Below are 56,508 nucleotides of genomic sequence, written 5' to 3'. Positions count from 1 at the left end.
ACTTTTATACAACCTAACTGAATAAAACTATTAATTTCTTTCAAAGAGATCTTACTGATCTCAAACTTTTGAACAGTATTGTAAAACAAATTACATATATTATTTTTTTCCATAAAAAACACTAAATTTCCTTCAGAACAGAAAAAAAAATTGAGTATTTAAATCCTAAGTATGTTGAATCGTAGATTTTTATTTTTATTTTTTTATTTTTTTAACAGGAAAACAAGACAAAAACAGAGTTTAAAAAGTGTTTTTACTGCATAAATGAAAGACTTGTGATGACAAATAAAACAAATGAATAAATAAGAACAATGAAACCAAAAAGCATCAAATGGGAAGTGTATCCATAGATGACAGAACCGAGTTGGCAGTTCTGTCTGATCTGCTGCCATCTTGAATCGTGTATCAGTAACAAACAACAATCCTGAGAATGCTTAGCTTTCCCGAACACCTTAAAGCTAAATTATCCATTACATTCTACAGCCTCACAATCCTCGTCTGTCCAAAGCTAGAGTTGAAGGTTAAAATAAGAGTCACCACCTTGCCTTAATTTACAACTGACAAAAACCTTCATAACACTAAGTCATTACTGTACAAATACAATAACCAACACTGTACAATGTCTTGAGTTCTACTGCAATACAATCGTTTGTTCTTCAATCACACATTTCCAAGCGCAGAACGAAGCACTGCTGAGAAACATGGGGCGAGAAACCAGAAATTGTAGGATGAAGCTATTTTTAAAGCACCAGCATCTGTTGCGGACACCTTTTTTATACACAGGATTGTGAACATGGTGCATGAAATGACATGGAAATTGTATGCTAAAATGTTTAAGCTCCTCCATTTTGTTATCATATGGAAATGCAATCTGAAGGTACCAAGCACTCTGTAACCATCTACGCTAAACGGGGTCCAACACAAACACAGGTTCAACAGTCCACCGAGTGCAGCTCCATCAACACCAGGATGATTTAGGAATAAAGTCTCCATCATAAAATGCTCAACACATATCCTTCCTCCTTCCAAAAAAGATGCTCACGTTTGTGATGAAACGCACGTAATGAGGCGAAATACTTTAAATACGCAAAGAAAAGCCACATCACATGAAGCAGCTCCACATCAATGTGTTGAAAAAAGACGACCGAAAGTTGCTGCCAGTGTGAAGGAAGGACGACATCTGCCCTCTCCGTGACATCGTCACGCTGTCCAGTCTCTGTTTGTGAAGAAACAATTACTTTTCATTCTCTAAACGTCTCTCGTTTTTCTCTGTTGCTGCACATCGGATGTCAGAACTTGTCAAAAGTGACAAGCGTGGGCTCTCTGAACTCCAGCGGGCTCCGCGGTGGAATTGACATATTCCGGAGACGCTGCCGAGGGCTTGACGGGAGCAGTCCGGAGTGGCAACTGGGGTCAAGCAGCGGCCCTTCTGCGTAGCGTTTAAATGTGTGCGTATGTGCGAAAGAGAGATCAGTGCTTCATTGCTTTCTAAAGACGAGTCTGAAGGTTTCTAAACTATTTCCACATACACAAGTTTGCAAGGTCATCTCTCGCTGAAGGTTTCCTCACCCTCGCAGTCTTATTGAAGAAAATCATACTAGTATCGCTCGCAAAACAGTTAAAAGATTCACAAGACACAATTGGTGTTTCTTCTCAAGGTCTTTCTTCTGTACAACGAGGAGTGAAGCGTGATGTTCACAGTGCTGTGATGTCACATGGTGTTTATTCTTGTCCTTACTTCACTTGGATGGATAGATATCCAAGTTCATAATCTCGGACATCCGCAGCGATCTACTGCCTTTCTGGATGCTGATCACAAAGGGGAAGGTACCGGCCCGTTCTCCCGTAGGGCTGATGAACTTCAGTGCTGGTAGAGAGATAAAACACAGTCATTTTGCAGCAAGACGCTTCCATGTGTCAAGAACGCTCCCAATCTCCTCGGCAGGGGAAGCGGAACAGGTTTGAGGGCGTTGAGGTGAGGCGCTATACCTGAACCTGAGTCCCATGGTGTGCCTGAAGACACTGGATACTAGACAAGATCTTTTTCTGATGGCCTGCAAGTGCTACTCCCATCTTATCCAGTTCACTGTGAGAGAAGCGAAAGAGATGGAAGAAAATGCTTTAGGAAAGTGTTATGTTCACACTTATTTGCAGTTAGCAGTATTCAGTGTGTTAACTATTACGCTTTTATACACATATGGTATCAAACAATACAGTGTATTGCATTTTTTTAAAAGTACTTTTTTAGAAAATAATGTTCAGAATGCAATTCTACTTTTTGCAGCTTTATACGATGTAGTTTGTAAATTCTCAAATTGATTCTTAGTATGCGGTAAGATAATATACCATTGAAATCACTGTCTAGTGTTTCTTGAAATGCAACCAAACATTTTTTACCTGGCGCTGACATACAGAACTGAGTCCAGGGTGACATAGCCGGCGCTGGAGAAGTGTTCCTTGTACTGGCCCATTTTTATCAAGTCCAGCCAGTCTTCTACCGTGCTGACCCCTGCCTCAGGAGTTACTGGATCCTCCCTGTGGTTGGAGGAGGAAGTGGAGTCAAAATTATAGTCTTATATTATCATACAAGTCATTTCAGAATTGCCACGAAGAAAGCAATTGGCATTGGTCCGTTTTTGATCATATTCTATTTAGATCTTTCTCAGCTTAGATTTTCAATGTGAGCATTTACAAGCAGTTCAGTAAGGGTAAGAAACTAGCTTTTTTCATCTATTTGAGTGTGTTTTTGTGTCAGCTTATCAAAAGCTTATCATGTCCTGGACTTGTTAGGCTTTCCAGATCCAGAAGGGAGGCAGATTGCACCAAATCATGTCTCTGTCACTCTCTCCTTCTCTGTGGCATAGCCTCTATTATAACACACAATTGTGAAGAATTTAGATTTAAACCTATTTTATTTAACAGCAAGGTCACAGGCAGATTTTTCCCAGTGGTTTTTGGGAAAATTCAGTTTGCACATTCTGCTTTAATTGTGGCAAAAACAGTCCAGCGCCCATCTGCCTTCTATTTGGCAACCCTCAAAATGCAGCAGAGGGATAGACAGGCAATCAGATATCAGCCAAGACCACCACAAAACCCCCCTCCTGCTCAAGAGAAGCATGCACTGGAAGTAAGGAGTTCGTACTGGCGTACATCTGTCTTCAATCTAGATTAGTCGGATATCTGTTTCATTTATTTTGAACTTATTGGATTACTGCAAAAAACACCTCAGATTTTATCACACACCTGAGAAACATCATAACGCTCTTCATGAGCAATATATTGCAAAGCGCCACACACATCCCAGCGGAGCACCTCTATTGAGTTCCGATCTAATCCGCGGAAGGCATTTGGCTCACCAGACTGCAGTGTTGGCCAGCTGCTTCAGGCTGCTTGGGTTCCGGATCAGTCTGTCCAGAGTGTTGACAATCTGCCCAAATTTCGGCCGATCGCTGCGGTTCTTTTCCCAGCAGTCTAACATGAGCTGGTGAAACACCACCGGACAGTCCATTGGAGCCGGTAGCCTGTAGCCTTCATCTATAGCTTTTATAACCTGGAGGGATGAAGATTCCATATTAAAGATCATACATATACAAGCATATACGCTTCATGAATACTCAACAGATTTATGCATTTAGCTTTTATTTGGCGGTAGATTAATTCTTCTTTTCTCCATCTGTGACTGAAGTGAGAATGAGATTTTGGATGAGACTGTCTTTGTTAGCGCAAGAGGAGAGCGGTTTAATTTAGTCCCTTTTATGAAAAGATACCGCCGTAAGGGAAAGAATAAACTAGCTTGATGCAAACATTCGTATGATCTAAACTCTTGCCTGGAAGAGCGTAACCATTGAAACGCTCCATTGCTTGTTACCATGGCAAAGAAATGAAGACAGATGGATTTCGTGGTTTACGCCTTGAATGGAAGTTTCGAATTCTGCTCCCCTGACACAATAAAAGTGCATCCGCTAACAAGCATGCAAACGCTTTTTGTGCTCCATTTTAACATGTCGATTATACAGGCTCGAATCATTCCCAAATGTCTCAATCTTTTTCCCGAGCAGCCTCTTTCCAAATCCCGTGCAAAGATCTCTTCCCAAGGTGAAAATAAATAAATGAAAATGGTTTCTGGTGTGGAAAATCTGCCAAGAACCCACTGACACGGATTCAAATTCCCTCTTTTAAAGCGGTCCGTGAATTGAAATCTGGAAATGTTCAGCCTCCAGATGCATTTAATCTTTTTACCTTTTGTAAGCCTGGGAGTTTTTTTTTTTTTAAATTCCAGTCCCACTGAAGTTTTCTGGCAGAGGGCTTTTATTACAAATCGATAGGGATTCTCAAGTTTAAACATTTAAGTGGCTCAAAGGTTAACAGTTGTTAAAGTAAACTAAATCCAAAAAATATTAATTGAAAATAAAGTCTAAATAAAAATAAATGAATAAAACTGTAGCTTCAATAAAATAAAAGATACAAAAAAATTATAACTCACAAAATTAAGTTTTAAAACTCCCAGATGTTTCTATTTACTGTGAGATATTTGTGAAGTGTAACTATGGTATCATTTGATTTCACAATTTACTCACATCCTGATTGGACATTTCCCAGTATGGCCGTTCCCCGTAAGATATCACCTCCCACATGACAATGCCATAACTCCACACATCACTGGCTGATGTGAACTTCCTGTAGGTGATGGCCTCAGGGGCTGTCCATCGAATGGGAATCTTACCCCCCTAAAAACAACACAAAATCAGTGGTTAGCGATGTTGTGAAACAGCCTCACTACAAACAGCAAAACTATGGTGATCACTAGCAAAATGCTAGTACTGCTATACAGCTTTACAATATGAAGCTATTTTATTATCACAAGGTGTGGAATAGCCTAATAGTAAGCTATTGTTGAAATGTAGCTATTTTTGCTAAAAGGGAGCTTTTAGCTTAGCTTAGCTAACTGGGAGCTTAGCTAGCTACATTTTTTGAGTACCCAGCCCAAAAGTGGTGATTAGCGGTAAGCACGTTTTTATCAAAATATGTCACACAAGAAGACACATATGGAACACGAATGTTTGGACAGCTAAGGAGGAGACAAGCCACTTGTTGAAACATAACTGGGCATAATTGCACCACTCAACATAGTGGATAAGGTAAAAGAAGTCCTTCCTTTCAATTAAAAAAGCCGTTGCCTGGTATTTTTGCTCTAAAATGGCGGTCCAACGTTTATTTTCCATTTTTAATGCTTATCGTCCAGCAAACCCATGTACGAATGCATTCACAAGCAGGGAAAGGCACACACTCTCAATGAGTAGATGTTTAGCCATCCATCAGTCTGGATAGCTGTTATGACAGTCCTGCATGACCTCATTTCCAGACTACAGGTCAGCAAGAATATATCTCGCTGCGTTTGAGGTTTTCTTTCTTCGCAATCTAATCATATTTCTTTTAAACCAAGAGTCGAATCAGTGTAACATATCACAACAAAACTCTTGCATAGCGAATCTAGTTAAAATGAGACTCGAGAGCAGAAGCGTGATCTCTCACCCGTGTAGTGTACGCCGCCTCGGGATCGTCCTCTAACACGCGCGACAGCCCGAAGTCAGACACTTTACACACCAGGTTTCCGTTCACCAGAATGTTCCGTGCCGCCAAATCCCGGTGCACGTAGTTCATCTCTGAGAGGTACTGCATCCCCGCAGCTATCCCACGCATCATTCCCACCAGCTGGATCACTGTGAACTGCCCGTCGTGTTTCTGCACAAAATGAAGAGTTCTCATGTCAAATTCTCATCCCTGTGGCCTCATTTCCTGCCTTGTTCAATCTCTTTGGATTCTGGCACAGTCGGTCATGTTTGAATGTGTCTCATGAGTAATTCATAATTCATTGGCCCCCTAATTAATAGTGTTGCTCACATGTTACAGGGCACGAGCTATTAACTGCAATCACTGTATAATCATTCAGGCTTTTATGCAAGCCATGGCAAGTAAGTAACCAGCTAACTAAATTATGATGTTTCATTATACCCTCTGGCAAGAAAACATAAATGTTTTGATTGTTAACTATGGTTTCATGGTAATATTGGAGTAATAATGGGATGGTGGTTTGTTAGAGCAGGGGTTATACACACACACACACACACACACACACACACACACACACACATATATATATTATAGTCCTGTCAGATCGATTAATCACTATTAATTGCATCCAAAACAAAAGTTTATGTTGCAAAATATGTTTGTACTGTGTATATAAATAAAATTAAGAAATATTTACATGTACATATTTTCATTAGTGCATATTTTCGATTAATTGTGATTATTCGCATCCTAAATAGGTTTTTGTACACATAATATATGTGTATATTAATTATGTATACATTTATTATTCATAATACATTTCTTATGTAAACACTTGCATATATATTTAGGAAAAAAAGTATGTTTGTACATTAAATATATTTATATAAGAATATAAATATATAAATGTGTATACATGTAAATATTTTCAATATGTACTGTATGTGTGTATGTGTTATTTATATATATATAACAAACTGTACTTTTGATTTGAAAGTTATGAAAGTTTGACAGCACAAACTTTCATATTTGTATATTATTTATATTTTACATAAATATATAATAGATAATGTAATAAATTAATATAATAGTATATAATTCAATAATCTCCTTTGATTGAAGTATAGGGATTATGCAAACAGTTATATAAAAAATATTGTCGTTATAATGCATTTACATTTACATTTACATTTAGTCATTTTGCAGACGCTTTTATCCAAAGCGACTTACAATTGAGAGTACAGTAATGCAAATCTTAATATTTTTCTTTTCGTTTTGCAAGAATCTCCATAAGGCGTCTAACCTAGATTGGCAATGCTGGTTGACTATCTCAACTGATAAGATTTGCTTGAGTACATAATGATCGAAACCATGGTGGTCTAAACCGGGAAACAAAACAAACGCTGAGAGACACATAGAAAAACCAGACATACAGAAGTGTGAACACGCGAGTCGTCTAACCCAATCTGGAAGAGCCGGACGACTGCTTTGTGTTCCTGTGATATTTCACAGCATTTCCTTTGGTGCAAATTGGCCTCCATCATTCGCAGCAAAATAGAGCAAGCTCACCTTCAAAAAAGTGTCCAGAGATCCATTTTCCATGTACTCTGTCACTATCATCACAGGCTTACCTAAGGGATGGAGAAAGAGGAGACAAAACGGGAAGTGTGAAACACTGAGAAAAATAGAGAGAGAGAGAGAGAGAGCAGAAGCGAGAGAAAGACGTTTCATTTTTTTCAGAGGCGAATAAGAAAAGACACAGTGGAGAGGCAGGAAGAGGCTGGCGCTTTTGTGTCCTATATTTAATTCATTTCCAAGTTGACAGAGAAAAACATGCAGATAAAGAGAGCGGACACCTCCCCCACTCCCTGAGACTTCACAGCCCCTCGTTCCTGCTTTGGTTCGCCTCTACCTGCTGCCTGTTACTCATACTGACAGCCCCTAATCAAAGCTCTCAATAACAGTCAGGCAGATAATTAGAGCGAGCTGTCCACTGAGAATATCTTTGTCCAGAAATACCTAAAATGGTAATGAGTTCCTTTAGGAGGGAGGATGATGAAGGGGGGAGACAAGTGAGGGGGGAGGTTTTTAGGGGGTGTGGTGATTAATTGCCCTGGGGGTGGTGGTGGTGGGGGGTTGAAGATGAAGGGGTGTAAAGATCTGCTAATGGCAGAAGTGTTCACCTCTTTGCTATGTTGCAGACACAGCTGTGAGAGGCTCATATGGGAAGCGCACCTGCGTTGCTGAAAGTGATTAAAAATTCTCCTTTGATTCCACCCAAATAACACGCTGTCAGTCAGAGAGACCCCCTTCTCACCTCGCATGTGACAGGGAAGACTACATGCTAATCCATCTTGATTATCAGAGATGCTTGACGGATGTAACGTACGGCGTAAACCTTCACCTCAGGGCAACAAACGTACGTGAGCATGAGATGCTGTTTAGCCCCAGAGACGCTCTCCGTTTCTGTGAGCTGCCCTTTATGTTGTGCCTAGCCTTACAGGTTATGGGTCTGAAAGCTGAGAGGTGATCACCATTGTGCAGTTGAGGAAACAATTGAATCGCAGTTTGCTCCATGGGGACTGTTAATTATTCATTTTAATTATGTTTATGGATTTTTTTTTTTCATTTTTCAAATTAAATTAAATTAGGCAGGATTTTTACATTTAAAATTTAATATTTTGCTTAAAATAATTGAATTCAATTTAATTCAACGGAATGAAAAATATATTAAATTTAATTAAAATACATTTAGGGCGGTCCAGTTAATATGCTTGCATTTTACAGAAATGCAGAAAAGCCATGAACAATGTTTTGGACTGATTGATTAGTAAGATCAATGACTAATGACCTTTTGATACTTTTTGAAACTGCTAAACAGTTTGTAAAACCTTGAAAACGTTGCATCAGTAAAGCATCACCTCTATAAACGCAGGCGGACATCACTAGCCTCCGTGTGACTTTTGCACACCTCTCGCTGCAATGCAAGAAGCAAACGAAAATGTGAGCAGAAGACCTCGAGGACAAAGATAACAAGACATCTGCCCTGTCACTTTCAAAGCACAATTTAAACCTGCAGACTGGAGATTTGCGAGTGAGGCTACAAGCGAAGAGCCAATGGTTTCATTATGGTTTTGTAATCTCTACTTCAGCAAAGCACAAAGTAATAGAAACCCAATTGAATCCAATAAAACCCCATTCAGCCCTAACAAGCTATTTATAGCACCAGGCCCTAAGACGTTGCCAGTTGTGGTTTCGGATGAATGGGGGTTGCACTGTATGTCCTAGCTGTCACTGTAAGTAAATCACACATGTATCAGTCACACCCTTTAGAATTGAAGCCACACGACAAGCGTGGCGAAGGATATCCGAAAGAATCGCGTTTTAGCTTATCAACGTGGGGCAAATTATTTTGACACTGAGCTAGCTGGATAACCTGGCATCCTTGCCTCGATCTACAAACCTGTAGTAACGGAAACTGAAATATACAGCGCATTCAAACATAAAGAGCGACATTTTCGTAACACTGCCGTTGTCTGCATTATCAGATCAAACCAATGCATTTCCGCATTCTATGGGTGATGGTTCGTTAATTAAATTATCTAGATACTTATCCATGTATGCACATTCAAGGGTGATTGATGCTGCAGCAGTTTTAGAAGTGCTTCAATTAGACAGTATTCACACACACACGCACGCACACACACTGAAACACACACTGTGTTCTGTAGTGAGCCAATCTACTCTAAATGTCTCACCACTGTGGAAAAGCCACAATTATGGTTATTATCACAGGAGCAAGGAATTCGTACATGTATTTACGAGAACCTGAAAAGGTGATGCATATTAAAGGACCAGCAAAATCAGTTTGTAGTCTGTAAATCATCTGCAACTACATGCTTAGGATGCATTTGATAAGAGGATATAAAATAAAACCAAAATAAAATGTATTTTAATTTAATATACATGCTTCTTTTTTTTAGATTTATGTATTTATTTTTTTTAGAGAAAACCATTAAGGATTAAACAAATAATAAGTTACAAGATGCATTCAGTTAATATGCAAGCATTTTCTAGACAAAAACAATTCTGAAAAAGTTTGGAGTATATGCTTTGGAGGAATTTGATGAAATGGCAGTAAATCCACATGCAAGTAAAAAAATTAACTAAATACATTTTTTATAAAACAAAATAAAAAGTGTAATACATATGTTTGCACGTTAGGGCTGTCATGCTGACTAATTAATCACAACTTAAATTTGGCTGTGAAAATACCTAAAAAATAAAAAGTCTGGTCTAGTTAATACACATGCATTTGTTTTTTTTTTTTTTTTACAAAAAGTATTCAGAAAAAGGTCATTTGCCATTTAAAGACCAGCAACTCCAGTATGTACTCTGCACATCATCTGTAATCACATGCTTTAAAGGCATTTGATGAAATGACAGCAATTTATCATGAAATATCAGAGGACAAAGAGATTTTTAGGGCTCAAAACAAGTTAAGCTCTAGCTTTAAAGCACACATTACTCTGAACAAAGCAATACTTTCAATGATTTACAAATGGCATTCTCTTATCTATTGTTCCTGCTTTTTATGGCACAAAGAAAAACTTTTCTTGAGGACTCAGCTGGAATGAACCTGAAAATACAGCCACGGATGGCAAAAGTTATCAGATAGCAGACTGGAGTCCGCTAATCTGATGGTTAGATGCACAATGGGTTTATAATAGAGACGATGACAGCTCTGTGTTTTTGCAAAGATGGGGGATAAAGAACTGAATGGGGCATTAAGGTCTATTCTGATTCCATTCTCTGAGCTCCTGACACATTTGCATTACAAAAAGCTCAATCACGGTCTAATTTTTTCCGTCTGAGGTGGTAATGATAGAGCGCCTCTCCGAAAGCTCTGTTACGTGACAGATGCTTTTCATATTACAGCGAAAAACTCTTTGTCTTTCTCGCCGGCGCTCCATCAGGCAGCATAAACACTCTTCAGCCTCTTTAATGCATCTCCGCTCGGCTCCATCAGTGCTGTGATTAGTCTGTGCGTACGAGGAGGGGGCTGGATTGACAGCTGCTTCTGTAATGCAGTGCGAGGAGGTCACTGACCTCTCCTATCCCCATCCCCTACACCATCAGGCTGATCCGTGACCTGTGAAATTACTCCGGCTATCATATCTCACCCAATCAGTGGAGGATCAGGACTCGTTTGCAAACCGACGCACGCACACATGTGTGTTATATTACTTGCCAGAAAGAGCAATATGGAAGATACGTAATATGATATTTTCACTGAGTTTTATTCGCAAATAATCACGTACAGTTGTGTTTGCATGCTGTACGTGCGCAGGAAAAAGGTTCCTGTCCAACTGTACATTTGTGCATAATTTATTCTTATTCAATTGTTTATTAATCAGGAATGTTCTCAAGAAGAGCGTGTGTACTATAGTTATTAATCCGTGTATAAATTTGCATACCTGCATACCTTGCATAACCTGTTATTATGTTGTAACAGCACAGAATAAAAAAAGGGAAAATGACTATTCTTTTATTTAATAAGAGAGGAAAAGCTGTACAGCCAACATTTAATAATACCTATTTGAACTGAATCAAACTAAAGGCCACCATTAGCATTTTGCACGAGTAAGGGGAACTGGGAGGAAATCTCGAGAGGATTAATGTTAATAACTCTGATGCTGAATATTCATGATCCCTCCCAAAACTCACATCCAATTATATGTTTGTATTATCGATATTCATGCAGCTGGCATGAATATGGACGGTCCTTTTGTTATAGAGCTTGTCAGTCTAATCCACAGAGATTTTAAGGAGGAAAAAATCCTAAAGAGAGATCGGTAGAGGAAATTATCGCTCAATAGTGACCAAAACACCTGTTGTAAGATACTGCTTTTTTAAAATGCAGACAATAGAAACTGAAACGCACAATAGTTGGCAAATTCAGGTTCAGAAGCATTATTCTAATCACAGCCAATATTAGCATCCTCGTTATCAGCGTGCAGGCAGTAAACACTCAGAGTAGCAATACAAGCAATCAGAGGTAATATAGACCTAATATGCGTTTATATAATGAAAGTGGTTTCTTCTATTTATTTTTTCTGCAAACAATTTAAGTCAACTTTCACCTTGATGATGTATTATCTCCGACCTTTCTAAAGACATTATCTTACCAGCTAGATTGATAATTCAAAGCTATAAAAGCAAATTCAAAGGCATACTGTCATAGCACATTTGTATTCTAAAGTAGAAGTAGGGCAGAAAATCACTGATATAAATATTGTCATACATATTTATTCGAATGAATATTCATGAACCGCGCTATTTGGTTTTTGTTGAAGATTGTAGGGTCAATTATCTATGTGTGGAAAACACAAGGGGTACAAACTATTTCCAGCAAAAGACGTTATGTGCAAATGTGTTTCGGATATAAATGCTTACATCTGGTAACGACTCCCTCCAGTCGAATGATGTTGGGATGGTCGAACTGGCCCATAATGCTGGCCTCACTCAGAAAGTCACGTCTCTGCTGCTCCGAATATCCGGCTTTCAGACTCTTTATGGCCACCTGGATCTCCCTCTTACTGGGCAGCCTCAGACGGCCACTGCAAACCTCTCCAAACTCACCTGAGAGTCAAACAAGAGCCTGTCAGTTAATTGAATTTGCCCTCAATCCCTTACTTCATTGCATTATAATCCCTTGGAGAGTTTTCAAGTGGTTTACACAAGTAGGGCATGTTTCTGAGGCAATTTGTTTTTGACTTACCGGCCCCAATAACTCTCTCGATCCGTATGTTGGAAACTTCGATCTCTTTGGCGAAGTCTCGCACCGCCTGGTTGGGGTCCTCATAAGTGTGTGGGTGAATGTACATGCGTGTTTCTGGAAGTTTGACTGCAATGCAAGAAGACAGTAGGAGTGAAGATAACATTAGGGTTACTTTACAGTCACTTTAGTTACCTAGACTGATCCATCCATTTTCCTAAAAGAAGGGGAGTGCTGCATTTTCAACCTCATTAAACATTGTCTTTGGCAGGCAGGAAAAGTGTCATTAGAGAAAACACACATTAGGCAACTAGAGCGATCAGAGACATCATTTATCAGCAGATGCATCAGAGGCTCTCTTCACTAACCGACAATTTGCTGGAAAAAACATGCGTTTTCTTTATTCATCCATCCAGCCAGACTGAATTATATTCACAGTTTGACTGGCCAGAAAAAATACAATCCTGATTTGATGACATCTCAAACTATGCACTATATTAGACATCTCAAAAAGTTTTGCCCAATATTTTGCTGATTACTCTTAAAAGATATGAGTTATTTTCCAAGACCAAAAAACCTGTGTGCATTACCTCGTCCATGCTGAAACTGCATTTTCTCTTCCTCTGGGTCTTGCTTTGCTTTAATATATCCACAGCGCCTGAAACAATAGAATAAGCACAATTAAAACAGACCGACACAATGAAATACATGCTTTCTCTCTCACTAAATCAACCAAGCAATCTCCAAAGACTAAGAAAATGTTGATGACCATAGAATCAAATCTACAGCGGTCTGGTCTGGTCACATATATCATCTTTTTACAGTGTAGTTTAACCATAATGTGTCTTTAGAGTCCGGTTTTCCCACCTAGTAAAGGATTTCACTGCTATAATCCGCTCTTTAGCACCGGGAAAATTCAATCCTGTCACCTCTGACTTTATCATTAACTACATCATTCCTCTCACAGTGGGATCATGAATAAGGAAATGCCCCAGATAATGAATATTCCAATACACTGGGGAGGAAAGGTGGCCAACGTAGAACTGATAATTATGTTCATTATTCATTTAATCCTCTTAGTGACACACGCTCACACATTCCCTTTTCCTGTCATGTCTTTAACAAGAACGAATTGCCAAAAATGTAATGTCCCAGGCTGAGTAGCCATAGTAATTATAAAGCATGTTGAAATGTGGAGAATGGCTGCAGAATGTCTACAGATGTTCACGTGGCACGTTGGATGGGGACCAGGTGGAAAAAGCCATCCTATATGGGTTTCTAAAGGACATTGGCTCAGTAGTATGGGTGAAAATCCACTTATGAATAGAAAAGTAGACTGGAGTCTCTATTGTGCTACTGCAGATGACAAAATGCAAGGCATTTCCTCTAACTGCAGGTAAAGAAAGCTAAGAGGTCCACAGTAGAGAGAGTGTTATGAGTCAAACACCTTTGGGGAAATTCACACTGGACTCGCTGCATCCAAAACCAGCTAGAGTGCTGGGAAACAGGGCAGATTGCAGCATTTTTTTTCTGTTTTTAAACTAACTGCTTTTTTTTTTTATGTAGATAGCAGATAGATAAAAAAACAGCAAAAAAAGATCTATTGGATGAATGTGTACACAGGTGAGCAAAACAAAAATACACCTTTAGAAAACCTATAATACATGTAAAAGTGCCATTCAGAACTGAAATGACTTGATTCCAGTTCAAATACTTGAAACAAGGAATGCAGATGCAAATTTCGGTTTTATAAAATGATAGAGAGAATTGCTATTTAATTTGGATTTAAAAAAAGCAGATATCTAGAATGATAGAACAATAGTACAAGTCAAAATAATGATAGAATGACAGAGAGACAGAACAACAGAATGATAGAATGACAGATTAAATGGTTAAATAGCAGGTAAAACAACAGCAACAGATAAAAAGACAAAGTGACAAAAGAATCAAGCAACAGATTTGATAGAACAATATATTTAGGACAGAACTATAGATATATTGAAGGATAGAACAATAGATTGAAGGACAGAATTATAGAACGCCAGAATGTTAAAACAACAAAAGGTCTGAACAACAGTTAGAAGGATAGAGTGACAGACAGAACAATAGAATGATACCTAGATTGACAACAATGACTGATTTAACTATATTTATATTGATAGATGTATCAAGTGATAGAATGAGAGATAGAATGACAGAATGACAGAAGGTAAGCATGACAGACAGAATGATATCTAAACTAACAGAAAGATATAACTATATCTAGATTGATAGATGTATCAAGTGATAGAACGAGAGATAGAATGACAGAATGACAGATAGAAGGTAAGAATGACAGACAGAATCATATCTAAACTAACAGAATGATAGAACTATATCTAGAAGAATAGATATATCTACCGACAGAATGATAGATAGAATGATTGAGCGACTCCTGGAATGACAAATGGATAGATGGACAGATTCGATTCAAAATAACACTCAAGGACTCTAAATACAGCACTGCAATCAGTCCATAATGACAGTAAGAAATCACTAAACGTGCACCAATCTGCAATCAAACCGCTAAGCTAGTAATACTCCTGCAGCAGCTGTGAAAACTATCATGCTTCAGGGTTACCAGTATTTTGATTCTGGTATTGATTTTATACACAGTTAACAATGCTAATCAATACAGGATACACAGTCCCCTTCATTCAAGAGCTAGAGCATGCTCAGCTGCTCCAGAGCAGTCAAAGCATCGGGGCCCGAGGCCGGGGTTGGGGCGGGAGCAGACCTAGGGGTCTATTACATAATGGGAAGACTGCTGGGTTCATTCATACCCCCTCTAATCCGGTCTGTTGCATCTCCCTACGGAGCAGCGGGGGGTAAATCTTTCCCTTTCAGCTGTTGTACAGCCCCGTCTGGTGGGGGGTTCAGAGGTACATGTGTGTCGTTTCCTTTCTGCTGCTTTTAATGAGACTGGGGGTCTCAAGAGAGACCCCACCTGTTCATCAGCCACACATACACACGTACCCCCCTGAATAAATGCTCGGGGCCTAGTGTGCATCTGTGTGCAGGTACAACCCCCCAACCCCTACGATCTTTAACCGTCCCATGTGCGAAACACAGTCTATTAAGTGGAACATGCTTGCACGGGGGGCACAGGGCTGGAGGGGTTCGCCTGACTGAAGCATGTGGTAATCAGGGAGAGTAAATCGTCTCCGAAACCGACCCTGCTTGCTCTCTAACCTGCCCCGTCGTCCCTCGAGGTCCCGCAGACGGATCCCTCCCCCTTGCACCTGCCGCAGCGCTGATGAAACACTTCCCATGCCGCAGCGGGAGATCCGGGAGCTTCTAAAGTGAAGCGTGATCCCACCCTTCAACCTTCCTGTCACTCATTTGAATGCAATATGCACACTGCGGGGCTATTTGCATATTCTGTTATAACGGCGGATAAAAAAAAAAAACCTGACAGACTAGCGTCTAGGACTCTGCAATTAACACATTTTTCAACTCCGAAGCATTCCTCAAATCCCTTTTGTGCGGTGATAAAGACGTTTCGCAGCCCTACACCGCTGGAAGCCCTTTTGTCTATGACCCAGTTTCTTTTGCCTTTCTTCTTCCTCTCTTTTGTCTTTCTCTCGCTCTCACAGTGCAGAGCTTGTATCTGCAGGTGACAGTGGTGCAGCTTTGTATCTGCTGACATGGCTCATATCTTTCTCTGTGTCTTTGAGAAAGGGACGTCGAGTGTCATGGTGCTAAAGCAGAGAGACTGTTAAACTGTCTGGCCGGCTTGAGGGAACGATGAGTGAGAGCTGAGAAAGAGTTCGCCATAAGCATTTGGAAAAGGATGTAATGGAGATGTTGAGAAAATAGAAATTAAGTGCTTGTCAAGACAGTATTTTTGATCATACATACTTTAAAGGGTTACTCCTCCCCAAAATACAAATTGTATCACTAATCACATACCCCCATGTTGTTCCAAACCCATAATAGCTTTGTACATCTTCTGAACAAAGTTTAAGATATTTTTGATAAAATCCAGGATGCTTGTGACTGTCCCATTGACTGCCAAATGAGTCAAGGTGCAGAAAATATGAAAGACATCGTTTGAAAGCCATCAGCTGCCATCAGTGGTACAAATATAGTTCTGTGTTAGACTAAATCAAAAGATATGTCTTCTACATGCAATGACTTGGGGTTTAGAGATTAATGACAAAGTTTTTATTTTGGAGTTGTGTAACCCTTTAAGTATTAAATGCTTCTTTGGTTGGCCATAATTGGTTTTTGAGCCTATATGCACATAAATAATGTGGCTATATAAACTAGATCCCATCTGACAAAGAACCAAGTGGTTTGCTCGAACAGTCTCAGCATGAGATGATGTGCTACGAGCATAAAACACTGTCATTTTAATGTGGTAACTCTGTCCTCTGACCCTCAAACTAGTTCATTACATAATGATATTCCAGCTCATTGAGCTAATGAGGTAAAGCAGCTTCCAGCTGGGTCTTGAGATCTGTTCAGCATGTAGCGGACGGCAGGCCAGCTCAGGCTTTCACCTGCTACAAGGACATGCCAAGCCATTGGCATGGTCAATGCATCCCAGTAGGGTGGCATGAACAACAGAACAAAATTCAACTGATGTCCTTTTATGTTGCCACATGCCTGTTCTCCTAAAGGACAGTGTTAATTTGGAACGGTTCACTGAAGCATGTATTTTATCTGAAAAAATCTGTAAAGAGTCAACACACCTTTGAGCAGTAACTTTTGCTGGTCAATATCATGGATTATAAATGATTTCTCTCCAGACGTTTGCAATTTTGCTAACTTTTTCAGAGGTGCACAAGGACATATTGACACATCTGATGAAGACAAACTGAACAGACTCAAATGAACCGGAGTGATAACAGTAAATCAGATTTTTTTTTTCAACTAAAAATTGACAATGTGGTCCCCAGAGACATCTCTGTAAACCTTTCCTTCTACCTTAGTATAAAAAAATAGATTTACAATCAGGTTAATTACAAAAAGAGGAAATTATCGTGTGTTTGGAGGAAATGGACACTCATAAATTCTAAGCTCCTCTGACGGGTGTTTTAAAAACACTGACTCTATCAGTTTAAAGTGGTTCATTACGCTAATTGAAATCCAGAAGAAAATCGAGCTGATTGATGGCCCATCCTTGTCTCATCTCCAATCATTGCACATGCATCCAACACATCATCCACTTGCATATTCTGGAATGTTCTGCTGACGCGTCCAGACACATCTACAGCTGGCCTGCCATCAAACGCATGGAAATGAAATTGGAAGTGAAGCTGCGTGCCTAGAGTGAGCGAGTCATGATGTGCTCAGGGGCTACACAGCCAGCGATTTCTACTTGGAAAGGCACTGGGATAGCCAGATGGGAAAAAAACAACCCTGTTTAACAACCGAACACGCTCATGCAACCATTTCGGAATGGCATAGTAATTCCATTTTGTGTGTGTACTTGCACATGTTGCTATATTTCTCTGTTAAACACATACGAATGTACTAACTAAACAGTCACTGTACGGTATCAAACCCAAGGGCGAGATACAGGTAATGTCTGCACTAAATCAACAGAACAAGACCCATTAAGCCTTCGGCTGTGCCTCCAAAGCATGATCTACACTGCTCAAACAAAGAACTCCATAACAAAACACATTTACAAGCTACATTCATTCATGTTGGTAGATTGTGAACGAAATCTACTTCCCCTAAATGGCATCAGTTACACCATACTGTGGGTTTTTTCTCTACACAGAGAGAAATGTGGCACTGAAATCTTTCATTTTATGATTGTATATGTCTGTTTTCAGCTGCTACAATTACTCTTTTTTTACTCACTGATTGTTTATGTGATGATCTCAAGTAAACACCAGCAGAAAGAGCAACTGGTGCATTTTTTGTTGAAAATATGCATGTAGTCTAAACTGGAGAGTTTTGTATTTGTTCATTCTGATAGAATTGAATCATTTGCTCATTTTCGAAAATCCCATATATTCAACAGTCAGAGAGCAGCTGTTATATGGCGTGTACTTATTTTATTACGCAATGTATCATTTTCTTTCCCTTCTTGCTTGAACTAGCACACTACAAATCTGCCAAACCTTAATGTGATTGAGTAAGACAGACAGGGGCTAAAAAGCCGAAAAGGTTCCCCGCATAACACAAACACATAACCACTAATCAGAAATGCAATAGCCCCAATAATGGAATATTAACCGACAATTCATTTATCACTCCAGCTGAAATCAGCCATGTGGCTTCTAGATTTCATCATTAAACTGCAATAATTCCATCCAACATGAGCATTAGTGAATGGTTTGGAGGCCGTCCAACTGGAGGTAAAGGGAATTGTTTTAATATCAGAAGCTTGATGTCTTCAACTTGTTTTCATGGCTGGCACACAATGCTCCTCAGACTTGCAAACGTTTGTGCTTTGGATAGTAGGCACCTGCTAGATGTACTGCAGCATCTGTCATTGTACTGAAATGTTCCACAGAAAGGATCTATAAAGTCTTTAAAGTGTGTCCTTCATTTTTAATTGCTTTTCTTGAAATAAGCAGAAAATAGGGGGGAAGTGAAAGACAAACGAAGACCATCTGCCAGCATCATCACAAGCCAATCAAAGCTGTTTTTTCCTCATCAAGTACCAGAATGCTGGCCAACTCCAAATCACTGGGAGCCCAAATCATTGCAAAAACAAAGTTGAACACACTAAACATGCCTGAACTCTTCATATTTCTCTGACCAACCTCAACTTTGGTGTGCAAACAAACGACAGACTTATGGGCCAGTGTTTCTACCACTCTTGACCAATGCATTTTCATGATTTGTTCCAGACATAAATGATTACATTTGGAAATAAAGAGGAAAAATGGAAGCACAAAGTGATAGATAATTATACAAAAAAACCCTCAAACAATTACGGAAATGCAAACATTTTATACTAATATCACAATTTTTTGACATTCCCTGGTTTTCCAAAAAGCCCTAACTGGTCACAAATCTTCCATTTTGCTGTATAAATTGTCAAAAAAAGCTAAGCATTCAAAACATCTTGCTGCCACTTGAGTTAAACTTAAAAAAAAAACAAAACAACAACAACAAAAACTGACGTATGTTTTCAAGACAGCAAGAGGATCAGAAATCAATGACCTCAAACTGTCAATAATGGAAAGGCCTTGCTCTCTCAAAGCTCAGCTGAGGTTCTGAAAGCAGTAAAAGAACCGAGGGCACTGTGAACTGAATACCTTGTTAAGTCCAGTATATATAGCTCAGTATAATCCAATGCCAAGGGACTGAATGCAATTACAGAGTTTAGCTTCACTCACCATTACGATTCATTGGCCTCCACACCACACTAGAAACGCGTCATTCGAGATCAGCATCAAAACTCTTTTTATTGCTTCCATGAGGGTCTTCCCACAAGCAGACACACATGCATTGGGATGGGGGTGGTGGAAACCATGAATAAGAGGTGGCAGCACCAAGGTTTTGGCTTGCAGGCATAAACTTGGCCGACATAACACATCCTACGGGACCTTTCTGTCACAGTGCATTATGGGTTACAAATTGCAAAGCAGACGGAAATCTCATTCTGTGTTACAACATACTGGATCATATAGCATCCAACAGTCGAAAAATCTCTAGTAAATCAGACTTTGAAATGTGAGTGCCGGTAAATACTAAAATAAAAAGCTGCACCGATGCCAGTCTTTCTGCAATATTGCTAGGAGAAATTAAATTGGGTAGCTGCCTTTGACGCTTACATTTTTTTATATGAGAAATGAGAGAGAAATTAATAATTGCATTATATTTTATATATATATATATATATATATATATATATATATATATATATATATATATATATATATATATATATATATATATATAAATACACATAAACACACACACACACACAAAAAACATGCATATATATATATATATTTATGTTTGTATGTTAAATATATTTATATATAATATAAAATATGATAATATGAATATCTTAATTTATATACATATAAATATTTTATAAATAAATGTTGTTTGTGTGTGTATTTATATATATATATATATATATATATATATATATATATATATATATATATACACACACACATAATAAAGATACACAGGACACACACAGATAAATATAAACAGAAACTTATTTTGGACGTGATTAATCGGTTGACAGCATTACTATATACATATATACACACACACACACACAAACTCAGTTACTAAAATCCAACTTTGAATATAAAAATCCAAGGGAAACCAAATAGGTGCACACATACACAAAGATCAGCTCATGTCTCAATCTGAGCACTTCATGTCATTGAGAGCATTTTATTTTCTGCTTTCTGTTCCTCGTCTCCTCAGATCCCCCTTTCCTTTCATTTCCATTTCATTAGCTCCCTCATTCTCAGCCGTACAGAGCCTCTACTCTTGCTGTTCTCCCTTATGTCTGTCTCTTCAATTGTTCTCTCAAGTGTTTGCTTTCATCTCCACAGATCACGCTATGCAATCAGAGGGCTAAACAATTTTGTGTCCTTTTGATTTTGTGTAAATGCACACATGCACACATACAAAGGCATACACACGCTGACAGACATTCAACAACATCTCATTTGCTCGATTCTGTCTATCTATATTTACGCATCTTCACTGATTAAATGAAACATGGTTTCTTTATCCTTCATATGGATTTGTTGACGGTTAAACAACTCAGATTAACACTGATTCATTCAAGTCTGTCAGTGTAGAAATTGCCAATTAACTGCTCTTTCATCATACAGAAGACTGCATGCTTGGCTTTGGGATATTTTCAAAGAATAAGGTACGGTCTGAATCTATAAGACGAGAGAGCTAAGAGAAGAATAGTAAATTATTCTTACCGTCCACTCACAACAAAACAGGCCACTAGCAAGACCAGAAGCACTGCACCACCTGCCACGGAGATGGCCAGTATGGTTTGTTGGTTGGGATCTCCAACTGCCAGCATATCTAATAGAAAGAGTGAGAAACCAACATTAAAGCAGATATTAAATTCAGTGGCACCTACATTTGCGTATAGAAAAAAATAAGTAAATAATGCATTGGTGAGCACCTGGAAAAAACATATCTATTTATTATTTTTTGATTTTTTTAACCAATGCATTTATATATATATATATATATATATATATATATATATATATATATATATATATATATATATATATATATATATATATATAATTTACAATTTCATTCATTTATTATTTATTAAAATGTTTAAAAGTATAAATATTAAATTTTTTAATTAATTAACACATTTATGTTTACTGACTGTGATAATTAAGAAAATAGTACCACTTAGTAAACACTAATTAAAAACGCTTCACTAATACCAAGGCATATATTCCGACATCATTATAAAGTGTTATATCTCAAACAAAAGTAATTTGACTATAATTTTAGTAAACAAAGGGATGTACAATAAGCCAAATTTTTCCAGATTATGTTCAAATAAAAAGAATTAAGAAAGCGACCCTCTAATTATGCGCACAGGATGGTGGCGTGTACCATATGGTACACAAACTATGAGACAAACACAGCGGGGCATCTGCCTACTCCGCTCACACTTCAGAGGAACACTGACAGAAAATCTACATGCTCAGACTTCAAACACAGCAGCAAGAGAGCAAACTGCAGCACGCGAGGAGCTTCGTCTATCTCAGGGGACTAATTGAACGTGTTCACATGTATGAATATTTCACAACCCCTTTCAATGCGTGCAGCGGATCGGAAATTCAATCAGCGGCGTGTGATAGAGAAATACACGCGTGTGACACAGGTTACAGTGTGGTCGAAACCAGTGTCCTTGAAAATATGAAGATATTCAGCTGTGAATAAAATGTGAAATTTGGTGGCACAGTAAGAAATTATAAAGGGATCTACAAAATTACGAACACTGCAAATGGGTTACTAATAAAGAATAAAACTTGTAATGGTTTTTTATAGGTTTATTTCTTTAGAAATAATTATTAATGCTGTCAAATGAATAATCGCAATTGGAATCGAATCCAAAATATACTATATAATATAATATAATATTTTTGTTACATTTTGTGTGTACTGTGCATATTTATTATGTATATGTAAACATACATACAGTATATATTTTGAAAGTATTTACATGTATCTAAATTTTATACTATATAAACATAACATATTTTTCTTAAATATATGCATTGTATTTCTAAATATACAAGCATATATAAAGCAAACTAAATCTTTATTTTGGATGTGGTTGAATTACGATGAATTATTTGATAGCACTAATAATTATATTTTTTATAATAATCATAACATACAATTCCTACCTGATTTGGCTCACCATCACAACAGGGTTCAATTGTGTTAGCACACAAAACTTCATTAGAATGTTATTTTGCAGCAAATTCATCAGCATTAAGGAGGAGATCCATTTATTTTAAAGTGGCAATTTTAGATTTGGTTTCATAGTCATTTGTCTAAAACTAGAGAAGAACAATGTGGCCTAACACCAGAAAGCAAGGGGTCCCCTAAGAGTTAGAACGGTTTATAAAGGTGCATGAAGGATGGTTTTGCATTCACCTTCATTGCTCGTCTCCAGCTCAATTTCTCCCCTGTAGTTCCCATAGCCTCCATCTGTACGGGCTCGGATCCGGAAGACGTATGTGGTTCCAGGCTTGAGTCCATCCACCGTCATACTGTTGGATTTGGTCTTCAGCACAGTGTAATTCTGATCCTGCTGGTTCTAGTACAAAAGAACAGAATAATAAGAGACGGGTGTCTCGATTCCTCACAATGATGCCTGAATCCCTTACTGTCCTGCAAACCCCAGGAGTCTAGACGAACTTTGTCGAATCATCATTAACGTATCGACTCACATTCACAGAAAAAAACGAATAACAAGCGAACAGAGCATGCAGATTGGATTCAAATCAGTCAATTGCCAATTAGCAATTAGCTCAAAAGGAATTTAGTGCTCATTCAAGCACCTCTTGCCAATGACTAACACAATGATTTTCACATAGATGGATTGAACTGAAAAGAAAACGCAGATTTCTGCAGTTTTTTTTGGGGGGGGCTAACAGCTTTTAGGCTTCCAGTAACTGGAATTTATCCAGATAAATGACATCAATCCTATTGACTTGGATCTGTCGCCTCATTGTCCAATTCTCATTGTCTAATCCTAAGGAGAATTCCGTACAGTGTGCACATGTTAATATTTCACAGCTTATCGATATCCATTCATCTTCCTTCATGTAAGCCCTTTGCTAAAAAGGCACGTGGCAGCTCGCTTAGGGAAATCTAACGTTCCAGACAGGAACGCCACGCCCTGCGAGAGAGGGATGGCCATATTTCCTGTGGTGCTATTAAATCTAATATGGGCCAAACAGGCGGCATCAAACGAATCGCGGACACAGCGGCAGCCAAGCCTGTCCATCTGTGCGCTCCATCTAAAAGCCACATAGCCCATAATCACCTGAATAAATCATAATAATTACCCATCACCCTGTTTTCATGCCACACAGCCAAGTACAGTGGTACAAGAGGGTGTCACCGAGAGATCTAAACAACTGACGGCAGGAAATCACTTACCCTGTGTATAGAAATGTCAATGCAGATAGAAATTTTCACTATATATATATCTGTACCATATCAGCAATTAAATAATATTGGAGATGTCTTTAATTGTGCATAGTCATTTCTGCTATTTACATTTGTGGACATGTAACGATCATTTTGAGTTCATCTTAATATATTTATTAATATACATTTTTCTATAACATTGTGATGCCTTACCTGTAGTGTGTGTGTGTGTGTGTGTGTGTGTGTGTGTGTGCATATATATATATATATATATATATATATATATATATATATATATATATATATATATATATATATATATATATATGTATATGTATATGTAGCACATCTAAAATGATTGATTTATAATTTTATTTTTAATTACTTATAATGGTTCAGAATAGTAAATATATGGAATTATAATACATACTTTTGGTTATAGGCCATAAAATGATATACACATACATACATTCATATATATATATATATTTCTTTTCTTTTCTTTTATATACACATAACTTTTTTGTTCATTTAATGTTATAACTGATAGAATTTTCATGTATCTAGCAGTGAAGAAAAAATGTGAAAAAACTGGAATACTATTTTTTTCCAAGGACAATTTTCAATATTACACATATGACATACATACTCAATATGTCTCAAATGAAGCCGTCAGAAAAACTACTTGAAATCAGATTTGATCATTTAGAGTGAGAATTGTATTTTAATCGGATTACAAACAACACATGGACAAGGTTTTAATCGGATTTCAATCATAATCGCATACAGATTTGTAACTATATCAGATTTCATGTGTTTTTCTGGTTGTTCTGCTAACGGGTTTGAGTTTGGACCAAGCAAAAATTGGATTTTTGCTCCCCGTCTGAACAAAGCCTCTGTAAATTGTTCAGGACAATAATGTCATCAAGTCTAAAATGTGACAACCTCAAAGGTTTTTGGCAGACAGGAGATCCATGAATGTTAATTGGGACCGAATGAAGCATGTCTGTGTTAACATTACAGCTTCTCCCCAGGGTACGATAAAAGTGAGCTGCCATATGTCCAATCAGTGCAAGAAGACTCAAACAGGGCCAAAAGGTCACCAAAGCATCTAACCTTTTCATAATAGGTGACTTCATATTCCACCACAGTCCCGTCAGAAGGTTCTGGACCCTGCCATGCCAGCGTTACACTGTCTGTGCCCTTCCTTTCCTTTAAGATGACGCTCACTGAAAAAGAAAGAGAGAGAGAGAGATGAATTGAGATTGATTTCCATGTAAAAGAGAAGGATTAATTACACTTCTAATTAAAGAGTATGAGAGGGCTGGTGGAGCGCGTCTTGTCTTTTTCGGGAGTGATAAATTATTCTGCGTGTGTAGTGAGTCATTTTCACCCCGTACTACATTGCTGGCACACAGCCAGAGCACCTCAGCCCTTCTATTCGTACTACAGCAGTGTTAGCGAGCCGCCCTGAGCAGAAAGAGAGAGAGAGAGAGAGACAGAGGTGCTAATGATGGTGTCAGATTGTGAGTACAAACGAGGGCCTCCCGTTTTGGGCCCCGGCAGCTAGTGATGAATGAAGGAGCTGACGCTCCGTTCTTTAATGAGCTGTTCGAGCCTTAACTCGGCGTACTCTGATGCTGACACAGTGACACTGCTAACTGCCGTACGCATACAAACACTCTTAAAGTGATAAACAAACAGCTACGCTGATATCTCAGCACGCGTTCGCTTCACAGATAAAGAACAGACATGCTTCAGTTCACAGTAATGAAAAGAAAAGTGTCTCAGAATATCACAGGAAAAGATGTAGGAGGTGAGTTAAACAGTAAAAAAAAGGACAATAATGCATTTATATATGCTAATATATGATTTTATCATTACGTGAACAGCATAATCTATATATTAACATGGTGGGAAATAATAACTACTTGATAAAACTTGAACATTTTGTCCCTATACTTTGAAATTTGGAGTCATTTTCATGTTTTTGAAAGAAGTCTCTCGTGTTCACCGAAGCTGCATTTATCTAATCAAACCAACAATATTCTGAAATATTATTACAATTTAAAACAACAGTTTTCTATTTTAATATATTTTAACATGGAATTTATTTCTGTGATGGCAAACTGAATTTTCAACATCATTGCGCCAGTCTTCAGCGTCACATGATCCATCAGAAATATGCTATATTATATCTATAATCATTATCACACAAAAAGTTATTTCCTAATATTTTATAGATGCATAATGAATACAAACTCAAATTTTTTATGCAACATTGTAATTGCCTTGACCGTTATTTTTAAATTACTGAATTTAAAATTTTATAAAATGAATCCTCTCCATTTCGATTTCATGTTGTCTTTAACACAGAAGCTCAGTGAAAATATCCGCCCTAGCATTATACCTTCATATATGTAACATTAAATTGCTCTGCATTCAGTTCTTATGAAGTCATCAATCTGTCAGCTTTATTTGATGTATTCGTCACTTTATGTCTCCTCAGAATTTGCATTTATTAATATTCTGTTTGGTGTCTCTCACACACCTGCCGATGAAAGATGTGCGCCGAAACATCAGTCAATATACGAATCATGCAAAACATGCAAATACAAGCACTACATCATCCCAGAAGTCTCCTCTCGACACACGGCGGATTGTCTCTTGAATATTTCAAGCAGTGTAGACCAGAGGCCAAGCACTCGAAATATAAGCCAATCAGAGTTATGTACACCTCAATCAGTCCCCGCCCACTAGTGGCGTTTCCAAGGTTACAGGCATGTCAGCTCTCATATGAGCAAAGGGCTGTTGATCTGGGCATCCCGGGTAACTCTCCTCTCAGGCTTCTCATTACGCTGCCTCTCGCTCCTGTCTGTCTCGCTCTCGCTCTTGTTCTCTGAGGGGCTGAATCATACTTAACCACAGGATCAGGAGAGCTCGTCCCTCCTCTCGACCAATGACAGGCTTCGAGTGTGGGTTTAAAGGTCAGGCGAGATATAAGAGGACTCACTGAAGCACAGCGCACCCGTGTAAAATTCAAAAGCAGGAAGCAGGAGGCTAAAATTGTGACTAAAGCTTCGGCGATTGAAGAGCGTAAGCAGAAAAATGTGTAGCTGAAGATTCACATAACTGAAAGCTTTCAAAGGATACTACATATCCTTGACCCTCCTGAGTTATAAAATATACTTGCCAGTTATAAAATATACTTGCGTCACATATCATGCCATTTTTAATTTTTTTTTTCCATGAATAAAATGAAAAGGCCCCAAAAGAGGAAAAAAAATTGTATGTCCTTGTAAAATGTTCGTAATGTTTAGAACAAAGGGTTTTAGTGTTTTGACGTCAAGGTCCATCATACATAACCATCACCTTATAATTATACTCCTTCATAGGGAATGAAGACAGCTTTATCTTTTCATGTTTAAAGAGCTCATGAAAAAACCAAATGTAATACTGCCAAATAAGTAATTATATTTCTGATTACATTTGCATTTAACAATTTATTAAAATATTAATGAATAAACTATTTATAAACTATTACATTAATATTATATTATATATTAAATTGTTGATATTATATACTAATTGAAAAATTTATATAATATATAAAACGTGTCTGATAATTGCCTAAATGTATAGTAATAAAAATATATATTAATAAAAATAAATAAATGTTAGTTGAAGGAATGTATTTGTTTGTTTGTGTATTTATTGCAAATTATTTATTGATAAACAAAAAATAGTTTAATATTTCTTGAAACTTAGTTTCAAGCACAGTCTACAACAGAACAAAAATGAATCAGCAATTATCCCAATTTCTAAAGAATAAGAAGAAGAACTTAGCCTTCAGACACTACCTTTGAAAACCATAGGCTACTAATAAGCAGAAAAATCGCTTAATGGAGAGACACAGAATGTAGATGTGTGACATCTCACCTGTCTGACTAGTGGTGACGTTGACGGACACTAGTTGACGTGGACTGGGGCTGAGATCCGACACTCCGTTCAGGGCTTCAATGTTGAAGGTGTAATTGGTGTGGGGCTGCAGCTCTGTGACCAGAACTCTGGGATGCGTCAAGCCAAACTGCCTGGGGTTGAAATGCGGACCACTGCCACAGGGAACGCACTTCTCACTGTCTCCTGCAGCCCCTGCTTCTCCAGAGCACTTCCTGCAGTGGACACTGTAGGTGACATCTCCACGTCCGCCACTTTCGCGAGGAGGACTCCATTCTAGAGTGACTGCAGTCTCGTTCACCATGGAAATAGGATTGCCGGGTGCAGAAGGTGGTCCTGATGAACGTACACACAAGTAAAGCACTTGACATCAGTTGTGCACTTAACCAGATAAAATCAGAACACAATAATGAACAGGATCTTTACGCTTTATTTTAGGATCTACAAGGCCCTTTGCTTACTTGTGCATGCCATAGAGCGAGGGTCCAGTTCGGCCCTGTAGAAGCCTCTCTCACACACACACTCAGAGGCCTTGTCCTGGTGGGAGTAGCTGTGTGGTGGGCACTTCACGCAGTACGCATCCATAGCAGAGGCCTTGTAGAAGCCTGACCGACATGCTATTGAAGAAGAAGGGAAGAAATTAAGATTGTGCTCATATTCAGAAAGATTACCATTATAATAAATCACACATATTATATATAACATATTAAACTATAGATAATAGTTATATATCTCATATATTTTTATATAAAACCAAAAACCAAACTGTACAAAACATAAAATTGTATGTATGTATATATATATATATATATATATATATATATATATATATATATATATATATATATATATATATATATATATATAAGTAAATATACACATGCTGGTGTTAATCAATTAAAAAATTAGGTCAATTACTTAATTCTTAAAGTCACAGTAGCAAAAGCCTGTTGTGTAATACAAGCAAGCGAAGAAAGGCACACGTGAACTACATTATGTTATTTCTTTTCATTTAATAAATTGGAGGAAAAAAAAAGCAATGTGAAGAGAGGAGTTTTGTGATGTTATCTGAGGGAGGTTTCCTCTCAGCTCTCGTCACCTCCTCCAGCGAGGCATAACTAACATCTCGCCGCAGCATTAGCCTGACTGGAGGCACGTGGCGGCAGTGCTTTCTGTGTGTGTGTGTGTGTGTGGGGCCTGGGTTAAGTTAGAGCTGAGTGAGTGTGATTGGTGTGTGTATGTGTGTGTGCATTAGAGCACTTTCCCTCAGGGACGCCGTGCCAGACTCCCATGTTGCCCCTGAACTAAAAGCAAACCCTATATTTCTGCAAACACATCCCAAACATGTCAGTTCTTATCAGCCACAGCACAATGCCTCCAACATATTTCCCTTTTCAGGAGAGGCTTTTCAAAGCAGCTAATACTGAACTTCGGACCGTGCTAATGGAGTGAAGAGTGACGGCAGCTTGTAGGTGAATGTAGTTTGAGAGGTGTTGCTTGTAAATTTAACAGCATTAAGTGACTTAACCTACACTGTAGTTAATAACTCAAACACAGATGCTGTCTTGGACTCCATGACAACTTCATTAGAGAGGATGATATATTCACATGAGAAACCATGCTGTTCTTCTTGGTCTCTCTTATACATATACATATATATACACGCACACACATTTCTTTCCCAACATGATGTTCAATAAAGGGGCCAGGAAATCCCATTAATAATCAATAGCAGTAAAATGTGAATTACACTGCACACTTTATAATTTACACTCACATCCTCCACCTCAATCCATTTACTGACGTTCCGATTTACCACCACATTAACATTAATTACTGGTCTGAGATGTTTCATGATCAATAAGACAGCTGTCCCTCTTAATTAATTAATTGACATCATTCAGTTCCCCACCAACTAATCAACAGCGGTTTATTGCAAGTATTAAGCGTGAAAAGTCAAACGAGTCAAAACATGAGCAGATGTGGTTTAATGATAGGTACAAATAACGTAAAATGCCATTTCATTTCAGACCAGTCCAGTTTATTTTAGTTATTTAATATTTCATCTTTAACGCAAACGACAAAGATTTCTCAATCCATCGCCACTGACACAGCCACACACACGGCAACATACACACACACACAGAGTGAAAAAACATGAAACCGATAATGCTTTAGTAAAGATAAGACCCTCTCAGCGGGAGATCTTTCTGAGAGATTAAAGGAACAAGAATTTGCTCTAAATGCTTTTACTTCAGTCTGCCGAGAGGCAATCGGGACCAACAGAATTAATACCGCTCTTAACAGGAAAAAACGCCTATTTTTTCATTCTTCCACAGTGTGAAATTATTAAATCTATCCTTTCTCAGTGTCACATTGACACTGCTTTCTAGCCATGCTCTCCTTATATTTACGGAAATCCACATGACCACAAATATACAAAAAGCCATTGTTTTTTTTTGTTTTTTTGTTTTAAACCAGAGCTCAGTGTGCTACACAGTTCCTGCTGTTCTGTACAAAAGGAGTATATACAGAGATGTGGAAATACACAAAAAACCCTTTTTCCCAAATGTCTACACTGCTGTACTAAAGCTTTATTCTAACAGGCTTACTGAATTCTGGCACAAATCCGGGAGTATTCACTGACCTAAATAATTTTCAGTTAAAATGTAGTTATCAGGATTATGAGGTAAAGTTCTGCTGCATGGGGTGTAAAAACACTGATATACTAAGACCTGAAGAGCGTGCGATTGCCTCTCCATTACCTTTGGTGGTCAGCGTGAGGTAAGAGGTGTAAAGTCTCTGTGGTGGTTTGGAACGAGGCCTGAAATGAAACAGCATGTGTGTATTATGGTTTTGCACCCTCTCTGTGTTCAGTGCCAAGCCAGAAAGCCCTTGGAAAGCCCGGCCTTTTGTGGAACCCAACCGGTCTAGTGTGTCAAAGCCAGAGCTAGTAACAAGGCAGATTTCCACTACGCCTGCTAACCGCAAATGAAAGTATGTTAGAGGATATGGAAAGCTGTGAAGGACAGATCCAGGAGAAGCAATTTGCCCCTAAGTAGAGAGCAGAAAAGCTCTAGATTAATTGGTCTATCTGAAATCATCAGAGCTTGAAAACATCCTCCAGCAAGGTGAGTCCACCATAATGAAATCTTAATTTAGTCAAACAAATTGAGTGAACATGCCAGCATAGCCATGCCATTAATCAATTACACTCATTTTCTATGAATTTATTCAAAACATTAAAAATGCTATTCATGCCCTGAATACAGCAACAACAAAAAAAACAACAAAAAAAAACATTTCTTCACTTTTTGTTAATATTTGAAAAACTTTTATCCACCAAAATCAAAGTTATGAATTTTACATTGAGCAACAAAATGTCAGAACAAATTATTAATAGGAGAGGAAAATAATCAATGTAGAACAGAACATACTTAGATTGTACTTTTGCTCATAAGCAGTGGAACATCTCAGAGATCCTCATCAGAGTCCTTATCAAATATTTACATTGGTGTGATTGGTGTCCCCTTGGCTCAAGGTAATCAATAGCTTTTATACATGATACCTTCAGACAAAAAGACAGAAAGAGCAGCACCATCATGGGAATTAATAAGAGAAAGCAAGCGAGAGAAAAATGAACAGTGGAGCGCTTATATTTTTTTTTCTTCCTGTGAGGAGGAGGATGAGAGACATGTTTGGAGAGTGTGTTTAATGCCCTGGTCCATAGGGACGAATGCTTGCTATTAGTGTATTTCTCATTCTGTCTGCAGCCTCGGGTTCATATTGAAAGAGGCAGATCAATAGACATCAATCCACCACCTGAACAGCTCACACAGACCCTTTTCCATCACATGGATCAGGGATGCCACAATACTAATGTTAAAACAAAAACTGAATAAAACTACAATAAAATAAAAACTAATACAACTTAAAAAAAATGGAAACATAAAAACAATTAAAGACTAACTATAATCAAGTAAATTGGTAGTACTAAAAAACTGAAGAAAAATAAATTGAAAACATTTTTGCATATATTGCAAGACAAATATGTAAAATAAGAGAAAAAATTAATGGTTAAAATTAAAATGGTTAGGGACATAAGATTTAGTGTATTAACCATAATAAATTAATATATAATATATTAATATTATCTCAAATCTTATTAACATATTGCTGTTATTTTAAACCTGGACAGTAATAAGTTTAATTAATGTTTTTTTAAAAGATACATTAGATACATTAACAATAAATCTGCAATGAAGTCACATTTTACTTTGAATTTAGGGGAAAAATTCTGATACAAAATTTAGGATAACAAAAAATTCTTAATGTGTTAAAAATACTATGATATTACAAATGGAATATCATGGCATCAGCACAGTACTTAAAAAATTAAAAAGAACATGACATCCATGTCTGTTAGGCGTCAATGTACACCAGCCTTCAATGAAGAAGATGAACTGAAGATGAAGTGAGGATGAGTTTTTCTTAGATATGAGAGACAAACGAACTGACTTTCTTCTCCCTAAGGGGGAGAGTGAGACAGTAAGAGTGACATCCCTGCTTCCAGCGCTTCAGGTGCCCTTTTCAATTTAACAGCATTGCGGACCTACTCAGAAAAGCAGAACAGCGTAGCAAAGGTAGGGTCAGTGGAACGCAGACCGCAGGGTCCCGTACCCACAGAAACATTCTATTCTATTACCTAGGGAGAGAGGCTTATGTACTAGTTTCCATGGCAACATAATTCCAAAACGTTCCCTTCATTGAGTGTGAATCAAGACTTAAATAGTAGAACACCAGGGGGATTGAAGAGTGAAATTTTATCCACACGTAGCAAAGGATTCGTACAAACTAAAGCAAAGAGAAGAGCTAGGAAACGTTAGCATCTCAAACACTTTCAAAGGACTTTAAATAGCCAACCTTCAGAGGCATGTTTCATGTGTTTGGCCTTCAAACGGACAAATATGGGCTCCACTAGACTAGCTCACATTAGTATTTTGAAGTATAATCATACAGAATTCCCTTTTATGCATACAACATGAAATTTGATGGCTGACCAAAAAGGCGCTGAGAAAAGCGTTGGCGAAGCGATCAATGAAGCTTCATTTCTTACATCTAGACTTTGATGTCTGCTCACCTTGAATCACTGATGCCAAACAGCCAAAATGCATCAATATCAAAGCACCACTTTTCATATGACATGCTAATTGAAGCTAACAGTTAGCCTCTAGGGTATTTCAGCTTATTTGTCTATGGATATCCATGTTTGCATTTCGGTTGGTAAGCAAATGACCTGCTGAGCCCTTTGACATACAAGACTAAACAAGGTTCTTCACATTAGTAGAACTCGATCTCACCTACAGGAATGGAAGTGTTCTGGTGATTATAGCGCTGTATTGATTTAGAGTCCGGTTGCACAGCAGAGACTTTTTAAAGTCTTTTCAGCCATTTTTAACCTAGCCATTAGGCAATGTAGCATTGATTTTTGGAGAAGGAAAAAAATCCAACCCATCCAGGCTGACGACTGGAGAATGGTAGAGCCAGACTTTACTCAAAGCTTACCCGCTAGGAGCGCGGCTAAAAGGTCATTCGCAATATTCACACAGAACCAACCTGCTCTCGGCCTAAACCACATATTTAACCCTTTAAACAGGAAGATTATGGAAGGAGTTGAACCCAGAAGCAACTGAGGATACCAGACCTTCTCAGAGGTCAAACTGTTTAGCTTCTCCAATAACCGTGGTTGCACAAATGGCTCAAAGTCACATAACACAGCTTCTACCTGGCCTTCAACATCCGAAATACCTGTCCAATTACCTCAGAGGTGTCAAGAGAGGGTTTAAGCATCTCCACTGCTGGATTTCTCCTTTGTCTCAATCTGCTCTCAATCTCCCTGGAGTGCCCTTTCTTTCTAAAGGCTATTTCCCGCTTTCCATCCATCATGCACAGCATGACAGAGCCAATCTCCCAGGCTTTACTGGTATGCCTAGCTGGAACATCCTATCAACCTAGTGGCATATAACGTCTACTTGAGCCAAAGACAAAACGTCCTCTTAATCCCTTGAAAGAAACAAGGTGGACAACATTATCATGATCCAAAAGTGGAGCTGTAAAAAATTCCAATAATTTCCGCCTACAGCTGATTCTCCTAGTATAAAAAGGATCACACACACAACAAAACCACGTGCGAATGATTGTGGAGCCTACAAATAAACATCCAATAATAATTTGCAAATAACTAGATTTCTGTGAATGCGAAAGGTACTTGTTCATATTACTCTAGCTATATATAGTGGCTAGTGTGTTTTAGTTGGCTGCTAGTTGGCTGCTTACTTACCCACGTTAAATCTGTTCTATCTGGTCTGTAAAAATGGCTTCTTCATCAGCGGCAATAGCTACACATTGTGTGACAGCCGTCCCGAGTTTGAATCCAAATTCAAGATTCTTTCCCGATCCCATCCCCCCTTTCCCTCACATTTTGCTTCCTGTCAGCTCTGACCTATCATAATAAATTGTAAAAAAAAAACAAAAAACAACATGGTTTCTTCATTGCAAGTCTGTGGGATTTTTTATTTTAATAAATTGTCTTGTTTTAATAAATAATATATACTAAATAAGATTTAATAAAATATTATATTTTAATAAAGTCCTAAGATAAATGAAAATAAATGTAATTAAAAACAAATGGAAATATATAAAAAATAAATAAATAAATATGAAAACAACAATCACTTCCTGTCAGCTCTGACCTGTCCTATCAAAAAAAAAAGAAAATAAATGTTTTTTTCAATGTCAGACTAGTTCTAATTTTCCAAATTTCTAAAAGCAGCCATGCTACTTTATTATTGACTAAGCTAAACTAATTATTGTATTTGCTATACAAAAGCAGCGGCGTAGCAGATCTCATCCTCTAAAATTAAGCTTATGTATATTTCATACTCATGCCAATAAATTATGGTTGAAATGATCACTCCATGAGTTGTCATGACTGAACTGTAGTGCCTTCTAAGAAACTAATGCACAACATTTGAAATGCATCAGCACTTAGGGAACAACAGATGTTATTTGCATTCAGTCAGTTCTCCTTAAACTTACAGCATACTCAATGCTTAAGTTTTCCCGTAGACTTTGTAATCAGTGGGGCCGAAATGAAAAGCAGGTGTGTTTGGAGACTGGCGGTCTTGCTGTTATTTCAGTGGGGTGAGCTACAGAGCGGGCGCAGGGGGAGCCTCTGACCGCAGCTCTTGGGTGGAGAGCTATAAAAAAGAGATTATCCATACATGTGAGAAAAGTAGCAATAAAAACGAATTCTTCTCCACTTACCCATGCCTTTTTTTTTGCCGTCTGTGCGAGCGTGCAAAGCTACAGCCTCACTATATCAATTTAAAATCACAGGAATATAAAATAAAACTACTTCAAGCTGAGCTTCCAAAGCAATACATTATTTCTGAACACAGAACAGCCATTAAAATAGCTGCTGAAGTCTCCCTCGTACTACTGTTTTCTTTTAACATTCTGTGTTATGAAAAATCAAAAAGATATATTCATATTGATCTATTTAATGAGCCTCCCACTGTCTAGAATTTTTATTGAGAAAATTCTTGTCCTCTATATTCATAGAGGTTGATAAAGTAAAATCCAGATATGCATTGGAGATGTGAGGTTGTACAGGTCTGTAATCACAAACGTAGACCAGATCTTTAACTATTCGATGCCAGACTCTGAATCAGCACTGGAAACTCCTCTTAAAAGAAAGTCTCTTGTTTTATTGATAGTGGCTACATTTCAATACACATGTGCAAATACTATCGGATACTGCATTCCTATGTCTTCTGTGGCCCTGCCTTTTTTAAAATGTGGGAAACTTTAATGACCAAGAAACGACTGCGTTCTCACAGAGCAGCTGACAGTGAAGTTTTTGGTCCCTTAAAAACTGAAGTGAAAAACCCTTTTGACTCCAAAATCCAATGTATTTTTGGGTGAAAAGTAATGTTCCACAATAACATAAAATAAAATTTTATTAAATAAAATGTAAAAATTCTTGTTAAAAAAAAGCTTGTTAAAATCACACAATAGTTAACAGCCTGTGTGGCCTAAGGTAGAAAATAAAAATAATAAATACAATTTAAAACTAAAGTAAAAATTAAATGTAAAATCAAACTACAAAATGTAAAAATATATATATTAAAATTATAAAATAAAAATAAAATAATCCTTGCAAAGGGATATTTGATTAAAGATTACAAAGAAACGTTTTAAAATATTGATTAATGTGCACCATTGAGTCATGGGCAAAACTAGGAAAATGTAATCAAGTAAATAGGGTCCATACGGATTCATGCTGACTTTAAATAAAGGAGCCTGAGCCAACCAGCAGACTGTTTCTCCTGGTCGTAAGGCCCTCTTGTCATCTGCAGCGTGCCAGATGAATTATTAAAAGAGTTTGGAAAAAATAATACAAGATGACTGCTGGTTGCACGTGTCCGCGCCTCCACGTGCCGCCTTGCTTCTCAACACACACACTGAAAAAATATATCGGAGTGCCATTAAGAGACAGAACAGGTGTAGAAACAAATCCCATTACAGTGTCACTCTGAGGCAATATCAGAAAAGACATCAAAACACTGTAATGAGAAGTGTAAACCATCCATACTGAACATGAACAGCGACTAAGAGCCCATTATGTTTTTTCAATGGTTAATTTGACCAAACTTTGTGAAAATCGCAATCCTGTCATAATGTGATTTGTGAATTGCTCTATAAAAATCTGAATGTTAATGTTTTAAAAAAGAAATAATAGGCCTATTGTGACTTTTAAAACTGTGGGCGATTGGGAGGAATGAGGAAGAAATGTCTAGTTTTCTTAACAGTTTTCTTTTTCAGTAAAGAAAAACTGTGAAGCCAGACTGTCAGTTTTACAGACTGTGAAATAGAACTTTAACTAAACGCATGCAAAAACATTCATAAATTCATCCTGTAGACAGAAAAGGAACATTCAACGATGTGCTAAACTCCCTAGATGAAATTTTAGAGTTCTGTAAGCTGTCAATGTCCCTGTATAATTGATGGCGCTCCGAGTCTTTGATGCTTCGGCTGTGGAGACTCTCTTATTCCTGCGTTTGTCTTTCCTACAGGGGTCCACACCCAGGACCCAGCAGCCAGACGGAAAAAAAAACCCCACCGGCTACATCTGGTAGCCATCCTGACGTTCTCCAGCAGAGCTCAGTTTAACTGCTTTCCCGAGAAAGAAATCTCACAAATCTCAAAACTCCACAGCTCTTAAACCTATGAAGACACCCTCGAAGGAAATTAAGTCTATGCGATATGTAATTGTCAATAGCATTACCGCCATTTTTATTCCATCGGCGTTTGATTTTGGCGTCATTTATATTTTACACTGCCCAGATCTCAGCGTGCCAGCAATCTGAAACTCGAACATGTTCTATAGTTTCCTTAGAGACAACTGCACGCGGAAGAAAACAAGTATCATGAATCGTCTGTGTTATGACAGTTGGACCGTGAGCCTAAATTGGAGATTGGCACTTTGCCATCCACTGACAGGTTATTCCATGTTGTTTACTATCGGCCACTAAAGTGCTATTGATCCGAACAGCAGCTGGAGGTACAGAAATGAGTAGATGACATGTAGTAGACAGTATGATAGAGGGCTGAGATGGCTAGACATTTTAGTCGGCAAGTGATTAACTACATGCCACTAATAAAAATATCATAAATCTTTATTATTTTTTACAAGGCTTAAAGTAAGGGTTAAACTAAAATGTAATACAGCATCTGCATAGTCATTAAAATAAATACATTAAAAAATATATTTTAAGTAAAAACATTTAAATTTACATTAAAATAATTTGTGAAGTTAACATTTTAGGGCAGTTGCTATTTGCACTATGGTGTAAATAGAAATAGAGGCTATTTAAGCTAAGTGTAAATAGCAACTATATGCTATTTACTCTAAGTCAAAATGGCATATTTTCTTAGCGATATGCTATTTACACTAAGTGCAAATATATATATATAGATTATATTTACACTATTTCTGCTATTTGTACTACTTATTGCATATGGTAGAACTTATCTGCCCCTTAGTATTGTAGTACTTCATAAAACAATATGTAGTAATAACTTCTTTAAAGTAAATTTAATTTTTAATTCATATTATTAAGTTGATTGCACCTTATTGGGACAATAAAGCCAACCCTAACCCTACCCGTTACTTTATTTTCAACTTTTTGATTATTTTCTTCATTTTCTTTTGTTCATTTATAAATGCTTTTGTGAAAAAAGTTACGCGAGAGGCGGATTTGAACCCGTCAAAATGAGCACAACTTGAGTTTTACCATTTATGAGTTTTACCATTATATCTGATGACTGTCAACCGTATTTTGTAATGTTCACTACCCCACGCATACGTTTGTGGGCGGAGTTAGTGTAAACAGCCTGTGCCAAAAAGGCGGGCTATTTACACTCTGTAATTGTAAGTGCAGGCACAATTTACATTTGTCCACAAAACTAATTTTCAAGCGTTTAAGCATTTGGTTTTAAAGATCATGGGAAACACAAATTCATTCGAGCGCATCCAAACTGGCTGGCAGTGTAGTTGCACGAGCATCTTTTTCTTCATTAAAAATTTGTTCCAGAAATAATATTATTATCAAGGGTAAACGAAATGGCTATTGCAGATGTCTTAAGCTGTCTTTGCCAATAAAAGCTTCTCATTTGGAAGAAAAACTTGCACTCGATGCAGCTCATACACGCACTTCCAAACTGGCAATGAGCAGCTAGCAATATGCTATGCAGAGAGCTCAAAAGCATATGGGGGAGGATAACAGCTCAGGTCACTGAGTTGGGCTGAATGTTGAACAGGCAGCTTCATGGTTCACTGAACTGTAGGGCTATCAGCATGTACCAGTGACGGTTAAATGATTCAGTATATGTATGTATGTCCACAGCGCAGAAACGGTATATCACGCTTCATGTGTTATGGGACCTAAATATCCACAGGCATGTTTTGCGGTCGAAGTCACTGGCAGCACCAACTAAATACAGCAGCGTGTTTTGTTTTTTTTTACCAAATTATGATGTATAAATATAAAAGTCTCAAGGGTCCCTGCTTCGATTTAAAATATGTTTTAAATGTAATATGATATTTACTATCCCATAATACGTTACAGGTTTTAAAAAGAAGACTCATCAAGGCTGCATTTATTTAATTGTGAAATATTATTACAATTCAAAAGAACTAGAGGAACTATTTTAAAAAGTAATGTACTTCTGTGATGGCCATGTTTTTTTTTTTTAATAGAATGTTGAAAAGAACAGCATTTTTGAAATAGAAAGCTTTCAAAGCAATTTTTGTAGCTTTTGTAGCAATTTAAATGTCTTCTTACTGATTTAATATGCCCTTGTTAAATAAAAGTGTATCTGTGTATGTGTATGCATGATTTTTTATTTATCTTACCCCAAACATCTGGTAGCATATAGTGGTTTCCACAAATATAATAAAAAAGTATTTTAATTTTATTTTTGTAATAATACTTCACAATGCTGATTTACTGTATTTTTTATTACATTAATGTAGCCTTGCTGAGCATAAGATGCTTTAAACGATACAAGCCACTTCCAGAACATTTTTCTTCATATATGTAATTTCAGGACTTGAAAAGAATCATGAAAATTACTAGAATCTCCATGGGAATTTTAAAAAGACTATCTGATATTTAGCTATTTGTTTTGCTTTTAAATGATGTTATTTATTTAATTTATTATAGTTAACTTATTTATGTTAAATTCTAAAAGTTCAAGAAGTCAAAAAGTTTGGGCCTTATTGTTGATAGTCAAAAAGGTAGAGAGCTACTACTCTAAATGGTCCTCTCTATAAAAGGCAAAACGACTGAAATTTCTCAATTTCCTAATACCCATTCACCCTTTAGCCAACAAAAGCTGCAGAGAAGGTTTATGCGGGTGAGCTGAATGGCGACTGTGTCCATGGTACAAAACCACTGGCGATGATAAACTCCTGCAATTCCGGCGTCATGCTGTCACCCGGCAGGCGCGCATCACGTGGTGAGGATTACAGATGTGGAAATCGAACTAAATGTCTAAGTACGTGATTACTAGAGCCCCTATAAAGACGAACAGCAGCAGCGTTGTGGAGAGCTCAGGTCTCTTAACCGTGTTAACCTCTCCAATCTACACTCCAAAATTTGGTTTTGGAGCACACACACACACGCTCATCTCCTAAAGCCGCCTCCACTGTGAATCTCCATTGGGGTGCTGACAATCCCATGACCCAGTTTCTCAGCTCAAATCCTATGGAGGAAGACACTCTAGAGCTCCTCACAGCGAGATTACTGTCACAAAGAGCTCATTTCTGCCGCTCCTGCTCCGATGAAAAACACTCCATTCAGCCACAACCGTGTGAGCTTAGCGTTGTAGAAAATACCCTTCGGGAGACAGAAGAGAGTGTCCATCTCCAGCTGGCATGCTTACAGTCGGGGGGCCATTGGGTCAGACCTCATGCCAGACCCAAACTCAGAAGCTGGTGTGCACCACCAATACACTCAAAGACCGTTTACATCCAACAAAAGCTCTTGATTGTACACCGAAGTGCTTTACGCTGAGAGATACGGGTAAGAATGAACAACCCCACTGAAAGGACTTGATACAAGAGGGTGTTTTTATCAGAGTTTACAACATATTTTCACAGACTAAAAGGTTAAGAGAGGATATGGAGAATGAGACGAAATAGAAAGAGAGGGGGGAAAAAAGACAAATCTATGGACGGCAGGAGAAAATGTTAAACAAGAATGGATGGGAGGGGGTTTCTGTTGGAGAGCGTTCGAGAGCTGCCACAATAAGACTAAAAGAAAATAATAGAAGAGATAAATATAAGAGGCAGTTCACTGAGCCGAGGTTGTGGGAGAAGACGTATCTAAACAGTAGCCGTCTCCCTCTATTTTTCACTGTCTTTTTGTATGGCCTTGTGGGTCGACATTGAGCAGTAAGTGGGCTAGACTGAAGCGCTGTTGGAAGATTTAGAAAGAATCCTCAGGACAAAAAGGACAAACAAAAAGAGAAAGTTAGGGGAAAAAAAGGAGTAAGAGGTAGAAAGACAGAGGAAAAAAAGAGAGAGAAATGTTTGTTAAACACTAGCCTAAATTTAGCCTAAATTACTTCTGTCCTTTTACTAATGCTGTTTTCAGTGAATATAAAAGCCCTCGCAGCATGAAAAGTGGAGAAAGCCAGCGTCAGCAAGCACTTCCAGAACCCACAGCGAGACCGCAAGGTGAAAACAGACCATGAGCTGTTTCACTTTAAGTCGTTTTGCATGGCACTGCCCTGTTTCTCAAAGAACTGTTGGAGAGAAATTAATGTTTTGTCAGCTGACCGGGAATGAATTTACCAATTCATTATTACAGTTGAAGTAAATTTTTTATTTTGAGGTTATTTTTGAGTTACAACCCAGTCTTAATCGCTCTCAGTAATGAATGGCTGCAAAATGCACCCCTTTTTCCGTTGGTGCTGAATGTTACTTGCGGCACTGAGCCACAGCAAATGATATTACTCCTGAGAGAGTTTAAAAAGATGAAGTTCTCTGAATAGAAAGTATCGAGATAAACTGAGTGCTATGACATTACAAGGAAATTGTCTTTTTCTAATATGATGTCTTTACAGGCTGCATGCAAAAGCCAAAAATACAACTGCCTTAGACAGTATCTCAAAAGTAGAGTTTTGCTTATTTTAGTCCATTAACTAAGATTATCTAGGCTATATGCCAGTAAAAATTATCTTTTTGCATGTATATAGTTCTAAAATGTTTTTCTCGGCTTGGAAAACTATAATAGTACATGTTATTGGCTCATTTTTAAAAATACCCTTGGGTATCAAACCCTAACTTTCTGTTTCTCTCATTCCCGCCACTATCTCACTATCACACACAGTCGAGAAGAGTTATCAAACCTGACATGCGCCTATCGCTAACAGCCCAATTAACAGATACAATCATTGACATGAGCTGTAGGACTCTATCAGCCGTGTTGCAAACCAAAGAGCGCTGAACTGGTTGTGATGAATATCCCACCCCCATCTCTCCAGTCTACTTCCTTGCCATGCCACTAAAATGTTCCCTGTCCAAACCCCCTCCTTCCTGATCTACACATCCACCCACAAGAAAACAGTCCAGAATGGCTGAATGAATATTTAAAAGCTGCAGGCTTCTCAGTCCTGGGGTGGCATATAAGCAAGTTCTTCGAACAGAGGCTGAGGGGCGACAGGGCTTTGAAAAACCAAAGGCGAACAGAGCAACAAAAGCAAAAACATAATAATAATAATAATTACAGTGCAACCCTCATCTTGGCAAAAAAAAGCAAGCTACATTAATGAAGCTATTAGCACCTTCTGAGATGAAAAGAACAGTCAAGACCAGAGTTTAAAACCGTTACCATGTACATGCGATAATAAAGTTTACAGTCTACTTTTCTCTGGGGGATAGCTAAATTTGTGAGGTTTTACCTAGCATTTTCTCTTTTTAATGGATTTTTTGTTTGGAAGTATAAAAGATGCCAAAGGGCAAAACACTCCCTGCTTCATTAAACAATTCAATAAACAAATAACTACAGAGCAATAAGATGTGAATTAAATGCCACTTCTAGACTGTACTATATTGATCTATCTATCCATCTACCTACATGTCTATATCTGTAGCTAAACTCTATATCTACCCATCCATTCACTCATCTACCTATCTATCTAGCCACCTACCCATCCATCTTATCTCCGCTCCAACATTTATAACTTAAACTATATCTACTTACCCAACTACTCATCTAGTCATCCACTTGCCAGCACTATGTATTACTCAATAATTTCTATAATCAAACAATAATCCATCTGAATCTCTTCCATCCAACCATTAGATTGTTTTAAAGCACTCATGAACTTTGCCTTTGAGTCCTGACAAATCCTTTAACCCTATTTGCTACAGTTTCTAACTGCGTAACCTCGAATTTCTGTTACGCAACCGATAGTGTAATGCTAACACAAGCGGAAATAACCTATAAAGAAGCTGTGGATTTGGACACTTTTGCAACGTAAAACCACTATTGTGGTCACACTATTCATTTCAAAGTGGACTGCTATAGATCAAGTGCATGTTTACCCAGTTAGCCACAAAAATGTTGATATTTTCTGAAGCAATCATTTGAGACTATAAAAGCAAAAATACTTACGTTGGCAGTGTCCATCTACCTCCTCGAAGCCTGGCCGGCACACACAGCGGCCGATGGGCACCAGCCAACCTCCGTCGGCACTGCAAAACATCCTCGGTGCCTCGAGCTCTTCCGCATCCTCCACACAAGTGCCACGCACTTCCACCAGTGCCGAATCGCCACCCGTCACTGTATCCGGGAACCGGGCCAGATTGAGTACCGCCAGAGGACAGCGCTTATAAAAGACTCTCACCGACACCAGAGCAATGCAAGCACCCAGGTCTTGAAACGCCAGGTACAAGCCCCTCTTGCTGAGACCACTGATGTCTCGCACTTCCGTATTCAACTTCATGACACGATCCCCAACGTCTGTCTGCGTAAAGCTCTCATCGGCCGCTATAGTGTCAATCTTGACATATTGGCTTTCTCGAATGTGTCGCAACGGTGCGGCGACGGCATTGTTAGATTCATGGTAGTACACGTTAAACGTCTCCTTACAAGTTCCAGGGACCCCCGGGAGGCTGTTGCAGTCTCGCAGAGTGAATTTGATCTCCACATAGACACGTTGCGCACCTTCTCGCTGGATCAGTCCAGTGCGCAACCAGTTGTTCTGATTGGCTTCCATTACATTGCACACCTGGTACGTCCTCATAGGAATGTTCCTCTCGTCCATAACACTGATCTCCTCCCACTGACAAACAAACAAAAAGTCGATCAGTACAAGGAGACACACATCTCTCAATGCTTTGGTAATGGCTCTCTGTACTTTGGTTCTGAACTTTCTAGGCTTTTACAGTGGTTTCTAAAAAGATTTTGACAGACGCATGATGGGCACTTTACGAGAAAAGGCTTCATTTAACTGTCATCAAGAGGAAAGTGCATGTGACAGGCAATCAGCTCGAAGTCATGAACTGAACAGTCTCAGTTGTTTTGTTCACGCATAAATCAACTCATTGTTGATACGAAGAAAATTGTATAATTGTGCTTTGGAAACTTCAATTGTTAAAACGTAAAAGGCGAAAACCATGAAAAATAATGTGGGTTATAGGTTTGGCATTGACGTCAGTACGTTTGTGGGATGAAAATGAAAGCACAAAAAGTAGCAATGTAAATCTTTCAAAGCTTTAATTTCAGAAGTGTAGTAAGCATACAGCTGGACATGCCAAACCTCGAACGTTTCCCTGCTTTATAAGCACCACACAAAAAACATGAGATATTTCTCTTTACAGGCACTTGTGAATCAGAGCGTGACTACTTGTGCCAAGGCCACTATTACAATCCATCATCATCTTGTGAAAATGGATTTGAATGAATGAAGCGAAAGCGTGGGATGAGAACCAACTCCTACGGAGGAGACAGAGAATCGTTACTCAGCGGGTTGGCAAGGTTATTCGAAATGAGACTTTCCTATACGACCCCCCACAGGAAACTCAGGAGTCACAGCCTGTATGTTCTCAGAGGGGAGCTGTGAGAATTTTTAGGGTTAGAAAGATCAAGGGAAGATCAAGCACTACATTTTAAATCTGGGTTGTAACAGCAATGTTTGGGGATGAAGTAACAATTAAATATCTGGGCTAGTTATTTAGAGGTTTTAGGTTGAAACTCTACAAGGGAGAAACATGAGATGGTGCAAAGGTTGTGCAGCATTCAGAACTGACAATGCTTTTTAAAATCAAATTAATTTCACATACTTCACATACTGAAATTTCAAAGAAGCACAAATGGTCTTATAGATAGGTAGAACAACAACTAAATACATATCCAGAAAAACACTTTAGTTACCCAGAGTGCATTGACAATGCTGGATTACTTTGAACTGTTATTCTATAAATTCCTTTTATTGGATATTCAAACTTTGAAAAGCTTAAATATCCTTTTATAAGAAAAGAATTTTCACTTATCCCCAAACCTGTGACAGTAGCTTCTATATTGAACTGCTTTTTAGTGAAATCTCTAGAAAAGGTACTGTGAGAAAGGCTTAGGGCAACTTTCACAAGCACAGAGCTCTTAATCATTGTATTTTTGAGTTGATTGATGTATGTTGGCTGTGCGGTGCAGACTTTTACAGGTACTTACCCCCTCTGGTGGATACGCTTCCCAACCCAGATCACCTGGGGCAGACATAGAGTCGAGCAGAGTAACTGTAAAAAGAATGGAAAGGACAGAGATACAGAGTTAATCAAAGCCACAGTGCTAGCACAGAACATCATATTTTTATCATTCGTTCAAATTTTTCATTAAACAACAATGGGGTTTTTACACAGCATGATGTCGTGTAAAGCATGAATCATTAAAGGCTACAGTCTTTCTGAATGAAATATAGACAACGGAGCATTACTTGTAATAGTCTAATCAACATTTTGCAATTGAGGTTATTCATTCCAGATTTATTTAGAAGAAGTACAATGGATTTATTTTATCAGCCTAAATCTCAACAACTTTTACAACCAAGCGCAATAATCTAAAGGCAGATAGCTATTCAGTCACGACCGTTACAAAACATGTCATCCGCAAATCTTCACGCAGTCTTTTTGAAATCTGTTCTCACATCAATATTTTCAGAGGTTGATGGTGCTATTTATAACAGTCTTTCAATCTCCCAATGGTTGGAGCCCTGAACTTCCCACTTTGAGCCCCGTTCCAAACCAATTACATCCCTGGCAACCAGGGTGATTAATTCTTAATCACATCCAAACCTCAGATGTTCCTCCTCTTTCACGCTGAATATCAACCTCTCCCTCTCCTGGCACATGTGCGTGCCCTTTTGTGACGATTTCAAAAAAAGGAAAATGGGAAAATCAAAGACCATCTGGATCCAAATTCTAATTAAAACTGACTGCCAATGGGTTTGTGTGACATGCAAACAGTGTGCATTTTTAAATCGCGCTTTGATGGTTGGTTGATGTGGAAACATGGATTATGTTTGGTTTTATGGGTCATATACAGAGCAATTCGGTAAATTTGATGACTTGACACTCAAAGAGAAAACCATATGTCGAGTCAAAGCAGGATATTGCTTCTTAACTGAATACAGATTACGATGCCATTAACCGCTGGTGCTCGTGTGGCTGTTTTCTGATGAGGGGGTAAAACCAGACAGGCCAATATATCAGTCCAAACGATCTGGAAATCATTCTGCTCTGCTTTTCAAAGACACATTTAATAAAACAAACAAATGAATACAGCCACAGGCCTTGCACAGCCCATTAATACAAACAGCAGGTAACATTTAACTCTCAGCAAGGCAAAATTTGTTCCACCTGAGACATCGGTTTTGGCTCAGCAAACATTTTTTGAACAACTGCTGTACAGTCCCTGATGAAAAGACTGGCGTGCTGTGTTTAGGACACCAGGATGCTTAAAATCACAAACAAATAATGTGCTCAAACTTCTAAACCAGCAACACAGTCTATGTTGGCTCTCTGAACAATAAAGGTCTTGCTATTTTTTTCTTGTTTTGCTATTTTAACCAGCAATACTACTTGGTCAACCAGTTGCACCTGCAAGATCAGGTGCAAACACCTTTACTGACAACGTTTTAAAAGTAAACATAATTACTAAGCTGGTCTTTCAGCAAGGCAAACAGGGACTAACCAGAATAAACCAGCATGAACATTATAAGATTTTAGCAGTAAGTAGCCCAGGCTAGATTATTGTTTACTTTAATTATCAAAGGACATTCCAAGAAAGCCACAAATTAAAAGACACTTTTAATAAAAATAAATAAATAGCATACATGGCAAAACATGATTGATTTGCAATTTTTTAACCATACTTACTGATGCTAACAAAACTATGACAAGCCATTTTTGCAATTTCAACAAAACCCATCCATGTTAATATTACCTAACTCACCTAGCAAACAGAAAGGCTTATGCAACCAAATGTCACAGAAAGTCAAATGTTTAAGGAGCCTCCAAATTCCTAGTTCAAACACAATTCTATTTCTTTCAAATCTTTGTCATCCAAAAGGTGAAAGATCCCTTTATTCTGCCTGTCAAAGAAAAAGAGAAGTGAGTTTTTCCACAAAGCTGGTGTTTCTATGGTCCTTAAAGAAGAATATAATCAGGCTAACCAAAAGACTTGACAGTACCATGCAATAAAATGACTTTCCTAAAAATACATTTAGGTACCTTAGAAGTCAAAATTATGTAAAAGAAATCATTATAAATTACATTTTCTGTCACTATATTAAAGGAACACTTTCTTTGAAAATAGGCTCATTCTCCAACTCCCCCAGAGTTAATAATTTGAGTTTTATCTTTTTTGAAACTATTCAGCCGATCTCCGGGTCTGGCAATAGAACTTTTAGTATAGGCCATTGAATGTGATTAGAACAATAGCATTGCATTCAAAAATTATCAAAGAATTAGCTATGCTTCCGGTCTAATCAGATTCAATGATCTATGCTAAGCTACGCTAAAAGTGCTATCGTGCTAACTTAACTTAACGAAATTAACTTTTTTTTTCAAAAGGGTCATAAACTTTAAAGACAATGCAGGTAAAACATTAACTCATTAAGTTGTCGTATATAGCCAATTAAATATATCCCCCATTATCCCAAAAATGGTAAGATTCTTGTACAGGGCCATGTGACGTTTACTAAAACAGCTGGTTAGAAAGACTAGAGGATAGGGGCTTTTCTTCGTCATTAGCTCTCAGTCGTGCAACTGCGGATGTGGCAAATGCAGGAATCCCTCGGGGGGTTGGGAGATCTCGCCACCTCAGGCCAATAGATGAGATTAACCATTAACACCGGGGAAAAGTGCAGTGGTCAGCAATCACCTCCAATATACACAGGTGAGCAAAAACTTAAAAATGGAAAAAAGGAGAAGAGTAGATCAAGAAAGAGAGCGAAAGGATAGATAAGCAGCTGGATGTGTGTCCTCAGGGAACCGAAAAGGTCACTCTCGCTCATGCATGGCCACTGTCTTCTCAAATATCCTTTACTAAAATAGGTAAATCAATCTATAAAGATACTATTTTTAACTCTGAATATTTATATTCTGGCAGGATTCAGGACTATTGGGCATTAAACTGTTTAAAATATACTTGATTTGTATACATAAAATATGGTATTTATACACACTTCTGTCACTGGTCAGAGAAATGCATAGCCCCGTCCCAAACTCACACCATTGTTGAATATGTTGTTGTGTCAGGCTGATCAGGATTCTTAAAGAAACACAGCAACATTCTCGACAGTGCTTTCAAAAAACGAAATATGAAAAGAGCAGTACGTCTCTTTTACGTGTTAGAAAGAATTACTTCTGCTGAGATGTGCATCTGATGGACATATATATCCCACGGGAACATGGGAGAGGAACTGTGAATGTCAGTATAGCAGCACAACTGATGCCACAAGTCAAATCACAATAAGAGGATGAAGAATGCAGTATGTTCAAATTTCAGTCTCACAACTTACTTTATGACCACAAAGTAGGGTCGTCATCACATGCAGACAGTACCCGATTTCAGACACAACCATAGTGTTTATTTTTAGTTTTCTCTGAATATTAAGTTAGAAAAGTATTGAACACCAGCAAAAAAAACCCCTATGCATTTCACCTTTAAGTCTCATAAGTCTTCCACATTTGTAAAAAATCTTGTATGGTTTGAAGAAAAGGACCCTGGTGTTACTGAAGCACAAAACACAAAGCCTGCAAAGACTGATATGTCGGTTTCCACAGCATCCACTTCAAGCACATCTATCGTAAGAGATTGCTATCGTACAGTCTACTTGGCAGAAGTGGTGGGGTGTATTTGAAATGCAGTCAGCAGTTCCTGTCAGTCATTGCTGGTGGGGAGTCAGAGGTCTGCTCTACTGGGAGGTGGTAAAAGAGCCTCTATTCTGCCTCAACAGACTGATGAGACCTGCCACAGAGATCCAGCCTGTCCAGCAGAACCATCACACTTATCTGACTCAATGCCCAAAAGAAGAGCCATCCAGTTACAGCTTGACATCCATGAGTGATCTCCTAATGACTACTGACAAACCTGTTTAACACGTATGAATGAAGATGTTGTGGTATTTTCAAAGCAGACATATTTATGTGCAGTTTATTTAGATGAACCAAATATGCCAATGCTTTTTTGCTACCTTTACATGCTCCTGTAATTATCCAAAATATGAGTTTCCTAGTAAGAAATTGGACATGACAAACATTGGACAAACAACCATTTGATGCATATTGTATACATTTTGTTCACAGCAAAATTCTTAATTTGAACAAAACTACAGAATCATCAGCAAGCTGACTAACTAGCACAGTGAATTTATGCATTAGTGCAATAGTTAATGTTTAAATATCTAACAACAAATAGGATGTAACTTTTTATTTAAAAAATATTGTGGATTTACTAGAAAATCACAATGCATTTTGCCTTTACAAGGAATGAACCTGTTTACTTCATGATTCCTATCAGTCGTAAGTGTCAATTGTTCAAAAATTGAGATATGCATCATCTGAATAAATAAGCTTTCCACTGACGTATGGTTTGTTGGGATAGGGCCATATTTGGTCGAGATACATCCATCTGAAAATATGGAAACACTGAAATTACTGAGAAAATCACTTTTAAAGTTGTCCAAATGAAATACTTAGGAAGGCATTTTACTGATCAAAAATTAAGTTTTAATATATTTACAGAAATAAAATAAATTTTAATATATTTAAGAAATGTACTTAACATCTTCATGGAACATGATCTTTACTTAATATCCTAATAAAACAAATATACCCAAGCATCTTAACAGTCCAGGGTTACATATGTCTTTAAACTCCTGTTGCATTTGTCTAATTTTAAATTAGCAATTAGAAATTAAAATAAACTTTAACAAATCACAATATATAATAATACACTTATTACATAGCTCTCTTTGTGACTCATTTACTACAAACCATAACTGAGGTTTCCTGATGTATCAATGAAATCCCACGCTAGACTTTTATTTTAATGTTCTTTTAGTACTTTTCCTGGCTGTGAGTGAATATTTTGCTGACAGAATGTCATAATCTACAGATCATGATCTTTAGACTGAAGCCATAGGAACCGTGCCAAGCTCCAAACCACAACACGAGACAGATAAGACTCAACCAAGACAGAAATCACCACACAATCACTGTTATCGCTCAGACAAATGCCAGAGAACTACAGAATCACATTGCCAAACAGGCTTTGCTGAGATAAACTTTGCTCCACCCACTCAATGAAGAATGGACACTCGCAGAAGGGTAAATTGAAAAAAGTTAGGAAATATTCAGGTACTGAGGATTATCTAACTCCATCACATGAAATGCCAAAGAACTACAAACTACAGCTGGATTTGGGTATGATTTTATCAAAAGTATACATTTGTATTTTAACTTTACCTTTAGACAGGAAGCACGTCAGCATTTGAATTACAGTGAGCACGAGGGCCATTTCAAAACCTAATAATATGTGTAATGTGTGTCAGGCAAGACTGACTGGCTATGCCAAGGTCTTTTTAATGATGAGAGGTGTACACAGGCTGCTGCCAGACATGGCATGAAATGGTGACCTGTGTGTTAGTTAGTTGAAGACAGCAGGGAAGACACTCTTGGGAAGCCTCATTAGAAACACAGACACGGCTCGGACCACACCTGCTGCATCGATGAGTCTGAATGTGTGTGTGTGTGTGTGTGTGTGTGTGTGAGATGCACAACAGTGATAAAACTGCACCAGTGCTGGACATGGAATCCCAAGAGGGCATGAAACAGGTTACAACAACACAACAGCACAAGTCATAATTAGAGAGATTAAAATGGGCCGCACCAGAAGAAGATGACATCACCTTTGAGCTTGTGGTTCATAACGTCTCTTTATAATTAAGGCTGATTAGTTTCTCAGAACACCGTTTATGAGCAAGATGTCTGCTAAAACTAAAACAACAATTTGTCTACCAATTTTTTTTTTTTTTAAATAAATAGCTGTTCAAGTTATGCACCAAAGTTTAATACCTAGGTTTAGGGTTAGGTTTGATCTCCAAATGCGAACGTTTCATAAAACAAATGTAATTTGCACTTATTTAATTTCAATCAAAGAAAAAAAACATGTAGTAATATGCATGAAACAGCCGTTTTCAAATTCGGGATGAGTCTCTAAGCAATTAAGCCTTGCATTAACAAAATGCAGGGGTCCAATCCAATAAAACCTCCCAGGAATCATAGCGCACGAGCCTCAAATCCCCAGGAGAGCAGGCCATCAGTGATAAGCGTAGTGCTGTTAATGAGATACGCACAACAGAATTCACACCGTCTCAGACATTAGAAAACATTAAGGCCGAGTATTAGGTACAGAGATTAGAGAGCATATTAATGAAGGTGAAGGAGTGGGCCTCACAATAACGACAGATCAAAGCTGTTGTCGGCTAAAAGGGTTTCGGCCACGTGAGCACACATGAACACACAAGGGATCTGTTTTAATCAAGTCTCATTACCTTACCAGAACCAGAAATATCATAAATGCAATAATGCTAAGCCCTCAGACAAAAGTTTGGCTGATAAAACACCATGGCCTTTGACATTTGATGGAAAGGTGGGATGCAAGTTGATCTTCTTCCTTTAAGTGACAAAGGAAATGTACAAATCCAACCGAAATTAAACATGGAATCCTATTCTAGATAATCTAGCATAAATGTCTCATGCTTGTTTGAGATTTTGGAATCCACTGACTTTCACAGCGGTTAAACAGTCATCTTTTATGTTCCAAAAAGGACATGTTTGGAATGGAATAAGGTTTAAGATTAAGATTAGATTTCCACCAGATCAGCTATGCGCACAGTTAGATGAAATATGACACTGATATGCTCAAGTAAAGGTAAATAGTGCAATAATGAATCGTCTCATTTAGGAGATTCACATGGTATTTCCGGCAATGATCCAAAGCACTCATGTGCTTCTATCCTGAAATGCCACAGGCATCGAGACTCGTTCTACCGCATGAGCTGTCTGATCTGCAGGAGTCTGGATGCAGCCAGGGGCGATAAGGTTTAAGGTGTGCCATTCAGAGCAGCAGGAGACAGAAAAAGTAATAGCTCTCATGTTAATGGTTTTGACTCATAGTTATATATATATATATATATATATATATATATATATAAAAATCAACTTTGAATTTGAGTTGACTCACTCCACTGAATCAATCAACCTAGGCTCTCTGGAAATACTGCACACCTGTAGCATACAATTCACTGCCGTTTCAAGCAGAAATGAACACTGGAAGCAGCGAAACAGCAGCTATTTGTATTCCTAAAAAATTTTTTTTGCACAATACTATCTTATGACCTTTGCATCATATAATCATCTACATATGTATGGCTTTTCTGATGCAGCAAACTTGCTCAGATGCCCACCTGGTACAGCATTGCAATGTAGAGTACTGAGGACATAAAAATTAAGTAAAAAAAAAAGCTTGTAAAAGCAAGCTAAAAGGGCATGGCTGATTCACCCAATGCGTTATTCTCACGTTAGCAATGACCTTTTAGAAAACACAGTTTTTTTTCTGTTGTGACACATACAGCAGCCACTGTAACAAAACGTTGCCAGATTCAATTTCACATCCATCTGTGTTTTTAGCGCCACTTATTGTTGTAAAATGTCCAAAAAGCAACATCATTTTCCAGAAATATCATTACAGGCGCATGTTTCCAATGAGTCCGAGTTGGAATCAATAGCGTTTGTCTCTGAGCTTTATATCAGCAAATACATCTGTTGGACATCAGATTGGTCCATTAAAAGTCATATGACCGTGCAAAATTTGATTTTGTAATGCTAGCTTCCAAGTTTCCAACCTGGATTCATATATCGTAATGTTCAATAATGAACTGCATGGCAGGTATAGAACAGCAGCGCCGTCCCGACTAATTAAGATCTGTAAATGTATCTTAGGTAAAGCAAATACCAGTCAAGCACTTGAACTATTCATTTATAAATCCTCCTTTTTACCAACTAGAAGGGGAAAAATAACCAATATGCTCTGAAAACAAAAAGAAGGCCACAGGTTAGACTAATCAACAGACTTCCTCAGACAACCCAGAAACAAGAGAGATGCAAATTCAGGCTTCTCTTTAAGTCAGTAGCTAAGAGATGGTGAGAGGGAGAGTGAAAGAACGAGAGCAAAACAGAGCCTCCGAGCACAGCTGAATTGAACATAAAAAGTGTGTTTTCTCATGCTAATTTCCCTGCCAGAGTGCCGGGGAGAGAAACAAAAGCAGACGAGAGGAACCGTCACTAAATGCAGTAAGAACGTGCACAAAGGACGAGCTAATGAGGGGGACCTTGGCGCTAACTAGAAAAACAAGAGGGCAACAGAAGGCACTTATTAAAAATGAAAAGATCTTTATATAGTGTAAAAGGTTGTCACAGGTATCTATGCTTTCAATTTATAGTTAAACAACCCTAGATCACTGGTTCTCAACCAGTCTATTAATAACACCATGACCTGCCTAAGCCTAATAATAAGCAAAAATATTCACATATTTGGGTTGCACGTGATAATCAAAATGGTTTCACGCTGTTGCCAATAATTCCAATATTTCTCATCTGTCTTATTTGGCTAACACTAAGTGACAATTTATTTCTTTTTCTATTCAAACTATGCTCAATTATATGTAATTACGTTACAGTGTATAATTTATTTATCAGAACATATTTGCAGCCCATTTTTGGTCTTTAACCAGCTAGTTAAGAACCACTGCTATAGACCAAAAAAAGTTTTTATGCTTGCGTGAATTAAGCTTTTTTTTTCAGTGATTTTAAAAATGTTTTTGCAACATCTCGGCCTTTATCATCTCCAGAGGGGTGTAAATATCCAAGCACTGCACTAATGCCTTCCAAAAACAGAAAATGTGCTGAGGAAGTCAGTCATTTGGACCCTGAATAGAAAAACCAATGCAGTCATTAACATTAAATATGTGCTGATGTTTTTCAGTTTGGCCAGAAGACAGATATCAAGCATATGTCGATACGGGACATGTCACCATCCTTAATGCAGAAAATGCTTACGAGACGAAAAACTCCAGTGCAAGATAGTTAATGAACAGTTTGTTGAAATGAACACAGATGTGCATCTGCTCACAACACAAAACATTCACAGAACCATATTGTAAAATCACCTCAGGGATACCACCAGCTGGCGATCAGAAGAAGTGCACACTTCTGTAACAACTGCATTTTACACCAGACAAGTGATAACCCTATGTAAAGCTCAAATATATACTTAAATGTAATGATTACTGAGACGCACTAATGTCAGTGAAGTACAACAGCTCCCACTGTCAAAGCCCTCCATAGCGTGTTTTAATTTCCCAAAGCCTCCAGTCAGCCAAAGACATCATGTCTAAATGCTCTCCACAAAATCCTATCTGATAGATTCCACCTAAATGTGTATTAAACCCACAATTGAACCTTCCTTCTGACAACAGCACAATGGGTGGCTTAATCCTAATCTCATAACAATGAGAAGTAAACCCATTTTAATCCAGTGAGGTTAATTTATTGTCTGATTTTTGAAGGCTCTGAGTGAAATAAAGTCACTGTGGGCTGTGTTTTTTGTTTTGTTTTTCAAATTACATCCTGCATCTTTTAACATATATCTGAAAACGGCTGATATCTATCAGTTTTGGATGACAACGTAGCATTTTAAAATCGCAAATGTCTATAAACATCACTGGTCCTCTTGAAAACGGAAGAAATCTAATCTTATTCACTTCCCTCGCTCAAAAAGCAACTTTTCTCGTGCCATGTTAAATCGCTTTCAAGGGTCAAAGAACGTGATTATACAGGTCTGGATGGGTTAGAATACTGGTCTCTGTTGGAGGAGCTCTCTCTGATCTCTTCTAATTAATTGTTTAATTAAGCAAATGAGTGTCTCGCATCCATTTGTCAATGCTCAGGGCATCGCCTGTCCAAAGCATCCCTGGAAATGCCAAACACGGCAAACCACTATTTAGTAAATACAGCTTGATTTAATATGAGCTGTGTTACAGATGCTGGCAGTTTTCTGTGATACGTTACTGTATATATCTATTTATATAAACCACGGCTACGCATCACCTGTGACCGCCGCTCAAGATGTGTTTCTACAAGTCAGAACAAACTACAAGTCTTGAGTCTTAAAAAATAAATAAACTTTTGGGCGACGTTGCTTTATGTTTGGATCATAAACACATCCTAGAAGTCAATCCTTCCAACTCAACAATGTGAAGTCAAATTATTAAATCATTCATCGAATGCTGCTCCGCTAGGGTTCTTGTTTTTGCTACTCGGGATAGATAACGAGAATCCTGTATTTTAACGAGTGCTTATCCAAGGCATGTCCTATCTTTTAAGCATCCAATTTATTGCCCAGGGAGAGAAACGAATGTACGCAAATTTGCATTCATTCATTGCCAAAGTCCAACGAAATCAAAGAACATCCAAAGCGCGCAAACGTGACAGCGGCTGTATGCCTTACCTTCATTATCCGGATAATTCCTCAAGGCCTGACACAACACCAAAATATGAAAAAGAGCAAGGAAAGGGTAAATCCTAAATAGAGCCATTTTCAGGCGGCTCCACGCGCCCGCATCCCTGTGCGTAAACTTAGGCTGGTGAGCCGGTGGCCGCTCTGGAAAACTGAGCTGAACTGAGCTGGAGAGGAAACAGCGCGCCTGCTTGAAGGAGGATCCCACTCTGGCTCGAGACGCGCTCTCTGGCTGCAGCGAGCTGGATGAAGGAGGCGTCACGAGTGTGTGCGTCGCGTCAAAAGTAGGCGTGAGTAAACGAGTTTGCTTTGGAGAACTTTAGCTGTAAATTGTGTAAAAAGTGATGGTTACTGTCAGCATTTAGATTAGACAGACAGACAGACAGACAGACAGACAGACAGACAGACAGATAGACAGATAGATAGATAGATAGATAGATAGATAGATAGATAGATAGATAGATAGATAGATAGATAGATAGATAGATAGATAGATAGATAGATAGTGGATTCACAGAGTTAGCCCGTTTTTGTTTGGCCAGAAAAACGAATTTGCACGCCCTGCTGTCCATTTTGACCGGTTGATGGAAAACAAGCTTATGTGAATTGCACACATTTAAACAATTTGGGGAAGGTATCTTGAATTATTCATGGAGCAGTTAAAATACATATAACCATTTAGTCAGTCATCGTTTTGATTTAACCCTTTTATTTATTTAAATGAAACTACTTTTCAAAGCTTTTCAAAGTTTTATTCAACATTTATACGCCATTTGACAAACTGTGGCCATTCATGTCACTTAAAGCACAATTAGTAATATTCTTTTAGCGTTTATGCAAAGAAAAGCC

The 56,508-nt window shown here is 38.0% G+C and overlaps 1 protein-coding gene across 1 annotated transcript; it reads right to left on the bottom strand.

Annotated features, from left to right (window-relative positions):
* Window positions 1–236: 236 nt before the first annotated feature.
* Window positions 237–55,876, bottom strand: ek1 (eph-like kinase 1). The gene is made up of 18 exons (XM_043227001.1): window positions 55,651–55,876; window positions 45,250–45,314; window positions 43,195–43,864; window positions 28,408–28,563; window positions 27,929–28,282; window positions 25,106–25,218; window positions 22,988–23,150; window positions 21,265–21,373; window positions 12,940–13,007; window positions 12,353–12,478; window positions 12,028–12,213; window positions 7,141–7,202; window positions 5,533–5,742; window positions 4,578–4,727; window positions 3,357–3,550; window positions 2,398–2,535; window positions 1,990–2,086; window positions 237–1,867 (listed from the first exon to the last, which is right to left on the bottom strand). Exons 1-18 carry the CDS (start codon window positions 55,736–55,738, stop codon window positions 1,862–1,864), a joined length of 2,955 nt encoding a protein of 984 aa, XP_043082936.1. The 5' UTR covers window positions 55,739–55,876; the 3' UTR covers window positions 237–1,861.
* Between the last annotated feature and the right edge of the window lie 632 nt (window positions 55,877–56,508).

This window comes from Puntigrus tetrazona, chromosome 24, assembly GCF_018831695.1.
Source record: "Puntigrus tetrazona isolate hp1 chromosome 24, ASM1883169v1, whole genome shotgun sequence".
NCBI lineage: Eukaryota > Metazoa > Chordata > Actinopteri > Cypriniformes > Cyprinidae > Puntigrus > Puntigrus tetrazona.
Note: the sequence above shows the minus strand (reverse complement) of the source record. Positions and strands in the feature narration are given on the sequence as shown.

What these genes read in the sequence shown, in the direction of transcription:
- ek1 (XM_043227001.1), bottom strand. Translation starts at nt 55,738, where the DNA reads ATGGCTCTATTTAGGATTTACCCTTTCCTTGCTCTTTTTCATATTTTG. An exon ending in GGTAGATGGACACTGCCAAC is followed by an intron (nt 28,564 to 43,194) that starts GTAAGTATTTTT and finishes CTTCTTCAATAG; the next exon opens with CATGTCGGTCAGGCTTCTAC. An exon ending in CTGGCCAACACTGCAGTCTG is followed by an intron (nt 2,536 to 3,356) that starts GTGAGCCAAATG and finishes CTCCAACCACAG; the next exon opens with GGAGGATCCAGTAACTCCTG.